The sequence below is a fragment of the Oryza glaberrima genome, chromosome 6 (assembly GCF_000147395.1).
Source record: "Oryza glaberrima chromosome 6, OglaRS2, whole genome shotgun sequence".
In the NCBI taxonomy this organism is placed as follows: Eukaryota; Viridiplantae; Streptophyta; class Magnoliopsida; order Poales; family Poaceae; genus Oryza; species Oryza glaberrima.
Window position 1 is genome coordinate 17,092,276 of NC_068331.1, and position 72,089 is coordinate 17,164,364.

Below are 72,089 nucleotides of genomic sequence, written 5' to 3' on the forward strand. Positions count from 1 at the left end.
AGCTTTGACTATTATCCATGATGGGTCTGATTCCTGCACATCTAGCCATCTCCTGTATTTGTTGGTAGAGTAGTTCTTAACTGCTTTAGGTACTTATGATACTATGATATAAGGTTCAATGCAAACTTGAATAACTACTGGTACTTGGAGATAATCTTGCAAACACATGTTTTTAACCATAATTTGTATTGAATCGATCATAGTCATAGCTTCTCAATGAACATAGCCTGGTTTCATACTCTCTATTAAGGGTTTTGATCCTTTGCTCATTTGATTATTTGGGAAAAAAACTCTAGTCCATTCTTGAACCTTAATTAGGTTTTGTAATCTAAGTATCCATGTTCTTCACATGAGGTATTTAGCATACAAAAACCTGCTGTGATGCTTAATTATAATTTAGTACCAAAGTAATGTTTTGATTTTGGTGTTGAATAAGTGACCATGTCACATTTTTTTCGAAATTCTGTGAATAAGTGACCATGTCACATTTTTCTCGAAATTCTGTGAATAAGTGGCAATTCTGCCCATGAGTGTGTGTGTGTTTGTGTGAATAAGTGGCACATGTGCCCAAGTGTTTCAAAAATGCCTTTTATATAAGTTGAATATCAAGGTTCAAGTTTGGACTTCTTCACAAAGATTATATGAGTATTAGAATCATTACCTCTAATAGTTATGCATGAGCTTTGATATTTGCATTGTCGATGTTATGACTATTTTCGATGCCTTGCAAAATTTGGTTAACATCACGTTTTAGCCTGAGAATCTTTAGATACCTTAGTCATCCATGATTTGCTTGGGTTCATATACCTTAGTATCGTTTTTAACCTTTGCATTTAAGTATGCCTACCTCTTGTACTTTAAATGGCTAGCTATGTTATGTATGTTTCACACTCAATGGGGATAATTTTGGAAGCTCAAGTTAATTTTTATATTGTTTAAGTTCATTAAAATGCTTGCCATGAGACTTTCTACATGCATTTGGCTAGTATTTCTGTACCTTTTTGCTGTTTGGCTGGATTCGATACTTCATCATCATTTTCTTGAGGACAAGCAAATGCTTAAGCTTGGGGGGATATGATATCATGAAATTTGTCCAGTGTTTACATGCTTTTTCCCATAGCATCTTATTATAATACATCGATTTTTGTGTTGCTGAATAGTTAAAATTAGTAATTTATAGTTTAAAATGGGCCATTTTATATGCTTTGACAATGTTTTGTAGGTTGGCGCGACTAGGCGAAATTTCTGCAAATTGGAGCTCGGAAATGCATAGAAGACCATGTCTGAAAATATGTTAGAGCAAACATGGATTTTTCTTCAAGTAATCAAAGGAATGGACTGAATATTGGTTTTTGAGGAAGATTGGGTGGTCTTTTGTAAAATTCCAAGAACCCTGTTAGGGTTTCCCTGCCCAGCCGCCACTACACTGAAGAAATTCCCTAATCGATATTTAAGGAGAATTGCTCCTCTTTCTTTGGCTGAGCCGGTCACTCCACAAAAAAAAATCACAAATCGATACTCCTCTTCCTCGCTGCGCCACCACGCCGCCGTCGCCGGAGACCGACCATAGCCGGCGACGTCCTCACCACCACTAGCTGCAAGCCCTCCCCCACAGCCTTCGGTTGCTGCTGCTTCAGTTTCCTCCAAGTGCGAGACGACCCGATCTGCATCCTCTACTGGTTCTTCGTCTTCAACACTGCTGCTGCTCGTTCTGCTTCGATCTGTGGCTGCTGCTTCTGCCTCTACACCAGGGACGCCAAACTACTGCTGGTGCTTCAAGCTCTACTTCCAGGACGCCGATCTGCAACCTTCTTCTTCACTGCTGCCTAAAAATCTTCATCCTACTTCCAGTGCTTCGACAACAATTTCATCACTTGGGTTTATTCTTTCCTATCCTCACTTCTTAGATAAAAACTTGTGCTTTATTTCAGAGATTTGATCACTGTGATTGTAAATTTACTTTCCTGCACTTTTAATACTGGAACATAGTGTTTTTTTGTCCAGATTAGCTTCTCTGTTGTTAAATTGCTGAAATCTGAGTTACCTAGGTCTGAGTCTGTGTTTTATTTTGCAGTAGAAGCTTTATTTTGTTCTAAATTTAAATGCCCTATTGTTGCCTTTAGATTTTGTGCGTTTAGTCGATCAGTTGCTTGTTATCAGTGGGATTTTAATTTTGTTATTTCGTATAGTATAAAATATAGTTATCTTGCCCATAATTTTCTTTACTTTTCTTAGCCTGAGTAGTTTAATTTCTGAGAACTTGTTTCTTCCTTTTAGCTTTCCCTAGATTCTTTAATTAACTTGAAAAGCTAAAAAAAAAAGTCTAGATTCAGTTCTGTAGATTTATTTTCTGCAATTCCGTGTTCTTTTCAAGTTTCTGTAGTCTATTAGTGTTTAAGCCTGTCCTAACTAGCTACGATTTCAACGTAGTAGTAGTCGCTAGCTCAGAAGCTAAGGACCTATGAATTGTGTTTCCGTCGTAGTAGAGTTCACCCTTGGGATCAAGGATTTGTTCGTTGATGAATCCCATGAGTTGTTCTTGAACCGCCGCGATAAATTCCTTGTATGTGGTCAGGTTATCTCTCATGCGAATAAACTATATGAATGTATGAAATTGATTGGTAATTAAACAAGAAATCGATACGTAAAGAAATTTTGAATTTATTTGTACGTACATCGAGCTCTCTTGTGGTGATGATTTGGTCTGTAAGGCAGTGGCAATACTCGCACACGTAATAGCCGCACAAGTTAGTTCCCTGCTTTTGCTTTGTGCACTACAAATAAATGACAAACGACAAGAGATCTAATTAATATACACTTGTATGTATTTGAATCGGAGAAATATAAATGTAGAGCATGTGTACTCACAGGAAATTTGAACTTCTGCCTAAGTCTTTCTCTCCATTTGCCACGGACCAAATGACGGAACCGATACCAAGCCCTACATGGAGTTTAAAGCTATGATTCGTAGTAGCAATTAACATAACAAGATTTTCTTAATTAACAGAGGAACTTATTACAGTACCTGTCTATAAGTTCGAAAACCTTGTCAAACGTAGACTCTTTTTTATCCATTGAGTCATATACGTTGACGGTGCAGGCCGACAAGTCGAAGAGTAAAAGCAACCAGTGGAATCTGCAATGTGTGTGGGATGCATTACATATGAAACACTTAGCAAGTTCGTACGGGAATGAAATTTGGTATAGGAAGACAGTAAAATTAAACTAACTCTGTGTTGTACGGCAACAGTATGAACGTCTTGTAATGCTGCCCCTTCAAGAGATGGACGAGATTGTCCTCTGTGGCTTGCGGATATTGGTCAAGCATTGCGACGTTTACTTTCCGAGGGTCGATGAATCCAGTATCGAAAACCCCCCGCCGTTGGGCCCTTTGAATCTCCATTCTACAACGATAAAAGGGAGTATATTATTTTCTATAGTCTACTTATATACAAGGACCTAATTAATTAAAGGAGACGTAGTAAGAAATCTAACTAAATGATATACTTACAAAATCTAGCAACTCATAATAGAGACGTCGAGGGCGTCCAGCTGGTATAGTTCGTAGATTCCCTTGAAATTGATCCAGAAAATGTCATCTCCTTGCAAGAAGTTCGTGTCCCTGATCCTCGCTCCGATCATCTCTCTACCGGTGGCGCACATCTCCATGTACAGCTGATGGAACTTGTACATTTGTGTGGGTAGGGACTGCAGCAGCTTAGGCTTGACAAGCGGTTTACCGAGTTCGTACATGTATTTCACTTCCGCCTTTTCGATTGGTGCGACTCCTAGCAATTGATCCATAGTTAGACTGGTGTCAGTAATAAATTCTTCTATCGTCATTTCTTTACCGGTCACCAATGGCTCGATCTCCTGGTTTGGTTGCTCTCCAAGCTGAGGGACTGGTTTGGACTTTCCAGAAGATGCTTTCTTCAGCGTTCGCTCATAGTCCGATAGCTTAATGGCCTCCTTGGCAGGTGCAGACATACCCCTGAAGAAGTTCATGACACTCGGGTCTATAGGAATCTTCTTTTCTGGACATCGAGGCTTGAATTGTCTCTTGACTTCTGATGCCACGTAAGCGTCAAGCTCCTCTTGCGTGCAATCGTACCCCGGGTCCTTGTTCTTGGCGGCGTCAACTTTCGCCTTCTTCGTTGCCCTTGTGTGGGCAGGCGGTGGAGCTTGGGGGGCCCTTGACTTTGAAGGTGCCGGAAGAGGAGCTTGCGGAGGAGTCGGTGTAGGAGCCCGAGGAGGAGTCGGTGCAGGAGCCTAAGAAGGAGTCGGTGCAAGAGCCTGAGGTGGAGACGGTGTTGGAGCATGAGGAGGAGATGGTGCAGGATCCTGAGGAGGAGACGGCGGAGCCGGAGGAGATGGTGTACGAGACGCCGCTTGTCGCCCAGGGAGGATGATGTACCGCATGCGCCATAGAATAATGGCATGGCTTGTGTCTCGTAGATGCGTCTCACCGTCTCCTCCAGGGTAATCCAGCTCGAGGTCCTCGTACGCGCCTTCGACCAACTCAACTTCGACCTTGGAGTATCCTGCTGGAATCAGCCTGCAGTGGTAAGTACCTGAAGGGTCCGTTGGGATGGCCATGCCCGACGCCACCTTCATGTGGTGAGAGGTTATTTATTAGTAATCAACATATATAAGCAGCAACTAGCGGAATGGCCAAATCTAAAATATATAAACTACGAGCTTACCTTTATTGATAAGTTCTTGAAAGGAATATGCAGCTCACATGGTGTCCGCTGAGTGATGTCATCAACGGGGCAGGTGGATTCGTCCTGGGTTTGCATGGCTGATCGTGCTAAAATAGCACCCCGCAAGCGAACGGGTGCCACCGTGAAGTGGCGAGTGTCGTGTTCTCCTCAGGGACCAAGATTACCGGCAAAACACTCCTTATAAAAGCTAGATCGATCGAAAAGTTGGAAAAGATACTGAATAGAATCTAGGAAAGAAACTGAAATTAAAACTCCGAAAACTATAGATGGGCAAACTACTAAGTACAGATCAGTGAAAGGAAGTGATGGGGAGAAAGAACAGAAAAGAAAGAGTGGAGGCAGAGTGCGTCTAGCAGGAATTAGAAAGATTGAGAAAGAAGTGGTAATGCTAATCTGAGAATAGAATGGTCGATAGAGAGAGTGAGAGAGAGAGAGAGACGAAGAAAGATCGGGAAGGAAGTGAAGAGGTGAAAATTGAAGAACTAAACTCTACTACTATGAGATCAGAACATATAATGGATTGTAATTAATACATGACTATATATGTTTCTATATGCATGTGTACACATTTTCTATAATGTAAATATATTTTGGTCATATATATATATATATATATATATATATATATATATATATATATATATATATATATATATATATATATATATATAGACACACACACATGCATTTGCATAATATATATGTATAAATACATATATATATATATATTATGCATGTACATATCTATTGAAACATATATAAATATAATATAATATATATATATATGTATATATTATATATGCATATATATATATATATAAACCATGCAGCAACAGGGCCATGCAAAAAAAAAAGGTCAGCTCGATCTTTAGTCCCGGTTGGTAACACCAATCGGGACTAAAGATGGCTCAGCCACGTGGCCTGCTGAGCCATCTTTAGTTCCGATTATTTCATCCGGGACTAAAGATAGCGATCTTTAGTCCCGGATTAGTAGTCCCGGTTTTCAAACCGGGACTAAAGGGGGTTACGAACCGGGACTACAAAGGGTTTCTCCACCAGTGGTTGTCTCTCTCGATGTAGTTTCTTCACTGATTTCTGTTGCACTCTGCGTTGATCTTGTTTGTTCTTGAGGTTTGCACGGTGCGGACGTAAATTTATAGCCATGTATTTCGTCGAAATATGGAATTCTCAGGTACGTATGTTCTATGGAAATTCAGCCATATGGAATATGTATTTGAGCATTTGACATTTCGAGATGATGTATTACCATGTAATATAATAATAGGATATGCATTGTTTGGAAATGAATTGTGCGCTAATGACTTTTTGTTCGCAGGAAGCGAAAATTCTATTGCCTGATCGTTTAATTGCTAGTAACCACCATTAATTTGGTATAGAACTATATCCACCAAAGTTGGAAGGAAAAAATCACTACTAGAGATTCGACTTTTTTCATGCAGCCAAAATCGATTTTGCATGCAGACGGACAGCTCGCATTTGTGTCCAAAGGTCTGCAAAAATTAGATTTTTGTATGCGGCCAGCGCAACCTTATGCGAAAATCTGATTTTTTTTCCATGTGGGCGCTTAAGCCGACCACATGTGAAAAGAAAGAAATCACAAAATAAAAATAAAAATTTCAAAAATCCAAAACTACACTGAAATCCTAACCATAAAATCCTCTTGTCATCGTCCTCATCCTCCAACCACCGCTACCATTGGCGCCATGCGCCATCCTTCCGTCACCGCCGTTGTCGTCATCCTCCTCCTCCCATCGCCACAGCTGGTGGATCCAGACGGGAGGGGAGTCCGCCACGGGATCTAAGCGGGGGAGGGCAGTGGCCGATGGATCTGGGAGGGGGAAGGCCGCCACCGCCGCATCGTGGCAGGAGATCGAGGGCTGCCGCTGCCATTGCCCACGCCCGTGCCCGCCATGGCCCTTGCCCGCCCCCACCGTCCCACTCGTCCACCGCCGCCACCCTCGCCCTCCACGGCTCTTGTCCATCACCGCTGTTGCTGGAGCCCGTCGTCGAAGGAGAGGAGAGGAGTGGGGTTCTGGGAGAGTGAGGAAGGAGAGGGGAGAGGATGACTTAGTGGGAGAGAGAGAGGAGAGAAATTAAAGAAGAGTAGAAAGAGAGATGAGTATTTTCGCTTGCAGGTCAGGTCACTTTAGAGACCCACATGCGAAAATTGATTTTTGCATGCGAGGTTTTTTATTGAATTGTATGCAAAAATAAGAGCCGTTTTTTGCAGGCATCACCGGTTACGATTCGCCTACATGCAGGAACATAACGCATTCATCGATGTAAGTGTATATTGTCATCACATAATGCATATATTACACATGGACCTGCTCGTCTACGAGACCTTATATTTGGAAAATATCAATAAAGTAAAGAGTAAATAGACTACTCAACATCTTTTTACAGAATATCATTTTGCAAAATTTCTTTGGAGAGCTGTACAATTTTCTTCTGGTTTATACAGCCCAAATAGTATTTCTCATATCTTTAAAAATTGGCTTGTGGGGGTCGACAAAAAAATCAGGAAATTTATTCTTACAAGAGCATCTGCTATCTATGGTTGAGCAGAAATGATATGGTTTTAATAAATCATCACCTTTATTCTATATGCAAGTTCTTTTCGGTGCAACTTATTGGCCCCGGTCCTAGGCACAACTATAAAAGTGTGATGAAGACATCAAGCTTTTAAAGTCTGCATGTCATAATCTTAAGACAAATATCATGTAACTTTTTTTGTTTGGATGGAGGTTCACAAGCTAGTAGGATCCAATAATTGTGTACTCTTTATCTTATGTTGACGTTTAGTACTTTGTGTTTGCTTCATTTTTGAGAGTGATTTAGTGTAATAATAGGCTGTAGCTCGTTGAGCCAAGGCCGGGATGGTTTTCTATTCCATTATCTAAAAGATAAACTAAAGAGTAAAAAGCATTAATTAATGGCAGTGGCGTTCTGCCTTTGCGTCCAAATATAATGATTCAATTTTCTTTACTAAGTGGAAAAATGTACTTTTAGTGCCTACTGCCTTGAGTGCAATTATTCATATCGTAGTTATAAACTATAGGTCTTAGGGTTGCTATTATAATCATCCAATACTTTACGGAGGCATAAAACAAATTAACCCACACATTAGTTTGGATTGAAACAGGAAAATTTTGAGGCACCTATTTTTTTGGTGGCCCATTGTGGTCGCTCATGTACCACACACCTACCAGCCTGGATCAAAATTTTGGTAATTTCGGACCCCCACCAGCAAACACAAATCTCCCCCAAAATTTTTAGATTTTTTCAAATATTTTTTACTTTAGTCACATTTTGTTCAAATTCAGTCAAAACATGTTAAAATTTCAAATAATTTTGGTCAAAAACCACCGAAATTCATGATTTTAAAATTTTGGCAACGTGTCAAAATATCGGAAATGTTGGTGATTACGGAAATTGCAAACCAATTGCAATGACAATAAAAATAGTGGATTGCAATGGTTTTTATTTAGTGGTAATAAAATTTCGATAATAAAAAAGGACGTGGAAAAAATATATTGCTAGAATTAACAAAATAATTATTATCGCTATTTCATGTATTGCATTAGTTTTGCTTGCAAATTTTTTTTTGTTGCAGTATCACAGAAGTATTAATAGTGTCAATATTTCATAATGACACAAAATATTTTGACATAAATTTTATATTTGTTTATATTAATTTTCACATATTCGGTTTTAAAACATGAGGTCAAAAACAAGCTTGGCATGAAATTTTATCGTGCTTTTGGTATGAATTTTAGCACTATTAAGAGACTTAGGCTGTGTTCGGCAGCAAGTTTTCCCAACTCCCCTTCCTCGTGTTTCGCGTGCACGCTTTTCAAACTGGTAAACGATGTGCTTTTTATAAAAAGTTTCTATACGAAAGTTGCTTTAAAAAAATCATATTGATCTATTTTTTTTAAAAAATAGCTAATACTTAATTAATCACGCGCTAATGGACTGCTCCGTTTTCCATGCGGAGTAGATTTGTTCCCAACAAGTCCTACTGAACTCAGCCTTAACGGAATAAGGGCAAACCCAAGCTTTAGATTCAAATAACAATGTTAAAATTACAAAGTTGTAATCGACGATGGAAACAAGGAGCACAGTTGCCTCTTAAATCAAAGAGATAATTTATTTTTATCCTATTCTAAAAGCTTACAACTAACTTGGTCCCCTTTTCCAACTTTATTCATTTAACCACACTTGCTATTGGATCGTCTTCTACCCACATTGTTAGGGGTGTTAGAGCCATAGAGGAAATACATCTCTTCTTTCTATAAATCTAAAGCCAACTAAACACCTAAAGCTCAACATGCAAGCATAGTATTTATTAGCATTTCTAAAACATATATCCAAGTATACCACCTCACCCATTAAGCATACAAAACTAAACATGCATGTATATAGTAAGGACAACACCAATGTATATTACTAACATGGGTATTAGTGTGGGACTAAACGATAGGCGGTAGTAGGAAGAGACCCCATCCACAATGCTTATTTTGGCGAGATGGCAGTAAGGTGGGGTCCACAGGGTAAAAAAAATCGACGCTACTCAATTCCTTAGCTGCTGCCGGAGTAGTGCTACTGGCTGGTTGTCAGAAAACACTGAGCACATGCATTTTATATTCTATTGCTGCCAGTAGTAGTGATACTGCTGGGTTGTAACTGTGCACCACTCCCACAATGAATAATACCAGATAAGTAGTCATTTAATACTTACTACCTAGTTTTTTAATATTGTGGGTGCCCTAATTATATCTATAATTTATTTTATTCTAAAACTAAATATATACATGCTAAATCATCATTCTCAGATTAATTTTCATCCAAATCATTTCATCATTTCTCCATTATCTAACATATATTAATCATTCTTATTCTCAAATCATTTTCATAATATTTCAATCCAAATCATTTCATAATTTCTCTATTATCTAACATATATCCCGCAGCAAAGCGCAGGGCATTTAGAGAATGAGCAAGACCAAAATTCTCGTGAAGAAATATGTCAAACTATCAGTTTTGTCGCATATTTTAGTCAAATTTTCATCGCATATTTTATAGGAATAAAGTGAAACAAAACAGAGTCAAAAAATAAAAAGAGAAACTAGATCAAATGAGTAAGGGCATGAATGATATTTTTTCCTAATTAGTTAACATCCTTTAGTCTGAGTTCTTATCTCCACTTTTCCCAACTCACCTCCTCCGTTTTCCACGCGCACGATTTTCAAACTACTAAACGGTACGTTTTTTACAAAAATATTTCTATATGAAAGTTACTTTAAAAAATCATATGAATCCATTTTTCAAATTTATTTTAGCTAAAACTTAATTAATCATACGCTAAATGCTGCTTTGTTTTGTGTCCCGAACACATCAGACTAGATGTTCGTTTTTATAAAAAAAAAGGTCAAATGAGCAAACTTAAAAAAATAATAAATTAATTAATAGTTAGGTTTTAAAACAGGGTAAAAACACAGTTGCTCCTTAATCAAACCAGATCCTAAATTAATTTCCATCCTAGAACAGGTGCACGTTGACCACCTGCTAAATTAGATGGCAAGCACACACAGCTAGCGCGCGGTAGCAGTAGTCGTAGACCACGCTGGAATATTATTGCCTGTTTCGGTCTGTCCAAGACGAAAACAAAACAAAACAAAACAGCATTGTAACGTTCATGCGAAGCACTAACCTTTGCCAAGAACACCATTAGTAGACGACTAACCCAATCAAACAATGCCATTATTCAAACACATCAAGCTGGCAAAATCTCTTCAGGGACCGGATGCTCAAACCCAGAAACGTTATTCTGTCATGGACTACATGCGTACCAAAAACTCGCCAGTTCAACCTGAAATTATCAAGTAGGTCTCAACTTGCTACATGTATATAAATTCCTCTCTGAATTCTTGAAAGTCACCGATCCATCCGAACAAAGAAAGGAGGAAGAAGAAGCTGTCGCATAGGTACTATAGCGAGGTTTCAGGAGGGGAGATCGTTGATCGAGGAAGATGGCGAAGGCTCTCCTCGCCGTCGTCGTCGTCGCCGTGGCGGCGGTGCTCGAGCTGGGGCTCGTCGGAGCCAACTTCCAGGATCAGTGTGACATCACGTGGGAGCCACAGAACGCCAAGATGACGGAGGGAGGAGACCACCTCACGCTCTCCCTTGTCAGCAACTCCTCTGGTAATTAATTGTCATATCTGATCCATTTACAGTTTTATGTTACTGATCAATAGCATGCATGTCTGATCAATCATCAATAGTGTGTACATTTATCTTGTGGGTACTTTTCTTTTTCACATTCAACACCTTTTGGGAACAATATAATTTATGGTACTGATTGTGCATTAACACACTTTGTTTCCATCAGAAGAATTTTGTTTTACTTTTGACCAGTACAGTTAGGCCTAATTCATTGCATATATATGATTGTACGTCGCATGCTAGTCATGTTTATAATGTGCACTACCACATAAATTTGGTTTTAGCTCACATCATCAATTAGTTAATTCCTCAATTTGTTTGTTCTAGTTAACCTTGGTTTGGGTAACCATGTTTCAGCCCAATCAGTTGAGTCAAACAAATGGGCTCAAATAGCAAACTGTCCCATCCATTAAGCCCATTTCCCCATTTTCCTTATATCTGAATGATTTTTACATAATTGGCTGTATTAGAGAAGGTGGAGGATGGAAAAAAGAGGTGGTAAAAGCCACACGGCCGTGACGATTAAATGCATTCTGAAATGATCGATCAGCTGTTTTCTGCCCTGAATCAGAAATGAACTAGTGGTCGATCACCACAAACTAAATTTAATTAATGTATCGATCGTGCGTGGCATGATATGCACTGGGCTGCAGGTTGTATGCTCCGGACCAAGAAGCAGTTCATCTACGGCAGCGTGTCGACTCGCATCCAGCTTGTGAAGGGCAACTCGGCCGGCACCGTCACCACCTACTACGTGCGTACATGACATCTCAATTTTTTCCATCAAAACAAATGATCGCCAGCTCTCAACTGAACCGAGATCCCCTCACAAGACACAAATACAAAAATGTGGTTGCAGACATCGTCCATCGGCGACAAACACGACGAGATCGACTTCGAGTTCCTGGGCAACACCAGCGGCCTCCCCTACACCTTCCACACCAACGTCTTCGCCGACGGCGTCGGCAGCCGCGAGATGCAGTTCCGCCCCTGGTTCGACCCCACCGACGGCTACCACAACTACACCATCTTCTGGAACCCCTGCATGATCGTGTACGTAACGTAAACAATCTAAGCTACCTACCATGCACATAACCCACTGAGGCCTTGTTCGATTAATCCCTGAGGGAGCGATTGGAGGAGATTTATTCCATGCCTATTGTGGTGTGGAATTATTTTCCCTCAATCCCTTTCAATCCTCTTCAATCTCCTCTAAACTGAACAAGGCCTGATGGATCCAAAAGAATTATACGATGGTGTCATAATATACATACCAATGCTATAGTATGCTAATTACATTTAGACTAACTAGCATGGTGGTCCACGCAGATTGCGCGGCTAACATCATTATTTTTTCTCTCATATAATAGCATATATGTTTTCTCATTATATTATTCAAATATATTAAAATGACAACATAATTTTAAATTTTGCAATAACTTTACAAAACTACTAATGTGTAATATTCATATTATATTTTATATACATGATAGTTATTAATTATTTTTAATATCAATTTTTAGTTATTTGTAAATTATATATATTCCTATATGGATTCTAGACTTGTCTTTTAATATTTCTTTTTTTAATTCTGAATTTTCTGTAAATTGTATTTCTATATAGACTATATGATTTTCTTCCAATATTATTTATTTTTATTTCTGATTTTTTGTATTATATTTTATATACTTGTTAGTTATTAATTATTTTTAATATCAAATTTTAGTTATTTTTATATTATATATATTCCTATATGGACTCTAGACTCATCTTTTAATATTTCTTTTTTTAATTCTGAATTTTCTGTAAATTGTATTTTTATATAGACTCTATGCTCTTCCTCCAATATTATTTATTTTTATTTCTGAATTTTTATTATTTCTAATTGTATTTCTATGTGGACTCTAAACTCATCTTTTAATATTATTTAATTTTTTAATTTTGAATTTCAGTTACTTCTAAATTGTATTCCTATGTTGACCTTAAACTATTCTTTCCATGTTTTTCTTAATTTTGAATTTTAGTTATTTGTAAATTATATTTTTATACGGACTCTAAACTCTATTTTTAAATTTTATTATGTTTATTCCAAATTTTAGTAAGTTTTAAATTCATATATGGACTCTATACTCTACTTGTAATATTCCTTATTTTTTAATTCCGAATTTCTATTTTTTTTCTTAATTGTATTTCTATATGGACTCTATACTCTACTTCTAATATTCCTTATTTTTAATTTCAAGTTTATATTATTTCCTAATTGTATTTCTATATGGACTCTATACTCTACTTCTAATATTTCTTATTTTTAATTCCGAATTTCAGTTATTTCCTAATTATATTTCTATATGGACTCTATACTCTACTTCTAATATTAATATTCCTTATTTTTAATTCCGAATTTCAGTTATTTCCTAATTATATTTCTATATGGACTCTAGTCTCCTCTTCTAATATTCCTTTTTTTTAATTCCAAATTTCAACTATTTCTAAATTGTATTTCTATATGGACTCTAGTCTCTTCTTCTAATATTCCTTATTTTTTAATTCCGAATTTCAGATATTTCTAAATTTTATTTCTATATGGACTCTGCCTTTTCTTTTTCTCCGATTAATGTGATAACTTCTAGGCCATGAGAGCGAAAGTGGAGGTTCCTTTTTCTTTTCTATATGGACTCTAGTCTCCTCTTCTAATATTCCTTATTTTTTAATTCCGAATTTCACCTATTTCTAAATTGTATTTCTATATGGACTCTAGTCTTCTCTTCTAATATTCCTTATTTTTTAATTCCGAATTTCAGCTATTTCTAAATTGTATTTCTATATGGACTCTGTTTTTTCTTTTTCACCGATTAATGTGAGAATTTCTAGGCCATAAGAGTGAATGTGGAGGCTCCTTTTTCTGTTCCTTTAATAATATAATAGATAGATGTGCTATAATATATGAAAATAGTTTAACCACAGGTTTTATCAAAAGTCATCGGTATCGTCTGACCAAATAACCAATAATATCCCGTCATCTCTACGATCAGATCTCACTGGACAGACGACTCAATTGAGAGACACAAATATTTTTGTTTCAGGTGGTTCGTGGACAGCATCCCAATCAGGGTGTTCCGGAACCACGAGAAGGAAGGGGTGCCGTTCCCGACGAAGCGGCCGATGTACGCCTTCTCCAGCATCTGGGCGGCGGAGGATTGGGCCACGCAGGGTGGCCGCGTCAAGACGGACTGGACCAAGGCCCCTTTCGTCGCCGAGTACCGTGACATCGGCCTCAACGTCTGTGAGTGCCCCGGCTCAGGCTCAGGCTCCGGCTCCAGCTCCAGCTCTACCTCCGGCGATGCCGAGGACCCGGCGTGCGCGCAGCGGTGCGCGACGTCGGACCACTGGTACGCGGCGGAGGGGCTGTGCCAGCTGAGCGACAAGCAGCTGCGGCAGATGAAGGCGGTGCAGCTGGGCTACACCATCTACGACTACTGCGCCGACGCCCAGGCCAAGGGACGCCCCGTGCCGCCGGAGTGCAGCATGCCGCAGTACTGATCATGCATGCGCATGTCTAGTTTCACTTGATTTTTCATGGCATGTTTGATTAATGGCTTCTTGGAAGAAGTAAATCTCTGTTGTTTTATTTTGGATTATATATTATATATGAACATGATTATTTGATTTGTTCGTGTACTCATGTTGTTCTTCTCTTTTTTTCCGATGAATGCATTGTGTGTTCTTCTTGTTCGGGGTTATAATGGGGTGTTATATATAATTATCAACCATAGGTATGCACTGCACTCTTATTTATTTTGTGATATGTGTATTCACTACAACAAAACCCCCCCAAAGAAAACATTTTATTTGTAATATAGAGACGTTTTGTTTCGTCTCCGCAAACAAGTGAGGCGCTTTTATAAAGTGTCATAGGAACGTCTTCGTTTGGACCGTCTCAAAAATATAGAGACATTTCCTAAAGCGTACCTAATTTATTTTAAGACGTTGTTAGAGACGTGAAATATCACCTCTACAGGCATAGAGACGCTTTTAAAAAACAATGTACAACGTCCATAGACGCATCCATTAAGAAGTTCTGTTGCGTCTCAGTAGTAGTATTTTAGCACATTAATTAAGACGTTCTGTTGCGTCTCGGTGGCAGTATTTTAGATATAGCGTAGTATGTATTTTATACATTTAGTATATTGTAACGAGTACGTATTGTATATAATTATATATATGGATGCACATTAAATTAATCATATATTAATTGAGTCTATATAGATGTGCATGTAAAAAATTACATGGGCAGGCAGTACCATATTCCCGACCATATACAAGAACATATAATATATTAAAAGGGGAAAGGCTGTACATGCTTGTATGAGAGCAAGGAGTTTACAACAAAATAAAACATCCATGTAATTTTAAATAGACATATACAACTAACTGGAAAACTAAAGTGCAATAGACACACACATATATAACATCCTACAGCTTGTTGTGCGTGTTTTTCTAAACTGCTAGAAGGAAATCTATAATATTTCTTCAAAAGGAAAGTTGAATATCAGGGCTTCCACTCTTTCTTTTCTTCAGTCCTCCATTCATTATCCTATAGTCAGACCAATAATAACAGCAAAATTCTGGTTATGAGCAGAGCACTCGTATGAAAGGGCCTTGCTACTGGGCAGAACTTGTATCCCTACGCTTTCTTACCTGAAAGGTCAAGATATTATATTAGTAACGAGATATATGCAAAAAAAAAATGCAACGTGACAAATTATAATAGGAGTTGAAATGATTAATATTACATAGGGACGAGGCCAAGGAATGACATAACCAATTGCCTCTCTTAATGTAGTACAGTTTTCAGATGGTCTTGGCAGTCTCTCATCACCAATATTTGTAACACTATGAACAGCCACACCATAATATTCATTTCCAAGCATATTTCCTCCAACCACATATGTGCTATCTGTAGTCACTAAATTTCCCTTGGCCACTACTTTGCCTTTGTATACTGGATTCAATGAAAACAAGAACACCACCCTTTGATCCTATCATTTTGAGAAAAACAATATTGTCATTCGCAAAACTAGGAGCATTGTCATTCATGAGCATATGAATATTTATTTTATCATAAACAGTGGAAACCACATACTGATTTAGATGAAGTATTCTCTAATACTCCCTTTCTCTGAGGCCCCTGTGTTAAAAATTTTAAAGAATCAAAAGTGGATGAGCAGGCTTGATCAGCATTAATACTAGAACTAAAAGAGCATAATAGTTTGAATCTAACCTGTTTGGCTTTATCAGGTGGTAAAATTGAATCCACACAGTTAGTTCTAGTCCTTTTGACAGAGCTTTTAATGCTTGATTGCTACAATTGAAAGTCAACTTTGTGAAATGTTGTAACAATCACATGTTTCAGTAATAGAGTAAGATTTCTGTAACACACCTTTGCAGTTATGTGGTCATATGGCAAAGCTTTAGTAGAACAATTCTCTTTAGCTCTAGTTGAACTAACAGAACATAATTGCTGTAATAATAAATGAAAGAATTAAGACATTGGCAAACTTTGATTCAACATTTTTAAAGTAGACATTCCAGAACCTGCACATTATTTGGTATAGCATTCTCATTGGCATGTGGTTCCTCACGGTTGTGAACAAACCCATTCATAATATCAGTACCATCTTGTTCAGAAACATAAGCCTGAATAAAAAATCAAACAAATCACAGTATTGCCAAATAAGTTTACTAATTGATATTTGCGTGCTTAGTTGTATATACCTCATTGGTCACATTCTCACGTGGCACCATTGATTCCACATTCATTTGACTTGTTATGGACCTTTTGCCTAAGCTTTCCCCACTTAGTTGCTGTAATTGAAATTCATTAAAATTAGGTATTATTGTTTAAATCAAGCAGAACTCATTATGTAGTGAGATTTTCCTAAGTCACCTTAGCATTTGTGCGTTCATATGGTATAGATGGATTGAAACGACGACCTTTGCCATTAGCAGAACTAATAGAATGTACTTGCTGCAACTTATGATAAATGTCAATATTTAGAAATTGTGAAAGCCTCAATTAAAACTTTTCAAGTAAACACCGCACCTGCACATGATTTGACTTAGCATTGGTATTGGCAAATGAATTATCAAAGTTATTATCAAATTCATTTGTACAGTCAATGTCAACTTGATCAAACATATCAACCTGTAACCAAAAAATAACTCAGACCTTCTACTTGTATCAATCTTTTCAATCTTTGTGCATGCTTAGTTTGTATACCTTATCAGTTCCATGGTCATGTGCCATAGTTGATTCCATGTATCTCTGACTAGCTTCAGACCTTCTAGCACAGCTTCCAATGCTTGATTGCTACAATTGAAGGCCAATTTAATTATATATATAATGTAAAAAATGCATATGGTGAGCATAGTGAGATTTGCATAAGTTACCTTGGCAATCATGTGTTCATGTGGTACAGATGGTTTGTGGCAACCATTTTTAGCAGGAATATAACTGATTAAATGCTTCTGCTGCAACTTATGAAAAACAACATTATAAAGACTTACAAAAGCATCAATTTAAAAATTATCAAGTAAATATTGTACCACCTGCACATTATCTGGTGTAGAATGTACATGTTCACATGATTCTTCAACATTGGATTCATGTTGGATATCATTACCAACTTGTTCAGTAATATCAACCTGCAAAAAAAGCATAATCCATGCATATGTACTGATCACATAGTGTATTCGTTAATTGATCTTTAGACAGGGGAAGATGGTGTACAGTGACACTTACTTCTTTATTTTGTTCTGCAACCACAATATTTCTCCAATCCTCTCTAGGGAATTTTTGTTCTATGAAGGCGCGCATCAGAGTCATATCAACACTCATAGCCTCTATTTTATTTTCCATTGCATTCATTTGTAACTTAAGTATTGCATATTCCTCAGATTGTCCAACAACATCTAGTCCCTGAGAAACCCTTATTTGGCTCCAATTCTTATGATCGTAGTACCCTCGAAGTTTTGTCTCTTTTCCAACTACACGTCGAAAAACTTCATCATAATCTTTGGATGAAAGACCACTGCAACTAGTAGATTTCTTTTTAGCTAATTCATGGTAAGCCGATTCCTACATAATTAAACATGCATGAATTAGTTTATCATAAATGAACCAAACTACATTTGTGATAACAACTAACAAGGAAAGAAATTTACCACTACTGCCTTAATGCGCTCATCCTTTTTCTTATGTGCTTCATCCCATACGTCAATGTCATGGACCTTCCCTTTAACTTTTGCTTCCTAGGCAACAAAGAATCAGAAGATAGATCAAATTTAGCATTAGAAAGCTATAGATATGTAACAATAACATTTAAGTCCAAAATAATTACCACCATATCTTTAGAAAGCCTAGCATGGCTTTTTCTACCAGTTGTATGTGGATTCCTCTGCTGTTTTGCGCTTTCAGAGTTTTTCTCACATAATTTCTGAAAATAGAGAAGCTGTACTAAATACAGATGATTAGGAAACAAAATTTGGACTGTATGTTTAGCATTAAAATGGAGAGGTCACCTTGTGTTTATCCTGACACCATATTTTAACAAGACCACGCCATTGATATCCATTGACACCTTTTGGGACATATTTTAATATATCGTTTAGAGTCCTCACATCAGGATTAAAGTATCTTCCCTTCAAACGGCTTTTGTAAGATCTCCACCCTTTATCAGCTTTCATTAGAATCCAGTCTCTTGTAAGCTGCTTCGTCTCAGAAGGGTACACAAATTTCATCTTTACCATGAATAACTAAAAGTTAGATCTGAAATAAGCATGATAATATTTGTTTACATTAATTAAAAATTTCACCTCCACGTCAGCGACTATGCTCTCCTTTGGTCCCACAAATAAGTCATGGTCCCACTTTGGAATGTCCAATGGTGCAAATGTTGAATTCTGTGCAAGCTTACCAAGATACGAGCCTAGAACAGAACCTGATCTATCATTTGGAATACCATGTTCATCCGTCTCCACAATTACCTTTCCTTGCTTCAGTTGGTCCAAGTTTTTTACATTAAAATTTCCTTGAACCTGTCGTACCTCCCCATTTGGCCCTACATTTAGGAACAGTTCAGCTATGGGTGATAGGAAAAATCATATATATAGACATATATAGGAAGAAAATATGAAACTTACAGATTATATTAATTGGTCTTTTGGCTGCAAGAGGCAACTCCGTGATTATGTCATCATTCTCTGAAAGGTCTTGCTCACTATCTTCTGTGGGTTGTACATTCCCTGCATCTTGAGCTTCGAGATGCAAATTATCGTCATTGAATTGTGCATCTGCTTCATCTAGAGCTTCAAAGTTGTACAGCAAATTTTCTTCTTCAGCTTGCACATGTCCTGCGCTCTGTGCATCTAGGTTCAACTTCCGTAGACGTCTTGGCCCCCTCGCCATAATTGTTTACTGAAGTAAAACATGCATATAATGAAAGTTAATTAACTGCATAGGAAATTCGAAATGCATGATAAGCAATTTTATTGTTTTTATGGCCTGTTCATTTACAGAATTAGGCATAGATAATATACAATGCACTGCACAATCTAATTTCCATCTGCATATGTGCCTTATTCTGTCAAACAGTAATATACTAAAGAGGAATGAGAATAATTTAGTGAATTATAAATTATACATTAAGATTGTGCTTGGTGGATCTTCAGAATAACGATAGCTGTGCATTGATGAAATCCAATTTACACAATACCAGGATACTCGCAGATCGGGCACACTACAAGCAGCAACAACTGCGACCACAAAGACGATGACCCAAGGAGGACTTGCCGGCCACCATTGAGAGTTTCAACCAAGAAATTAGAAAAATGGAAATTGAAGGTAGTGGAACCCTACCCCTTTAGGTCTTGTTCTGCTAATCCCTCTCTCACAAGTGGACCGAGAGGATTTGGAAGGGATTTATTCCACACCTATTATGGTGTGGAATCGTTCCCCCTCAATCCTCTCCAAACCCCCCTTTCTCTTAGGGATTAAACGAACCCTTATGGCGGTGATGAACTGCTGTTGATGGAGGGGAATAGGGGGCCGAACTACAGAGAAGCTAGGGGGGATTTTGAATTTGCCTAACTTGTTGATTGACTGAAATTAAGGAGAGAAGGCGATGTACTAACCTAGATCGATTCAATGCGCAACAAAGAAACAGCAAGAAGAATCAGCAGAGGTTAATTGACCCACCTGTGTGCAAGGAAGAACGGAGGAACAGCACCGCCGGGCGCCGGCAGCGGGCAGCCGTCGTGTGCAAGGAAGAACGGAGGAACAGCACCGCCGGGTGCCGGCGGCGGGCAGCCGTCGCCAGATTGGGTTTTCCAATTCTGTTACAGGAGAGTACTATGGAGATGGAGAGGTTTAGGGATGTGGCGTGGAAAAGTAGGTCCGTGATATATATACAGTAAGCTTTCCAAAAAAAATGCCGCCAAAAAAATCAGCCTAGGCGGCAAAACAAAATATATTTAGGAACGGCAGTCGATATATATACCGCGAACGCTTCAAAAAATATGCCGCCAAAAGAAATCCGTCTTAGGCGGCAAAACAGGAACGCTACTACTACTACTACACGTATCTTTACAAACATACGTGTAGAGAATCTCAATACTTGTTGTGGTCTATTGGTTAACAGGTGTTTTTCTGTGACATACATACATTGTTCGAGCTCAAAAGTTCGTTGTATTTTTGCTTTTTTTACTTTGAGCTGGATTTGCATGACTTTGCTTGAGATTTTTTTTAAAAAAAATAGTAAATAATTTTGTATGTTCATCTCAGATATTTTTAAATATATTCATGTCAGATTAACAATCTGAAAATATATTTTTATTTAATCTGGGTTTGCATGACTTTGCTTCAGAATTTTTTAGTATTAATAAATTAAAGTCCCTGTCCATCTCAGATGAACAATTCCAAAATATATTTTCTCTAATCTGGATTTGCATAAGTTGGCTTGAGATTTTTTTTGGAATTAGCAAATAATAGTTTGTATTCGGAATTAGTCAGGGGCGGATCTAACTTGTCGGTAGGGGTGAAATAGGGCGGGTATTTCCCAACCGCCCGCCCGACCCGAGACTCATGGGAGGAATATGGAAAAAACGGGATACCCGATACTATCCGAGTTCGAACCCGAATTCGTTAAAAAAATATGGGTTAGGATAGGGGAAGACATGTATTTGCCCGTATGTCATGTATTATAAAATATGTATGAAAATTTATTATAAATCCACCTAAAAACATGATAAAAGATTGGTTAACCATTATTTTACGTGCTCATATGTAATATTGTATATTTTTTCTTGATGTATCTTTTTGATACTTTAATTACCTTATTATATTTATTATATATGAATTAGAGATACAAATTAATATCTGTTCCTGAATCCGATTCGAAGGAAATAATATGGGATATGATATGAGATGGGTGATATGTTATATGGTACTACGCATACTTGGCTCCGATTTTTTTTAGAATTAATAAATAAAAGTCTGTATTTATAGGAGATTTAACAATTAAAAAAGCTTTTTTATTTTAATTTGCATATGTTGGCTGGACGATAATTCATAAAATTATCCCTAATGTACCCACATATGTATAAGTTGTCGGTTTTTAATAAATGATGCCGTTGATTTTCAATATTTATTTGACCATTTATCTTTTTTTGAAAGAACTACATAACTATAATTTATTGTATTGTGACTTGGTTTGTAGTTAAAAATATGAGTGTGTTTTTCAGTTATAAAAACCGAGTGATGCGTTGAAGTGGAATCGAGCCCTAGATGTATGTCAAATTGTGATATATACTGTTGTTTACTTGGTTTCTTATTGACCGGAATCTTCATGGTTATCGACCAAAAACGTTGGTTGCAACTAGTTTTCAGACTCTTGATATCAAGTTGGATAGGTTTCAGAATTTCCATCTTGACGGTTCTTGTATATCGAAACATCTCTGTATGAAGTTAACTACTTTGCATCTTGGAAGTTCTTGCATAACATTGCACTTCTGTGCAAAGTTCTTTAGTTTTCCTGTTCAGTTATTTGACCATCTCTCTCTCTCTTGGTTAAAAGTGCAGTTTATATTGTTATTTTTGTCTTTTCTTGGTCATAGTCTTGTAAACATAAGATTTGTGCTTCTATGCATAGCAACTCCCTAAAAGTATAAAGACGTGTATTTGGCAAACCTGAAACTAGGACTGAACAACCGTAACCTATCATCACATAACAGTGAACAGAACAAAACCAGTCGACAAAATTAGATGATTTCAATATCAACAGTGAACAGAAACAGAACCAGTCGACAAATTCACCATAAGTCAAAACTCACATCATTGCTCATTCAAATATATGCAATCAAATCAAGCAGCTAAATAAAAAGTAAAATCAGAGTGTATGGGTAAACAAACAAGCTTTAACACAGTATTGTCCAAGATAAAATAATTTCCTGCTACTGCATCCCTGAAAGCACACAACCATCCTCTACTCTGTTTCATTAGATTGTTGTTCCACACCCATATCAAAAATATCTCTGGGCTTAAATCTCGTTACGACGTGCCATCCTTTAGCTTTTGCATCTTCAGCATAAAAAACCTGTTCCACTTGTGATGAAAAGACAAATGGATCATGATCTAATTTATCTCCACTATGTATCTTTCGGGAGAAGTTCACAAGGGTGAAATCAAATTCATCCTTTTTGATGCCGGCTTTATGATGGACGTCATACCAATCACATCTAAAGAGCACTACCTTGTATTTTCTATATGACAATTCTACGATGTCCGATAATCTGCCATAGTAATTAACACCATCATCAGCAATGTTAACTACGCCGCTGTTTTGAGTGGAGCGGCCAGCCTCACGCATCATAGTGTGGAACCTGAAACCATTCATAATATAGCCACTGTAGCACACAACAGTTTTGTTCGGTTTTGCAGCCAACGCTCTCGTCTTTTCATCGATATCTACTCCACCATTTTGTAAAACCTGCATAAGAATATTGTTATTCTTGGCTATCTAAATAACTTCTTACAGCATAAATATGAATACATAGACAATCATACCTTTTGTTCCAACCAATCAGCAAAGCTTCTATTGATCAACCTGTCGACATCGGACTGTGTCAAGTTAGTTGTATGAGGCAGTTTTCTTTTCTCTTCATCAAGAAATTCTCTGCAACAATTGTATACATTAAACAATATATATATGACTGTAAAAAAAAGATAGAATATGCTTGTGTTACGCACTTGCGAAAGTCTTCAAGTTCATCACAATGTCGCAAGACATATCGATGTGCTTGCACTAGAAGCTGGTTGTCAAACCGTCCTATGGTGATGGCCTTGCCAATTGGTTCACTAGCAGTCTCAAACATATAAATGTCTTTTATATTATCTGAAGGTTCAGGGTTTCTAGGTGCTCTTGTAAAGCGTGTGCTTCCTTCTAAAAATCTTGAACAGTATGTCAGGCACTCTTCTGCAATATAACCTTCAGCAATTGAACCTTCTGGGTAAGCTCTGTTTCGCACAAGTGCCTTTATCCGAACAAATGATCTATATATAATTAAAAAAATATGTCATGTCCATGGTATAGTTAATATAATAGAGCAAAACAATATATAAATACCTCTCTAGAGGATACATCCAGCGTAGTGCACTGGACCACCGAGCTTAACCTCTTCGACCAAGTGTACCAACAAATGCACCATGACAGTAAAAAATGATGGAAGAAAAACTCTCTCCATATCACACAATGTCATCACAATACTCTGTTGAAGTTCAGCAAGCTCGGATACATCTATAACTTTAGAACACAACTTCTTGAAGAACCGAGCCAATCCGTTAACTATATGCATGACAGCTTTACTAGGATAACATGATCGAAGTGCTATGGGAAGAATGTTCTAGTAAAACATGATAGTCATGACTTTTTAGACCATTGAGTGTGCAATCTTTCATGTTGACACACCTAGAAATATTTGATGCATAACTATCTGGGGTCTTAATGTTCTGAATTACTGAACATAGAATCTCCTTATTTTCTCTTGACATAGTAAAGGGTGCAGGTGGCAATATTTGCTTTCCTTTATCATCTACTGTAGGGTGAAGTTCTGGTCGAATGCCAATATCTACCAAGTCAAGTCGTGCATTGAGATCATCCTTAGTTTTCGAACTAATATCCAACAGGGTTCCAATTAAATTATCACACACATTTTTCTCTATATGCATCACATCTAGATTGTGCCTTAATTTGTTCAACTCCCAATACTCTAGCTTAAAGAATATTGACCTCTTTTTCAACCAATCTTCAGGTTTCTTTCCAGACTTACTTGCGTTATCACTTGATTTCTCTTTGCATGTCTTTCTCTTACGCTTGAGTTCCCGATTGCTCCCTTTCTCATTACTTTTGTTTTTGGCTTATTTTTTCTTTTTCGCCATCTTTGCTACGCTTACCTTCTTTTTCGCCATCTTACCAAATACAAATACTCTGCCTTCCAGCATTCTCAAAACAGAAGTTCCATTCAATGTTTTAGGTGCAATTTCCTTCTCTTCAGTGCCATCAAACTGACTATTCAATTCTCGATATTTGTGATCTCGTGGCAACCATCGACGATGACCCATATAACAAAATTTACCACCTTTTTTAAGGCGAAATTATTTTGTAAGTGTGGCACAAGATGGGCATGCATATTTCCCTCCGGTGCTCCAACCATATAGGTAAGCTAATGCAGGAAAATCATTCAATGTCCATAATAGTGCAGCTCGGAGAGAGAATTTCTTCCTTGCAAAAGCATCATATGTTTCCACACCCTCCCACAGTTGCAATAGCTCATCAACAAGTGGCTCCAAATATATATCTATATCATTCCTAGGTGAATCTGGTCCAGGAATGATCATCGACAAAATTAGCGATGTTTGTTTCATGCAAATCCAAGGTGGAAGATTGTAAGGAATAAGCATCACTGGCCCAAGTAGTATGCTTTGAACTCATATTCCTAAAAGGGTTGAATCCATCACTGGCAAGACCAAGCCGCACATTACGGGCATCAGCAGAAAAACTAGGAAAACGAGAACTAAAATCTTTCCAAGCCTCACCATCAGCAGGGTGCCGTAGCAATCCATCTTTTGTACGTCCCTCCTCATGCCATCGCATCTCTCCTGAAGTTTGGTCAGTTGAAAATAGTCTCTGGATTCTTGGAATTAATGGGAAATAACGCAACACTTTAGCTGGTTTCTTCTTTCCTTCAGAGTTAATTGGATGCCCATTCTTATCAGTTATCCAACGGGAGGAACCACACACATGACAAGACTCTTGGTTAGCTCTGTCACCTCGAAAGAGCATGCAATCTTTAGGACAAGCATGGATTTTCTGATAGTCAAGACCTAAACCACGAATGATTTTTTTTTGCTTCATAACAATTCCTCGGTAAATCTGCCTCTTGAGGAAGTGCATCTGATAGCAAACCAAGTAGTGCTGTAAAAGATTCTTGTGTCCATCCATGTATGCATTTCAGGTGATACAAATTCACCAAGAATGACAACCTTGAAAATTTATCACACCCATGATATAATTTTGTCTTTGCATCCTTCAACAAGCTTGTGAACATATCTTGTCCCCCCCCCCCCCAATATGATCATCTCCAAATGTATTATTCTCATCCTCATCCATGCCAGGTTCCACACTGTTAGAGTCAAAATGAATATCATCATCATTGATAGAAGCACTTGATAGAGACTCGTAGCTATCTTCCTTGCCAAATGCTGCATTTAGGAGTCCTTCCATGTCATCCGATCTTCCTTCTCCACCTTCTACCACACAACTCTTGCGAACACTAGAAATAGGAATATTCATGGAGTTGCCTGATACATGAGCAAATACTAATGGTGGTGGATCATATTTCTCACCATGGTGAATCCATTTGGTATAACTTTGAAGAATTCCGGCGCATCTCAAATGTGTTTTAACTCTATCAAAATTCTGTGTTATCCTGTTTCTACAATTCACGCAAGGACAAAGGACCTCGGCATCCTCTGGAACATCACGAAATGCAAGAGATAAGAGATATTCTACACCATCTTTATAAGCAGCGGATGATCTTGGTTCACTCATCCAATCTCGATCCATCATCAGTCATATGGTATGCTGGAGTAATAAGAGAGAAACATCAACCTTGTTATTAACATTGTCTTCTTCAATACTACAAGAATATATTCAAAATTTGCATCCGAACAATATTTTATAAGTCAAAATTCATGATTTTTCTTAGTTTTTTCTTCACATAATTAATCGAGAATACACAACATCAAGTCTTAACACTTACACTAGCTATTGATCTACTGACCAATTCTGAGTTATACCAAAAAGAATGTGAAATTGATTGGGTGATTTGAGAAGGACATTAAGATGCGCATAGAAATAACTATGTTAATAGTTAACAAATTTCATAACCATAATTTAAAATACCACTGGTGAAAGGTAGTTTCATCTTTTGGGAACTGATATCTAGCATTCAGAACCACCTTCACAGCAAAATTTCATAAGATGCGTGGATCCACTCTCTCGTAAGTTGTCTTAACTTGGTTCTACGTAATATCTATGTTACCTTGATACGGGGATACGAATACGGATACGGATACGCGGTACGGGGATACGAGGATACGTCATTTTCTTAAAAACACCGATACGGGGATACGTCTATATATATTTTAAAAAATAAAAAATACAGAGCGAAAACATAATGCATAAAATATATGTAAGCATGTAATGTAAATAGAGTTAGCCAAATGACATCACATCACTAGAGATAATTAGAATAATACTTGTTCTGCATATCAAGTTCAATTCAATAGCTATATAAGTTTAAGGGTTGTTTGCATTCATAGTCAGCGATGTGGCTGGAAGTCGTACATCCCAGACAGGTTCCATGCACCAAAATCTGTTAGTACTATCAAGCATTCAAGCTCACAAGCCTCTCAGGGATAATGTGCTCCAATGCCTGGTCACTAGTGACCCTAATGAATCTGCACCAGCATAGCCGCACTAGCAGTACTACTAGTGCTAGATAAGCGATTAAGATTTTAATTCTAAAATTCATCGGATCTAAATGACAAGGGAAAACACATAACAAAACCCAATCCAAATAAAGACTTAAAAGGGAAAAGGACCAAATGGCTGCTGAATGGTGATGATGGAGTAATGGATTGTATGCGTTGGGCTTGCCAGCCGGCGGAGAAGCTGTACCTGTTGGTGAACTGCCGAACGGAGGAGGTCCTATGCCCACGGCTACCGGTGGAGGCCCTGCCCCTCAGGTCGCGAGCGGCGGCGGAACCCCGCACCTGACGACGGAGGAGGCGCTGCGAGATGCGGAGGCGCAATCTGTTGGCGTGAGTTGTGTCGCCGCCACCAAGGGGATTTTTCACGAGGGTTATTGTTCAGGAGGGTGTTGCGGAGGCTATCGTCCAAGAATTCTCACAAATACGCACCCAACAAAGCAAAGCGTCGGCCCAACAAATAAAGTGGTTTGCAGCAGGTCCAGCCCACTTCTATCAACCAAGTACGTGTATATGTTTGTAATTATCCTATCTAACAAAGAAGCACATTCTTGCTGCTTAGTTATTCACGTTAATTTGGTTAGTGCCCCATTATCGCAATCTGTACGTTCTGTGGACGAGTACATTATTTTTCATGTTTTTCAATGCAGTCCAAATGATTCAAATAATATTATAATATTAATCATTTGAGAGAGACTTTATTGAGTCTGAATGATTAAAAAATTATTATAATATTATTTTAGTCTCGGAAACCCTCATGATTTAAATGATTAAATAATTATAATATTATGTAATGAAGATGATAAGGAATTATGTAGTTTTCCGATGGAATCTAAATGATTCAAATATTCTTTTTTTCTGTGTAAATAATAATTGTATTGTTTGATGTCAATGACATGCATATAATGAAGATGTCTCAAAATTCATATCTAAACTCATCTCAAAAATGAGACGTCTGAAAACGTCTCAATATTCATATCTAAACACATCTTAGAAATGAGACGTCTGAAAACGTCTCAATATTCATATCTAAACGATGTAGTCTTATGCTAATCGTAAATTGTCTTAAACTATGTCTCCAACTTGTAAAGCGTCTCAAAAGTCGCCTCTATTTTAATCGTAATTCTCAAAGTTGAGACAACTCACAGAGTGCCTTAAGTCAAATGTCTTATAACAGTGGTTTTGTTGTAGTGATTTATGAAGGCATCTAGATGTGCCTATGCATATCTGGCTGTTCAATTGAGTACACAAGATTGTCTTTTTATATATACAACACTCCAGTGCATGAAGAATTGGGTCATCGATCTATCTTGTTCAGAAGGCTCATATACAACCAAAAAATTGCTATAGGCAGACGCAACATTGTTAGAAACTCGAGTGCATGAAGAATGCGACAGCTGACAAGTTCACTTTAGGTATCTCATCTTATCATCGAGTTTGGATCACGTCCTTAACCCACAAATACCAGATATAATGTGTCCCTTATATAACTTGCAAAACCAGGGCACAGGACAAGACAAGGAAGACGCTATATCTGGTATTACGGTTTAAGGACATGATATAATTATATAAACTCGACGATAAGAAGAGAGACTAAAATTAACTTATTCCGTGAAGAATTGGGCCCCTTCATGGTTTGGGCCTTTGGAAGTATCCGAATTTGTCCTGGCCCAGGTATGTGTTTATTTGAAGAGTGGATTCACATACCGATCTGCAGATTACTTACCAGGCCAAGTCCTCTAAAAAAAACCTTACCAGGCCAATTTGGAAATGCTGATTTTTTTTCTTCTATATATGATCTATATGTGCGTTTATAGCATGCAATAAACAATATTTGTGCGTTTATAACATGCAATAAACAATATATGTGTATAACCAAAAGTGTATCATAATATATTAATAACGTATCTTACATGTATCTGAAAATAAATAATTAATTATGAGTTTGACTTAAAAGGGAGTTCTTTTTTGTTTGTCATACCTGGGCGGCCTTGGGCTGAGATTTTTTTTTAAGGCAAGAGGGAACTTTATTAATGACTAAATAGAGGATTACATTCTTGATTTAACAAGTCTACGATTGATGCGGGGTGCACAGCCTCCACTCTCCACATGACCTAGTACTTATTGCCATTTGTGCTAACACATGAGCAACCCTATTAGCTTCTCTCTCAATCTTGTGCACCTGCATCCGTTGGATACATTGTATCACACCTTTGATTTCTGCGACCGTCGTCGGCCAAGAGGATCTTGAAGCTACCTGCTATGTTAGAGCCTGAACAACATCAGCATTGTCTAGCTCCAGAGTAATCGGCGTATGAATCCACTTCATTTTTGGATGGGCCTTCACGTGGACCACCTTGTAAATCTGACAGCCATTTCCTATCACGCCATTGACATGTGTCATGGCAAAGCTTAATTGCCAATGCTGGTTTAATTTGTTTTTATAGAAATGGTTCAATTTGTTTGGCGACCCCTAACTATCACAGCCAATCGAATTATTCATCAAAACTTAAAACCCAGACATTTTAAACCCTAAATCCTTCAACCAAATGTCGTGTGGGTTACTTAAGATGATAGTGTGGAGGCGGCCAGAGGTACTTTCCTGTTAGTGCAGTAGCTAGGGTAAGACCTAGTGGGCTTGTTTTGTTATAATGGGCCTCTACCATGTAAAAAACAAGCTCCAATATGGATATCGTGTATCTATTTTTTTTTCAATCTCTTTTTTTTTTTTGTATTTTGGTACGTCGTCCATGTTGAAGTCAGTTTTCAAGTTCGTTCGCTTTTGGAAATACATATCCGTGTTTGAGTTGGATTTTAAGCTCGTTTGCTTTTGGAAATACATAAGAAGTTGTATAAGAAAGCTCTTTAAAAAAACTCATGCTAACTTGAGATGAAATATGAACTCCTAATTGCAGCTCATGATTTTCTAAAAGAAATATTCAAGCGAATTCTCACAGTGAATTTTACCCTAACTAAACCGTATAACAATAATAAAGTTAAAATAATATTTACCCGTTATAACGCACGGGCATTTTTTTTCTAATAAAATAAAATATAATAAACATATATCAGGTTGATTAATTAACCAGCAAGTTTGATAGTGCTGATAGGTATACCATGGTTAAGTGTGAGAATACTGTTGGTCATGCCTTTGCAAACAACACTATTGAGTATCATCTTGATTTTTTATGTGAGGATTGTTGGAAATGGATTCAGCTGTTGGCAATAACTGCTGGCGGCGTAGTGCACGTGGCATATACGTAACCGTCTACACTATTTAAAAAATATTTTTCATGATACCATCCTTTTATTTTATTGGTGGATTTAATGAATACTCGCTTATAAAAATAGTTGAGAGGAATTCCGATCAACAACCGCCAAAGCTGGTGTTTACTTAAAAGAACCGCTTGTAAAAATAGAATTCTTTTTATATGCGGACCTCTTAAGTAATACGCAGGTAAAATATGATTTTCTCTGGTGGCTACTTGAGAGCACCAACAGAAGAAAATAAAATAGTGATATTAAATAGACTTTGATCGCGCGACAGAAAAATGGAAAACACAGAATCCATCTTCTCTCCCCCAAGCCTCTCTTCCTCTCCCTTACATCTCATTTCTTCCTCCGCATCCTTACTCCCTCCAGCCTCCACCTTCGCCGAGGTGCTCTCAGTGACGGCCACGGTGACAGCCATGGCAACGGGAGTAGTGTGGGGAGGCACGTGAGTGATGGATCCAGTGGCAGGAGGCATGTGAGCGGCAGTTCCTATGAACAGGAGGTGCGCGGGTAGAAGGGAGGCAGTGGGAGGTACTGGGCGATGGATCCGACTATGGAGAGGCTCGTGGGCGGCGGATCTGGCAACGAGGAGGCTCGCGGCTGCGGGTGAGCCGACGGAGGTCGGACATGCCTTCGGGTGGGTGGCAAAGCTCAGGCAGTTGCGGGGAGGTTCGTGTCTGCGGGCTGGCCAACGGAGCTCAGGTGCAGTTGCGGGCGGGTGGTGACCGCAAGGCTCGCAGGGCTTGGGTCATGTGGAAGGTTAGCAGTAGCGAGGACAACGAACCGACGACGTCAACCACAACCTTCTTTCTCCTCTCTTCTAGCTATATCAAAGGTCACCCGACCTCCTTCCTCCGCGTCGGCAGGAGGAGCTAGACGCCAGAGTCCAAGAGTGCATTGTGGTGGTGGTGGTCTATTTGTGAATCTTAGTGTGCTGTATTTTTTGGTTAATGATTTGTGATTTGTTGTGATTGTGATTTTTGATCTTTGAAGGGATTGAAGGATTTGCTGTTTGATTTGTGGATTTGTGATCGCGGGATTAGAGGCAAACTGAAACGATAATTTGTATTTCTTGCTAACAAAATCTTTTTTGCTAGCAGTATGTTCTAAAATGATTTTTTGTGGCCAGAAAATCTTTCTAGTAGCAGTCGGTATACCGTAGCCATTTAAAAAAACAGATTTTCGCATGTGAATAAGGCCCACTTGCGGAGGTCGTCTAACTTCACTGACTTATGGTCGTAGGTGGCTAGGCGGCCCCGCTGGTGAAAATGTGTTATGGCCGCTACAAAAAATGGTTTTTTATACTGCTAGTCAGCAAAAAAAAATGTGAGGGGCATATAACACTACTAGATCGGGAGAATCTCCCGGGTGCCAAAAACACTCCGCAACTAGGGAAAAATACTAGGCAACCGACGTTACCGAGTGAAGTACTCCGTAAATAATGCCCGGGAGTGACGCAGGATTCCCGTGTTCACTTACGAGTTTTTCTCTAACAAACACCTAGGAAGGCCTCGGAACATCCGATGTGTTTCTCTAACTCCCGGGAATAAATCACGGAAGGGTAACGGGAAGAGCTAACAGAACAAAGACGGGACGGAACGTGTTACCGAGTTTCATTCGTAACACTCCTAAAGGATTTTCCATGTTACGGGGCGTCACGTGGCTTTGCACTCCGCAAGCCTTGAAGTAACACACGGTAAGACGGCTACGATTGCTGGGTGTTTATTGTACTCTTCACACACCGGGAAGTACTCACACCCTGCTTTTTTTTTTTAATATGCATTTGCGCGTTCAATTTGCAGCAATTGCATCCATATAAACCCATCAAATTAATCACACATCCAAGCTTTTTGGATCAAAAATTGCCAACAAAGAATCCACTAAATATGCAGTATTCAATGTACATCTACAAATCATCATAATAAGAGCTCTATGTTTAAGTAATTACAGTATACTTTTCTTGAAGTAATCATCTAATAAAGAGCTACATGGAGTCCTAATTAAAAGATCATCTAATAAAGTTCGTAACACAGGCACTCAAGCCTTGTACACTTCAGTATGATCCTAAACTCACATAGGAATTTAGTAGCTTAATCCCATCTTCAAGCTAGTCAAGATTCTACTTGTTTCCCATCTTGACACAAGAATATAGCACTACATGTGTAAGCCAAGAACAATCTCCAAAGCTTCAAGACCATAAGCATGATTTTCTGCATAAAACCGAAGGAAACGTGTCTCACACACAATTGAAGCTAGGCCCATAAGATCCCAGCAGAAAGATTAATTTGTCGATTGGATGGTAATGACTGTAAATATATTAGAATATAGCTTAAAAAATAATACAATCCAGATGACTGAAATTATACAGGTAAATAGTTATGTATCTACACACGTTGGATTGGGGGATAACAAATTTAAAAGAATAGTAAGGCAAAGGATGATCACCTCTGCAGTTTGAAGTGGTCGATGCAAGAAAAATGAAGACATTAATGTGCAACCAGAATACCCGATAGTCTCACTCATTCATCCAAGAACCATCTATGAAATCAATGATGTTTCTGCAAGTAAACAATCCAATTTTAGACATTCTTTATGCTGAAATGTGTTGAGTTGTGATCCAAATTCATTTGCACTTAATAAAGGCCAGCTTCTGCCGTAGCGGGGGCTGTGCGCCTGGGGACGCCCGGGGGTGCGGGGGCGGAGCCCCCGCGGTACGGATCATCATCCCTTTTTAGGGTTCCACTATATATATACCTCTTGTAAGCCGCCGTGCGGTGATGTAACCTCACCTCAGATATAGTGAAGATATTTTGCTGGCTGGCGCCCGTGGTTTTTTCTCTCCTATTTTGGGAGGGTTTTCCACGTTAAATCTCGTGTCTTTTATGATTGATCTATTGTTATTTATCGTTTGTTCGCCTATCGTTTCCTAACAAAATGAACAATACCAGAAAAATTAATTAAGCAGGTCCTGGCAATATCAGGTAAACTCTAGAAATAGTGATCTCTTCTAAAACTAGCAATTAGCCAATGGAAAGCTCCTTGCATTGCTTTAAGGGCAAATAAGTTATCTTTAAATCAAAGGCAAAATAAGCTTGTGCTTAATTTGATCTCTATATGTAGTTGTACAAAGAAAAAAAATGTACAGTGCTCTTTTAAATACAACCCAGAAGATGCGAAGAAAGCAGATATAGAAGTAGAAGTTATACTGGAGGGAGTACTTGCTATATAATAGATATCATACAAAAAGATATCAACCTCTCCCAGATGGAACTATTTAGATGCCACCTTAGATACAAATCCTAAATGATAAAGAAGAGCTATCCATGTGCATTCATTGCATAACAACGAAATGCAAGCTATAGGTACATGAGCCAATTATGGCATCATTACATTCAACAAATTTACATGTTCAGATGGTAGAAAATGAGTCATGCAGAGATGCCAGATCTCAGAGAAGTAACCTAGAACCACCTTCATTTACTTAAAGTACTCAAGAAATATAAACATATCCACCTAAACAATATAGCATGAGGATTGACATGAAAGGCCATTGTACCCCTGTGCACTCATGTAGAAGTTGTGAAGCATCAAGTTTTCATAGAACGAGAGGAGTAATATTAAAAACAGATCACATAATCCAATTATTTGCCTCTTTCCCTTTTTTTTTCAAATCAAGTATTAGAAGATACAATCAGATTATGAGATTGTGAACTCTGAACAACAAATACCTTACTCCAAGAGGCACACTTATGTGTCATTTTTTATGAATATAACTGTGATGTGCCAGATGCTATCAGTCACTTTGAATATAACTGTTAAGGCTGGCTTTTCTTTTCCCATCTTCTCCCTCACCATCGTTCCCCGCGCTAGCTGCTAATCTCCACCCACGCCTCTCCTTCGCCACATCCACTAAGTCTACAGCCGATTCCCACCATCCACCCAGTGTGCGAGCTCTACCTTTGTCGTCGGCCGATGCCTCCGAATCGAACTCCAACTCCAGCTACCTCCACCGCTGGCCGCCACCCCAAGCCTAAGCCTCCAGTTGCCTCCACCCACAATCGGCCCTGAGCTTCCAGTCACCTCCGCCTGAAAGGACGGAGATAGAGAAAGGGAAAAGGAGCTTCTCCGCTCTATCGTCACCCGCTCCGTGGCCCCGCCTCCTCCTTCCTACTTGGGGTGTAGAGAGAGAGGGAGGGGAAGGAAGAATATGAGAAGATGAGAGGAGATATGAAGCATTGACAGGTTGGCTCATTATTTTTTAATATTTTTTTGTCCCATTGGAATGCCATGTAAGCTAGCTTAGCCTAAAACTACACAAAATAGTAGTCGGGGGTATTAGTCCGGTTTGAATAGTTAAGGTTTCAAAATATCTGGTTTTGTAGTCGGGGTAATTCGATTGACAGTTATAATTCAGGGGGTTAATTTCGATTTTTTTCCCGGTTTAATTGATATTAATTGAAAATTAGTGACAAGAATAGACTTATAGTTTATTCGTTTTATCTATCTGGTAAAAAAAATATATTCTATTTATCGTTATGAAGATTCGTTGTGTTCGTTTGTGGGGTTAGGAACCTTCCCACTTGCACGCAAATCAAAACAATAGATTAGCACATGATTAATTAAGGAGAGAATCCACTCAGTACCACTGAGTTTATCACACTTTTACAATTTACCACTGACTTTGTCAAGTTCAATTATATACCATCGTGTTTTCTTTAACTTCTACTGCATGACATCACAGTCCAGTTAACATCTGTTTGTGCTCTAAAAAGACCTATTTGCCCCTAACTCATTGTACATGGTATTTTTTTGTCCAGGGAAATATGTCACCGGCAGTGGAGGTGAGGTCGGCGGCTGGTTGCGGTGACATTGGGGGAGGTGGTTGTCACAGAGGGGATGGAAGCACTAGGACCCCAACGGCGGAGGCGCAGTCAGTGGCCGGTTACGGCCACGCTGCCGGCGGCATCGCTTGGGAGGACGACAGCGATGGCGGTGCCAAATCGTCACTGAAGTACTGAATGGAGTCGGCCGGCTGGCGGTGCATCGATGGGGGAGTCCGGCGACCGGCGGCGCGTCGATGGGGATATCGGTGACCGGCGACGTGTCGATGGAAAGTCGACTGGCCGACGACGCATGGATGGTTAGTCCGGCGACCGATGGTGTCGATGGGGAGTCGGCCGGCCGATGGCGCGTTGATGGGGAGTCCGGCGGCTGGCGTCGTGTCGATGGGGATACCGGTGGCCAGCGTCGCGTCGATGGGGATACCGGCGGCCGACGTCGCATCGATGGGGAGACCGACTGGCCAGCGGCGCGTCGATGGGGAGTCCGCCGGCCGGCGACGCAACAAGGATAGGGAGTCCGGCAACCAGAGGCGCGTCGGGGAGTCCCGGCGACCGACGCATCGGTGAGGAGTCGGCGCCACCTCGCTGGGAGACAGGGAAAGATCGATTTGGGGGTGGACGGTGTGCTAGGATGGATATATTAGTGAAAGGGTATTTTAGTCATTAAGAGAAAATTCAATACAGCTAACGGATGCAAACTAACGGCTCTTGGACATCGATGGCACGTGGTAGAGGTTAAAGAAAACATGATGGTATATAATTGAACTTGACAAAGTCAGTGGTAGATTGTAGAAATGCAATAAACTCAGTGGTACTGAGTGGATTCTCTCTTAATTAAGTATTAAGTAAAAGCATAAAAATATATTAGTATGATATTTTAAAGTATTTTTTCTGTGGAGAATATTTTTATAGAGAAAATACCGAGTCAGCAGAATGTGCCGAGGTGTAGTCAAGAACACCTGCGTGATGATGCTTTTGCCAATCATCACCCTGTGTGCAGCACACCGATTTCTCGTTAATAATCAGCTACTCCAATTTGGTTGCACTGAGATAATCAAAGCACACCGGGTATGTTAATTCTGGTAGACTCTAGGCAGGCAGAGGCAGGCAGGACAAGGCAAGATCGGCGCGGCACACATGCAGGATTATTCGATGGATGATTCAACCAGACAGGATAGGTTGGGAGCATGTGGCTGCCATGCAAATGTTTCACGCTGTCGCCCGATCGATCCACGCATCGATCCCCCGTGAACGCGCGCCCTTCTGCAACTCTCCTAATTTCTCTCTGGGATTCGTCACTTGGAACTACGACTTTTTTGGCTCTCCCTTTCACTTTTAGGTGAAATCATACATCCTTTTAGTTAATGATGTGAGTCGTACGTACATGCATGCATGCCACTTTTTCATATCACCACCGCTAGAGTTGTCGAGTTCGAATTTTAACTGATCCAACTAAGTAAAAAATCACCGATAATTCTGTTGTAATATCAATAATCTGTTCTCCTTCTCAAATATCTACTAATTTATTGAAATTATTATGTTTCAGAATACATTTTAGCACCGTATTTCACAGGCCAAGTTTTAAATTTGTCCTTATTATTGGTTCTTCTAGTTTCAGTTTCGATCATTCTTTTCGCCACCAAACTTTATTTCTTAGCTAGAAAGGTAGCCCGCGCATTTGCGCGGGCATGTATTTAAGATTACGTTTGAAAAATATTATATAGACGGAATATCAACCGGATGACACCTCTCATGTTTCAAAAGCACTATTTCTCCATAAATTTTCTTCATCATCACTGCTTAGATAATTTTCTAAAACTATTAGTTAGCTTTTAAAATATATAATATTTAATATATCGCTATAAAATAAATTATATTTATCTATGATCGATTTTAGGAGGTGAATTTTTTCTTAAAGATAATTATAGGGTGTTCCGATTTCGTATAAGATTATCCATAATACTGACATACTTATAGTAAATATGGGTTTTAAACTGTAAATTTATCTAACAATATAAACTTATACTATCACAGAAACCTGGATAGGTGCGTGTTGGGAAATCCGGCACCTATGCCGGGTTCCCAAGCGGTACCGAGGAAGCGGCACAGATGTTGGGAATATTCCAAAACCATGAACTTTGAGGCTCCAGGAATTCCAAAAAAAAAAGGCATCGAGTAGCTTCCCTTCACCCCGCCTAGAACACATCAAAGAACATCAAGAACATCCAAGAACACATCAACATTAACATCAAGAATATTCTTCCCAACCACCGGGAACCATCGAAGCTACTCATCCCCATCAAGAACAAAATCACAAAATACACATCAAGAACAGATAGATAACACAAAGAGCCACCGCTCGACACCACCTCCGTTGCTGCCGCTCGACACCACCACCCCTGCCACTGCCTCTCCTCTGCTGAATCTGGCGGAGGGGAGGGCGTTGCTGCCGCCTGCTCTCTGTGGGGAGGGTGCCACCGCCTCCCCTCCTGCTAGATCTAGCTGAGGGGAAGGCGTTGCCACCGCTGCTGGGCCGAGAGAGAGGAGTGCGCGCGAGAGAGAGAAAGAGGAACGTGCAAGATAGAGAGTGAGAGATAGATATAGAGCGAGAGATAGAGATAGAGCGAGAGAATGGAGAGCGCGCGCGAGAGAGAGAGAGCGAGAGATTCTCGGCGGTCTTATCTACGCGAGAGAGAGAGAGAGAGGCGCCGAGCCTTCTCAGCCTAATCTGCTCAAGACCATAGGCATGCTCTATTTTTTAGTGTCGGTTTTAATAAAGTAAATTAATGGTGTTAGTTTTTGTTAAAAACACAATCACAAAATACACATCAAGAACAAATAGATAACACAAAAGAGCCGCCGCTCGACACCACCGCCCTTGCCGCTGGCGGAGGGGAGGGCGTTGCCGCCGCCTGCCGCCTTCTCCTCGTGGGGAGGGTGCCACCGCCTTCCCTCCCGCCGGATCTAGCTGAGGGGAAGGTGCCGCCACCGCCGCTAGGCTGAGAGAGAGGAGTGCACACGCAAGAGAAAAATAGGAACGTGCGAGATAGAGAGCAAGAGATATAGATAGAGCGAGCGAGAGAGAGAGTGGAGCACGCGAGAGAGAGTGAGACTCTCGGTCCTATCTACGCGCGCGAGAGAGAGAGGCACCAAACCCTCTCAGCCTTATCCGCTCAAGACCATCGGTCTGCTCGGTTTTGTAGTGTCGATTTTTAAAAACCGAGTGTCGGTTTTAATAAAGTAAATTAATGGTGTCAGTTTTTGTTAAAAAAAAAGGGCACCTATAGTCTATTAAAAGTGCCATTTTTTTATTTTCAACATGCAGATGTAGGAAATGGTCTATAGGTGCTGGTTTTATCACTTGCAGCACCTAATGTCGATCTCTATATGTCTTTTTATAGTAGTGTGATCAAAACATACACGTATGATTTAGTTACTATATAAATAATCTAACAGCATAAGCATATTAGAATACTTTTATGAATGTTTTCACATAAATTTTGCTTTCTATTAGAAAAAGCAAAATAGGAGAGAGAAATAGATAATAATTCCTCCGTTTCACAATATTGTAAGACTTTCTAGCATTGCCCACATTCATTTTAGATGTTAATGAATATAGACATATGTATGTATTTAGATTCATTAACATATATATGTATGTGAGCAATGCTAGAAAGTCTTACATTGTGAAACGTAGGGAGTAGAATGAAAAGAGGAATGGAAATAGGAGTGTACAAAGTTGTTACGTATATATGTGCATCCGCACAAATTGAGTGGTGCCCAAATTGGAAGGTGATTAGGATGAGTAGATTATTTTTTTCTGCATCTAATCTAATGGTCGAAAAGGATGGGCCCATCAATTTAAATGAAAATCAAGGGCTAGATGTTTCTTTGCCACGTGGCAGTTTAGGAGCGTTTGTAGAGTGCCACATGGCGATATAGGAGCGTTTGTAGGAAGTTTAATGGACTTTTAGTATATAATAGATAGATAGATAGGTAGATAGGTAGATTTCATTTCGTAAGGATGGCAAAGGATAAATTAACTATCTTATCCTGCGCGCTACGGTTAAAAATGGGTATTACTCAGCATTATTCGAGAACAGAAGGAGTATAAATGGTCAAATCGATATTCTTTGTATAAACTAAAATGTTTATTATTGCTTGAGAACGGAGGGAAAGCGCTACCACAAAATAACTGATCCATCTCCATCAGTTTTCACATGCAACTCAACGCTCTGCATCTGGATCCATCTCTATGGATATCTCCCTCCAGCCAGAACCTTCCTTGAGCTGAGCGAAAGCATATTTCCCTCACCACAAGAGCATATCCTCCAATCATTTCTAGCCTGTCTCATCCTCTGCTGTCATGCATCGGCTGACGAAATCATTTGTGAGCTAGAAACTAGTTTAGCAGCTTGTTTTATTTGCGTTATCCTGCACTCATCATGCAAGAAAAAGAAAGAATTAATTCACGACCGGGGAAGCTAGATGGGCGTGATGTACGTGGGTGTCTGGCTACTTTCACTTGTTTAATTATCTGTATGGTCAGCAGATTAGTGATTCCTATTCTCCAGTAGTTATTAATTGGAGTTAATTAGTGGCGGAGTCAGTGACGTTGTTGAGCTTAAGTATAACGAATTGGTGTACTAGGCTAGCTTTGATTAGCTTGAAGAAATGTGGCAATCTGTTTGTAATTCTTAACAAAATCATGATATTATCAATGTCTAACGGTTCAGATTCAACATTCAAGGTTGGGGTAAATTAAAAAGTTCGTATGGGGAGTTTTTTCCAAGCTTCTGAGATTAATTCACAAAATATGCGTGCTCTTGTTTCAGAAAGGACTATGAATTATCAAATAGAAAAAAAGTTTGTCAAAAGCTGTAAATTAATCTTCATGAAGAAACAAGCCAATGTTAACAACTCTACATCTTGGATGCATTCGGGAATAGTTCACGGAGTTCCCTGAATAGAGTAAAATTCATTCGACACATTCCATCCTTATCAGTAGTACTTCTTTTAGATAATATTATCAGTAGTACACGGCTGCATAATCAATTCAATCATGATTAATTTGTACAAAGGCACAAAATAATATATATGCTCTTCTTCCAAAGAACAACACCATTCAGAATATCCACATATACCCGATCCAATTCCATCTCTGTCATCAATTCATCAACATCAAGATCTTTATTTTCTCTATCAAGGACAATAATATCTCTGGATAGCATCGCTAGCTAGCTGTGTCCGAATGATTTTATTCAGTGTGATGGCGTAGAGACAAACACAAGAGATTTGTTTGAAACCATCTGCGATTCAGCGTTCAGCTAACTGGTCCCTGACTGAATTCATGCCTTGCTAGGCTGTTCGTGGACCATCAGCAATTCAGCATATAGACACACCCTTAATTGCATGGTTAATTTAGACAGTAGAGAGGAAAAAAAGATTCCATTCTATCCGCGGCTGCAGTCTCTCACACATGTTGCTGCCTGCCATTGCCACGCAGGATCGTCGTCGTCGTGCTCATCCAGTTTTGCCTCCTGTTCATCATTTCAGATCCCAAGGCACTGTGCTACAGCCTACAGCACACGTACTTCCAGCGATTCTTTGGAAGGACATTCATTCATTCGTTTTCTCATTGTTTTCATTTATCATCTGATAGCTAGAAAATTTTGGATGAGATTCTTGTTACCCAACAAAAACTGCATTCGATATGTATCTTATAATAAGATTTTTACCTGGAAAATCCGATGCACCATGTGCATGCTAATGGCCACTCTGACAGTCCTAGATAGCAGGCATAATGCTAGCTAGCTTTTTTTTCCCCTTAGATAACCAATGCTAGTTAGCTAGCTAAGTAGGAGGGAATTAGACTGAGCAGTGGCTGCCATGTGGTTGTACGTACAGGGAGATCATGTCAGATCCAGAATCAGAATGGATCAACGTACTCTAATGATCAAGGTATGCGGTTCTAGTTGTATCAACAAGAATTGGAGAGGATCATTTCATCAATGTAAATTCTGATCAGATGGTACCATAATTTCACGCATGTGTTGAAGAACATTTACTACTTTTGATTTTTGTGAGGACAAAAACATCTTTATTGTCATAGCTGTCCTTTTGGGATTGGGGATCAAGTAATTGTTGGAATTATGCCCTTGGATGTTGTGTATGTGATGAACAAAGTGGACCATCTACCCCTGTGATATCATAGTTTCGTGTGATGCAAAACAAAGTACCACAGTAAAAAAAAGCTGCTGATCGATCATGCAACCTGCAAATTGACGTACGAAAAGTTGTTCGAGCATTATTACGACCTTGAAATGTAAGACAAATAGTAAGACTTGAGGCTTAATGCATTTGTCCAATTAAACCTGCAAATAGTGTAACAACTAGCCCAAGCAATTAAGCTTCTGAACTTATCTGCATTATTATGACCTGCAAACTGATCAGTAACTACTAACCCCAAGCATTATCCTACGAAGCAAACCCTAGCTAACTAAGAAAAGAGGGTAACATAACACCATGACCAAGTCTGTGCAAACCCAACCACAACCTGATCATCATCATCAGAACGAACATATCTTCCTGAACAGAGCCCCACTGGTTAATGCAAAAAACATGCATGCAACTTCTCCGTTTCTCCTACTCACTTGGTTCCATCTTATCTGGGCAGATAACTAGATAACCTTCTCAATAATCACGGATAGTGACTCGCCAAAGTGTTTGCCAACTAATGAGTGATTATACTAAGATTAATTTGTTTTGAAGATGTTACTCCATGGATGAATAGACCAATTAATTAAATCGGCTTGATCCAAAACCAAGGAGTGGGTGGGCCCGTGATCCCACGAGCGGATGAATGATTGATCTGGGAATGGCGCGCGGAGAAGCGATGGAGCGAGTGACGGAGGCGCGCGCGGCGGCCGATCGATCCAGACGCTTCGGCGAATATTGCACAGCTGGCGTGACGGAATTGGACAACGACGGGTGCCGCCCGCCACGTCGGCCGTCAGCCGCTTCTCCCATCCGGTTGTTGCTACCGGGTCGGGTTGAATTAATACACTATATCACCAGGCTGGTACGTGTCTTCCTTCCCCAAGTTTTTTTTTTAAATAAAATATATATGGCAAGTCCTATTCAAAGACTTGCACAGGGATGTTATCTAAGGTTAATTAACTTATAAATCACTCATTTATGTTAATTTCAATTTAATGTATCGTCTGAGATACGAAACGTCTTCTAGACATTGACGTGGTTGTCCATTGTTACGTACATTTTCCATTTAGCCCTCTTTTACCGTACACTCCCAATCTGACTCCCACCACCACTCCACCGTGCTCCCCAAACCGAAGAGGCAGGGATTAGGCCTATGTTGTCCATATGAAGGGCATTGTATCGGTGGTATTCTCGGTCTTCTGCTCCGACAACTTGAAGATGGTGAGATTCTTGGAGAAGGCAATTTTGATAACAATGAAAAGAAGCCATGCTACCCTCATTGCAGTTCGTCACTTCCCTCTCCTCTCGGACATCCTACCCTAGCCACCCTTTGTGCCACCTGAGTCCTCACCGCTTTCCCCTCCATAATTTCAAAGATGAGAAGAGATTGAGGACAGAGGGGTTGGGTTGGGATAAAAATCCAGAGCGGAGGCTAAACACAAAATCTAGTTGTATGGTGGGTCGGAATAGGCTGAATGTAAAATTTTGGTCACCGTAGAAAGCCATGTCAATAGTCATAACCACTTAAATGTGCTTTGGACCTCAAGTAATACAATAAACCAGGATTATAAATAATTACGGTCCTAGCTAAATAATTTACTCCCTCCGTTTCATATTATAAGTCGTTTGACTTTTTTTCTAGTCAAATTTGACCAAATTTATAGAAAAATACACTAGTATTTTGAACACAAAACAAACATATTATCAAAATATACTCAATGTTATATTTTATGAAACTAGTTTGGTATTTTAAATGTTGTTAACTTTTTCCATAAACTTGGTCAAATTTGACTAGGAAAAAAGTCAAATGACTTATAATATGAAACGGAGGTGTCAGGGTTACGGATAAGGTATACCCACTATCCTTGGATATACGTTGTATACTGAGACGGTATACCCACGCGTATACGAATAGTTCCTGTATGTGTTAAGGAAATCTATCACGTGATAGAAACGGAGTCCACAGATAGAAGGAATCCTACTCGGACAGAACTGGGTCATTACCATATTGTGAGGGGTCCGATATCTCCGAGTTCTACTTGGAGATCAACTGATCCGCGGTATAAAAGAGACCCCGTGGGCAGGACCTAAGGCATCGAATCTCACCGCCAACACATCCACCACAGCCTACGAAGCCGGAGCCTACAGGAGCCAAGTCGCCGGGTGATCTAGTCGAACCAACTCGACTACGGTCTCGTCAGTATCATCGAGTTCCATTATTCCCTTTGTAATCTATGATTTCCATCATATAATCCCATACCAACTGGATTATGGCTATTACCTACAAAGGGGCCTGAACCAATATAATCCCTGTCTTTTATTTTGCTTGATGTCTTACTACGTAGGTCCTCGTTCCAACGTACCGCAATACCCTATATATTCGGTCTACGGGTATCCCCCATCGACAGGAGGGATTACAAGTTAATAGACCTAAGTGATACCTCGGATCAAGTATAATGACTAGCCATGTATTGTATAAAAAAACTTTTAGGTAGATCGTTTGAGTCAACTCATCCCAGAGAATGGCTAGATGGATGAAAAAGCTCATGGATCGTTAGCTCATCCAATGCATGGCTTGGCTCGTTGCACTCTCGTAATAAGTTGAGCTCACATTTTAGCTGCTCATCAGGCTGCTCAAGAGTCAAACAAGCCAAGGCAAGCAGTGGCCAACACAACAACCCAACAAGATAAAATCCCAACTCCACCCTTAATCCGTATGCCACCTAAGATGGCATTCCATTCTATATCCAACTTGACTCCCATCCGTCCTCTGTTCTTACGTCACCACTTTGTCGTTCCGCCACCCATCAACATGGTTGCAACGCCGCCTCAACATATCATAGCTCAAGCAACTCCGTTCATGCTCTTGCCTATCGCCTCACTCCATCCCTATCTTGCTTACCACTCTACTTCATCCTCGGCAGACAAATCATGACATATAACATGCCGATACTTGACTCCATCTCCCTCTTATCGAACCGTCATGGTTTCACGCCAACGCGCGCAACCGCATTCCCTCGACGCACCACTAGGTCATGTAGTAGGAAGATGAGATGCAAGACAAGGCACCTCTGCCCGACAAGTTTGAAGTCAAGGAACTCACATAATGAGAAGAGGCAGTCGTCATCATCATAGGTGGACTTTGAGTTGATGTTTATTCTCCTAGCTCGCTAGCTTAATGAGCCAAGCGGAGCTAGATCGAGCCAAATCGAACTGATTCATTATTCAGCCCTATTCCTAGAGAGACATTCATGGTAGACTTTCTAAGTGTGGTGCCATTTGAATGTAGGCCCAATCTATGTGTAGAGTGGACTAATGTGAATTTGAATTGTAACATGTTACGCCAGTCAATGTGATATCATATCAATCAGTAGTACGGTAATAATTCAATTATATGTTGTAATCCCTCCCTGCCAAAATAAATTCATCTTTATCCCCTCCTATTTGTCCAAAAATAAGTTTACTTTTAAGAAAAAAATTATCAAAGTTTGTGAAAGTATGCGACAAATGTATTGGAAGTAGATAAAAATGGAACAATTCTATTAGGATTTGGTTGGGTGGAGGGTATTACAATCTTTTTGCTTTTGTATTTATGGGACAAGAGAAAATAAAATTATTTTGGGACGGATGTACTAACATATACTCCCTCCGTCCCTAAATATTTGACGTTGTTGACTTTTTAAAACATTTTTGACCATTCGTCTTATTTAAAAACTTTTGTGAAATATGTATAACTATATATATACGGAAAAGTATATTTAATAATGAATCAAATGATAGAAAAAAATTATTAATTACTTAAATTTTTTGAATAAGACGAACGGTCAAACATGTTTAAAAAAGTCAATGGTGTCAAATATTTAGGGACGGAGGAAGTACTTCTCTTGGGTCCAAAATTAATTGCAAACCCGAATCCATTATCCCCTACACCGAAAATAAGTTTTTCATTTTTCTCCTTTTGGACTGACCGAAGCTCTGAATAACCGGGCAGGCCACCTATAAGAATAGCATTCACGGGGTCTGTGATCCGTATTCTTAGTGACCACCCCCCATATCACATCCTCTCCTTCCTCTTCCTCTGCTCACTCAGCTCTCCCCCGCGCGCGCCACCGTCGTCGCCATGTCGGGCAACATCGCCTTCGGCCGCTTCGATGACTCCTTCAGCGCGGCCTCCCTCAAGGCCTACGTCGCCGAGTTCATCTCCACCCTCGTCTTCGTCTTCGCCGGCGTCGGCTCCGCCATCGCCTACAGTGAGTAAATCGATGGCACCATGGCGCATGCAAACGTACGATGAACGGTGCGATTAATTGTGATTTACGATCGAATTGCAGCCAAGTTGACCGGCGGCGCGCCGCTTGACCCGGCCGGGCTGGTCGCCGTGGCGGTGTGCCACGGGTTCGGGCTGTTCGTGGCGGTGGCCATCGGCGCCAACATCTCCGGCGGCCACGTCAACCCGGCCGTCACCTTCGGCCTCGCCCTCGGCGGCCAGATCACCATCCTCACCGGCGTCTTCTACTGGGTCGCCCAGCTCCTCGGCGCCATCGTCGGCGCCGTCCTCGTCCAGTTCTGCACCGGCGTGGTAAGCCTTCTTTCTTGCATGCACCTCGCCGCCAGAGCTGAGCTCTCAGCCTGATCCGTCACTCACTCACTGACGCCGCCGTGGGTGGCCGTTGGTTTGCAGGCGACACCGACGCACGGGCTGTCCGGCGTGGGCGCGTTCGAGGGCGTGGTGATGGAGATCATCGTCACCTTCGGGCTGGTGTACACCGTGTACGCCACCGCCGCCGACCCCAAGAAGGGGTCGCTCGGCACCATCGCGCCCATCGCCATCGGCTTCATCGTCGGCGCCAACATCCTCGTCGCCGGCCCCTTCTCCGGCGGCTCCATGAACCCGGCGCGCTCCTTCGGCCCCGCCGTCGCCAGCGGCGACTACACCAACATCTGGATCTACTGGGTCGGCCCCCTCGTCGGCGGCGGCCTCGCCGGCCTCGTCTACCGGTACGTCTACATGTGCGGCGACCACGCCCCCGTTGCCAGCAGCGAGTTCTAATTACCCATTTCGCCATCGGCAACACGCATAAAAATGGTCACTCCATCGTCAGAATCTTGTGAGGATGTGTTGTGAAGGATTGATTTGGTTCAGATGGGGAAGAAGGCTTTTGTTGCGAGGATGTGACACTTGGGTGATGATCGATCCATGTTTAGTTTCTTCTTGATTAATTTGTAATGTGATCAGTGTGGAGCAAGTTGGATGAGATGCATGTTTAAGATCGAACACTTCTGTTGAGTTTCATTGTGAGATTTCATTTGATTCGGGCCATGTCATTTCAGTTTGTTTGTAGCCTCCAAAATAAGCTTGTGTCTTCTCCTCGCAAATAGGAAATCAGAAATAAAATTGTTCCGGGCAAAAATAAGACTTGCTATATTATGAGTGTATTGTCTTAATTTGGCCGTATCATTTGTTGCTTCTTGTGCTCACAGATACTCCAGTAACAGTTTTATTGACTGCACTTTATCTGATTTTAGAAAATCGAGGTTTTCTGTCAGACTCTGCTTTGGGCTGAGTCAAGAACTCTTGTCTCTATGAAGCTATCTGCGCAAAGAGTATCGGAGGTATCTTTACTCGGATAATGCATCCTCTTTTTTTTTTTGAACGACGGCAAAGCTTGCCATTAATTGAATAAAGCAGAGAGCAATAATATTTACATGTAAGGAGTAAAAGTAATATTTACAAAGACCGAATAGGCACTAAGGCAACATCTCCGCTAGGCGTTTAGCTCCCACTAAAGCCCAGGTTGTTGACTCTTCTTTAATCTTTGCGGTGAGGGTCGCTGTGCTTTTCTCCTTGTTTCGAAAAATTCGCCGATTTCGCTCGTTCCAAATTTCCCAAAGAGATTCGGAGAATTAGGGATCTAGTCCCCAACATTGGTAACCCTTGCCATGTGACGAGAGATTCTCACCATTCGTGAACCGAATGCATCCCTTTTATATACTACCTCCGTTTCATATTATAAATCGCTTTGATTTTTCTAAAAACTTTGTTAAGTTTGGCTAAATTTATAGAAAAATTAATAACATTTCGAACACCAAATTAGTTTCGTTAAATCTAGCATTGAATACATTTTGATAATATGTTTGTTTTGAGTTAGAAATGCTATTATATTTTTCTATAAGTTTAGTCAAGTGTAAAGATGTTTGACTAGAAAAAATTAAAATAACTTATAATATGAAACGGACGAAAAATGTTTTATGCCGCCTCTTCTGGCAAGAGCGCTACTGTTTATTGAAACAGGAAACACAATTCACTCGCGGTTCAGTGCTTAACTCGTAAGACAGATCAGTCGCTGTATATGTACATCAGGTTAGAGCATAGTATGGAAATACGTACCTGTGATTAGGATTAGTAGGAATAAGTTGATCTGCCGTCCCTCAACTTTATGTCGAGTTTATGATATTCTTAATCCCCAACACCAGAAATCTTCAGCCCTAAACTATATAAAACCGTGCATTTCAGGTCCTATAGTAGTATGCATCTTTGGTTTCGCTTACGTTGAATCCCAGTTAGCGAAATAAAAAATAAAAAAAATTATGAGGTCCACTTGTAAGTGAGAAGAAAAAAAAAGAGGTCTGCATCTCTTCTTTTCTCTTTTCTTCTTTTTTCTCTTCTCTTCTCCTCTTCTTCAGTGAGGAAGGCCGCTGGTGGCAGAGGGGTGGGAGGTGGCAAGCGACCCTGGGAGAGAGGGGGAGCCCGGCCGAGCTCCGCTGCCTTGAGAGGCTCCGCCGCCACCATAGCCGGTGCCTCGTGACAGGAGGAGGGAACGGGTGGGTAGACACTGGGTTGGGTGGCGGCGTGATGAACAGCGGTGAGTGAGTGGGGTAGCGAGTGGCGGGGGAGAGCTACGGTGGCGGGCATAGCAGAGGTGGAGACGAAGCCAGTTGAGATGGAGGTGGAGGTGGCTGCCCCGCCCTCAGGAGCGGCGGTGGCTGAGGGGGTGGGCACCGCCGTTACACGGATCTAGCCGCCCCCGCAGCTCCTGGACATACACGTAGCGCCCGCCGCACCGGTCGCCCTTATCGTCCGCCAACACAAGCGCGCGCGCGAACGGGTGCGCCACCGTTGACAGTGAGGATGATGTCGATCCTGGCTCGCCTCCATCGTCAGACTCCATTCCGGTAGAAGAATCGTCGGCATCAACTTGTGGTTGCTATATCCCCTGAGCCAAGTGGAGTATGCATGAAAGAGTCAGATGCTTCTTCTATTCTTTTCCCTAGCGCAGCTGGGCCATCCTAGACTTGAACCAGAGACCACGCCTGTGAAACAAATCATCGCCCCTACAATCCAACCAATTGGGAGAGAATCAATAGACTCCTTTTCGGGAGCGATTCATCCTTCCGGTGATCGGCTTGGAGTTGCCGGAGTTGCACGGCACCATGGCCGAGGCCGGAGTTGTGGCAGTGGCGCACCAGCATTGTCATGGTGGTGGAGACAACGAACATGTGCCTAGCCGCTCCACTCATAAGGAGAGTGTCATCGTCGCGCGTGGTGTCTTCTCTGGCCATGTCCAGGAAGAAAAGAGAAGGAAGAAGAGGGCGACTGACGTGTGGGCCTCCACATACTTTTTTTATTTTCTTTTGTTGACTAGGATACCACGTCAGTGAAATCAGGATCCTTACTCTTATCGTACCCAAATTACACGGTTTAGTATAGTTTAAGGAAGAAGGTTTCTGGTATTGTTTGGTTTAAGGATACCATACAAACTCAACTTAAAGTTGATGGCAGGTGAACGTTTTCCGGATTAATAATTGCCTTGCCAGCCCGTGGGCTACATGGGCCAGCAGTTGGTGGCGAAAAATGGCGGGAAAAAGTACACCGAAGGTCCCTCAACTTGTCATCGGGATATAAAAACGTCCTCGAACCACAAAACCAGATATGCAGGGTCCCTTAACTATGTAAAACCGGTCACCCAAGGTCCTTCGGTGGTTTTAGTCCCGGTTTTGATCTAGGTGGCAGCTGAGTAAGCGTGGAACCCACGTGGGACCCGCGTGTCAGGTGATACGTCGTCACCTCTCTTTTCCCCTTTCTCTCCCTTCCTCCTCTCTCTGTCTTCTCTGTGCAGGCGAGGCGGGCCGCGTCGACGACCAAGTTCCACTGCCGCACCCGACGACGACGACGCATAGGAGCGAGGCTGGGAGGAGAAGGGGCGGCGGGCACCAGCCGCAACGTCAGCCTCCGCCTCCATCTCCGTTGCCGCACCTGACAACGACACACACGCACGAGGCCGAGCGGAAATGGGGCGGCGGCCGGCGGGCACCAGCCGCAGCGTCAGCCACCGAGGCCTTCGTGAGGAGGGCAAAGATGGTGGAGGACGACGCCGCCGCTGCCAACAAGGCCGAGAGGCGCGGAGGCGTCGACGGCCGCCTCTCCCCATCTGCTGCCGGCGGCCAGAAGAGAAGAGGATAGAAGAAAGAAAAGAAGCGCCGCCGACCCCAGCAACATCCTCTCCCTTTCTCTCTCGCCGGATTGGATCGAATCGTTGGCCGCCGGGGAAGCCCCTGGGCACGACAGGTCGGCGCGGCGGGCGTGGGCGGCGGGTGAAGAGCTGGGCGACGGCGACGGGGAGGAGCTGGCGTCGCTGTCCGGGCGCCAGCCGGAGATGAAGGAGACGTGGGTTCCTGCTTGGCATCGTTGCTCTATTTGCTCCCTGTGGTGTTCCGTTTCTTTCTGATTGTGTTCGTTTGCTGCGCAGTGGTTTGCAGGGAGACGAATTTTGGGACTGGGTTGGATGGGATGCTTGCTTTGCTCCCTGTGGTGTTCCGTTTCTTCCTGATTGTGTTCGTTTGCAGGGAGACAAATTTTGGGACTGGGTTGGACGGGATGCTTACCAGGCTATAGAGGGAAAGGAAGAGGGTATGGCGGCTGCTCCCATGGAGCAGTGATGGAGCATGAGGCACGCCAGCTCGTCGGGTGCGAGGTGCGCCACTTTTAGCGCAGCCGCGTAGGGACCCTGAGCCTCGCCCCTCCGCCGCTTTGCTTCGCCCGCCTTGCTCTGCTTGCGCTCGGAGCCGCCGACGACGACAAGGCTGAGTGGACGCGGCGGCAGCGCCACCTCGAATGGCGCGGTGGGGACGCGGACGGCCGCTAGGACGACGAGCTCAACGACGGTGAAGGGGAAGCAGCAGAAAACCGCGGCGCACTCCGCCGCCGTCCCGCCCGCCACCTCCCCGCACAGCGGCCGCCGCTCCCACTCCCTCCTCATCTCCACGGCCGACGACCTCCTCAGCCTCCTCGACAACAACGACGACGACGACGAACCGTTCCTTGCCGCTGCTGACGACGCCGATCCCGCCGCCCCGAGCCCGTGCGCCGCCTGGGGGAAGCTCGCGTCGCCCCGGGAGCCGCCGTCACTGGCTGCACCATTCTCCGGGCGCGCGCGCCGCCATGGGCACCCTTGCTGCAGCAGCCCCATGCCCTGCGAGAGAGAACGAGAGTGAGGAAGGAGAGAAACAGAGAAAGAGAAGAGGGGAAAGAGAGGGTGATGACGTGGCCAGCTGACATGTGGGGCCCACGTGGGTCCAACGCTGACTCAGCCGCCACGTAGACCAAAACCAGGGTGAAAACCACCGAAGGACCTCGGGTAACCGGTTTTATATAGTTAAGGGACCCCGCGTATCTGGTTTTGCAGTTCGAGGACGCTTTGGTATCTCGATGACAAGTCGAGGGACCTTCGGTGCACTTTTTCCAAAATAGCGTAGCAGCCTGCGGTTCACGCGAGCCTTAAACAAATGGGCTGGACTGAGGTTCGGGTTCGGCATCGGCTTCGGCCCTCGGCCCATTACCTGGCAAGCAAAACGCGTGGCCAATTTTGTCGTTGTTCATGATGCGGCGGGAGAGGGGAGGGGTCATTTTCCGGAAAAAAATTCTCCGGGGCAGAGCCCCAATCCTCATCGCGTGAGGCACCATCCTAGATGGGTGCCACCTGTATTCTCACCAATCTTGAAGCACCGGAAAAAAAGTAAAGCAATTTGGATTTTTTTTTCTTAGCGTATACGCTCCGTATTCCAGTGGTGCCCTACGAACTTGTATCGTATTCTCTGCCCTAATCACGTCGTTAGCGTTCCTCGTTCCTTGGAGCCGTAATCCTGCTATTCACCCTTCCGTTCCGGCCATCGCCGCGCGTGTAGTTCGCTGCCCTTCCGCTGTCGCCGTGGCCGTCGCCGTCGTAGTCAATGCAGATGAATCCCCGCGGCGGTGCCTTCGCCGGTGCTGCCTCCTGCCCATCCGCGGGCGGTGACGATCCTCCGAGGCCCCTGATCAACCATGGACCGATCAACAATGCATGGCAGCCCATTTACAAGACACAAAGCTCCAAAGAAAAATATACTATAAAGAAATAACGTGTTTGAGTATATCGAATCACTACAAATTGCTTCCAGGAAGAAATAAAGGTTGCAATAGCTTACAAATTAGAAACAATAATTCATGTTATTGTTTTCTACTTATATGATAAGTACAATGTCTACTTAGAAATCACAACTTTTTCAAAATCTAATCTCCAGTTCATTGAGCATCGACGAATGTGCCATCGTAGAGAATGTCGATGCCATATGGTTGTGGTCAAGGTTGTGCTAGCAATTGCATTCATCGATATCGTGGTGTTTGTGGTGGGCGGCCTCGGAGGATTGTCACCACCGGCGGATGGGCAAGCAGCAGCACCGGCGAAGGCGCCGCCGTGGGGATTCATCTACATTGACAGCAACGGTGATGACGATGGTAACGGCCACAGCGACGGCGACGGCGGAAGGGCGGCGAACTACACGCGCGGCGATGGCCGGAACAGAAGGGCGAATAGCTGGATTACGGCTCCGAGGAACGAGGAACGCTAACGACGTGATTAGGGTAGAGAATACGATACAAGTTCGTAGGGCACCACTGGAATATGGAGGGTATACACTAAGAAAAAAAATCCAAATTGCTTTATTTTTCAGAGTTGCTAGAAATATGACGTCATATGCTACAGTCGATTTACACCCCACTTACATATGTAATTAGTATGTAATTTTCGAATTTACATATGAAATTTTAGTACTTACATATGTAATTTTGAGACCTATATTGTAAATACACTAAAATTACATATGTAATTTAGGGACTTACAATGTAAATACATGCCGACTATTTTTTGATGAAAAATATGGCGCCATAAATATAGCTACACCCTTATTTTTTCCGGTGCTTCAAGATTGGTGAGAATACAGGTGGCACGATGGTGCCTCACGCGCTGAGGATTGGGGCTCCGCGCCAGAGAATTTTTTTCCTCATTTTCCGGAAGTGACGCCATTCCGCACGCCGTCTTCCTGTCGTAAATCCCTCCAAGCCATGCAAACGACTCCCTTCGCAGCAATGGCGAGAGCCGCATGGGGGCTCCGAGAAGCTAGCTAGCTAGGACGAACGCGCATGTCCTCGTCGTCGGCGGCACCCAGGCAGCCACCCGAGACAGGTTTACGCGGCGGACAGCGAGCCTAGCGGCCTCCCGCGGCCGCAGCCTCTCCAACCCACGACCACGACGACCACCTCGACGTCGCGCTGGAGTACCCGTCCTTCGCCGCCATGTCGGGCGACTACGCCAACTACACCGTCCTCATGCCGCCCACCCCGGACAACCAGCCGTCCGGGGGTGCCCCGCCCGCGGCGCCGTCCGCCGGTGGCGCTAGGCCGGGCGATCTGCCGCTCCCGCCCTATGGCTCGTCGTCCTCCTCCAGGCTCGTCAACCGGCGCGGTGGCGGCGACGACGGCGCCAAGATGGACCGGCGGCTGTCGACGGCGCGCGTCCCGGCGCCGTCCAGCAACAAGTCGCTGCTGGTGCGCAGCCAGACCGGTGACTTCGATCACAACCGGTGGCTGTTCGAGACCAAGGGCACGTACGGCATCGGGAACGCCTACTGGCCCCAGGACAACGTGTACGGCGACGACGGCGGAGGCGGCGGCGCCGTCAAGATGGAGGACCTCGTCGAGAAGCCGTGGAAGCCGCTGAGCCGCAAGGTGCCCATCCCTCCGGGCATCCTCAGCCCCTACAGGCTGCTGGTGTTGGTGCGGTTCGTGGCGCTCTTCCTCTTCTTGGTGTGGCGCGTCACCAACCCTAACATGGACGCGCTCTGGCTGTGGGGGATCTCCATCGTGTGCGAGTTCTGGTTCGCCTTCTCCTGGCTGCTCGACCAGATGCCCAAGCTGAACCCGATCAACCGCGCCGCCGACCTCGCCGCGCTCAAGGAGAAGTTCGAGTCGCCGTCGCCGACGAACCCGACGGGGCGCTCCGACCTGCCGGGGCTTGACGTCTTCATCTCCACCGCCGACCCCTACAAGGAGCCGACGCTGGTGACGGCCAACACGCTCCTCTCCATCCTCGCCACCGAGTACCCCGTGGAGAAGCTGTTCGTCTACATCTCCGACGACGGCGGCGCGCTGCTGACCTTCGAGTCCATGGCGGAGGCGTGCGCGTTCGCCAAGGTGTGGGTGCCCTTCTGCCGCAAGCACAGCATCGAGCCGCGCAACCCGGATTCCTACTTCACGCAGAAGGGCGACCCGACCAAGGGCAAGAAGCGGCCGGACTTCGTCAAGGACCGCCGCTGGATCAAGCGCGAGTACGACGAGTTCAAGATCCGCGTGAACAGCCTCCCCGACCTCATCCGCCGCCGCGCCAACGCCCTGAACGCCCGCGAGCGCAAGCTGGCGCGCGACAAGCAGGCCGCCGGCGACGCCGACGCACTCGCCTCCGTGAAGGCCGCCACCTGGATGGCCGACGGCACGCACTGGCCGGGCACCTGGCTGGACCCGTCCCCCGACCACGCCAAGGGCGACCACGCCAGCATCGTGCAGGTGATGATCAAGAACCCGCACCACGACGTGGTGTACGGCGAGGCCGGCGACCACCCGTACCTGGACATGACCGACGTGGACATGCGCATCCCGATGTTCGCCTACCTGTCGCGGGAGAAGCGCGCCGGGTACGACCACAACAAGAAGGCCGGCGCCATGAACGCCATGGTGCGGGCGTCGGCGATCCTCTCCAATGGCCCCTTCATGCTCAACTTCGACTGCGACCACTACATCTACAACTGCCAGGCCATCCGCGAGGCCATGTGCTACATGCTCGACCGCGGCGGCGACCGCATCTGCTACATCCAGTTCCCGCAGCGGTTCGAGGGGATCGACCCCTCCGACCGCTACGCCAACCACAACACCGTCTTCTTCGACGGCAACATGCGCGCGCTCGACGGCCTCCAGGGCCCCATGTACGTCGGCACGGGCTGCCTCTTCCGCCGCTACGCCATCTACGGCTTCAACCCGCCCCGCGCCATCGAGTACCGCGGCACCTACGGCCAGACCAAGGTGCCCATCGACCCGCGACAAGGCAGCGAAGCCATGCCCGGCGCCGGCGGCGGCCGCAGCGGCGGCGGCAGCGTGGGCGGCGACCACGAGCTGCAGGCGCTGTCGACGGCGCACCCGGACCACGAGGCGCCGCAGAAGTTCGGCAAGTCCAAGATGTTCATCGAGTCCATCGCGGTGGCCGAGTACCAGGGGCGGCCGCTGCAGGACCACCCGTCCGTCCTGAACGGTCGCCCCCCCGGCGCGCTGCTGATGCCGCGGCCGCCGCTGGACGCGGCGACGGTGGCGGAGTCGGTGTCGGTGATCTCGTGCTGGTACGAGGACAACACGGAGTGGGGGCAGCGCGTGGGGTGGATCTACGGGTCGGTGACGGAGGACGTGGTGACCGGGTACCGGATGCACAACCGCGGGTGGCGGTCGGTGTACTGCATCACCCGGCGCGACGCGTTCCGCGGGACGGCGCCGATCAACCTGACGGACAGGCTGCACCAGGTGCTCCGGTGGGCGACGGGGTCGGTGGAGATCTTCTTCTCCAAGAACAACGCGGTGCTGGCGTCCAGGCGGCTCAAGTTCCTGCAGCGGATGGCGTACCTCAACGTTGGGATCTACCCCTTCACGTCGCTCTTCCTCATCATGTACTGCCTCCTCCCGGCGCTGTCGCTCTTCTCGGGGCAGTTCATCGTGGCGACGCTGGACCCGACGTTCCTCTCCTACCTGCTGCTCATCACCATCACCCTCATGCTGCTCTGCCTGCTGGAGGTGAAGTGGTCCGGGATCGGGCTGGAGGAGTGGTGGCGGAACGAGCAGTTCTGGGTGATCGGCGGCACGTCGGCGCACCTGGCGGCGGTGCTGCAGGGCCTGCTCAAGGTGGTGGCCGGGATCGAGATCTCCTTCACGCTCACGGCCAAGGCGGCGGCGGAGGACGACGACGACCCCTTCGCCGAGCTCTACCTCATCAAGTGGACGTCGCTCTTCATCCCGCCGCTCGCCGTCATCGGGATCAACATCATCGCGCTCGTCGTCGGCGTGTCGCGGACGGTGTACGCGGAGATCCCGCAGTACAGCAAGCTGCTCGGCGGCGGCTTCTTCAGCTTCTGGGTGCTCGCGCACTACTACCCGTTCGCCAAGGGCCTCATGGGCCGCCGCGGCAGGACGCCCACCATCGTCTACGTCTGGGCCGGCCTCATCTCCATCACCGTCTCCCTCCTCTGGATCACCATTAGCCCCCCGGATGATAGCGTCGCGCAGGGCGGCATCGACGTGTGACTTTTCGTGACACACACCATCACCCATCACTGGTACTAAGATCGATCGAGATATGCATGGCCAGACATACAAGAAATTGCCAAGAGATTTATATGTGCCAATTGCATGAACCGTGCACTACATGCATCGATCAGATTTGCACTGTACGTTCAAGATGTTCTGGTTAGTGTGTCGTGTTGGAGTACTGATTTGGTTTTTGTAAGAAAGAATTTGCTGGTTTATTAGCATGTACGTCCTGTGTTACTTAAGGATGCCAGAGCAGGGTCCATTTTGTACAAGAGTTTCCCATGTGTGTACCAATATACGGACAGGGCAGTACTGACTGACTGTACATGATTTTCTGTATTTGGGTTCTGGTAAAATTACCTATTCTTGATAAGTTACCAACCAAGTGTGTGGATCTTTGTGCTTCAAATTTCATCTAACAGTAAGAGGGTTTACACTTTCGGAAAATGGCAAAATTTTTGGTAACTTCGGTGTTTTGAGAACATAGATTTTCTTACTGCCTTTGAATATTTTTTTATCAAACTCACGAAAATTTGAAGAAATCCGAAATTTTCAGGCCATAATAACATGGTTTCGTAACTCTAAACCCTAAACCTTAAACCCTTTGTGACAATCATCTAAAAAATACATGTACAAAAAGTTTCATTCATGATAATTAATTAATTCAGTTGACTCTCAATTAAATGTCACAAAATCATTCAGATATTCATGAGAAAAAAAACCTATGGCAGTTTTCATAATAATAATGCATATAGTTCAAGAACATGTTTTTATTATCGCTTATGCGCCTACACCTAAATGGGCTTCGTTTATACTTTGGGCTAGTTTAGTGCCAATAGGAAGTTCATACATTGGGAGAAGCACTAGTGGTGCGGTGATGGAGTTCTAGGTGCTGACACCACCGACTTGAGTTCAAATCCTAGCACTAAAACCGGCACCTATAAACCTTTTTCCACCTCCACAGGTTAAAATCATAAAAAACCGGCACCTTTACGTTATTATAGATGCTGGTTCTAAATAAAAATAGGCACCTATTATATTTTGTGTTGTTTTTTTAAGAAAACCGGCACCTATAATATATTATAGGTGTCGGTTAATTAAAAACCGGCACCTATAAGATATTATAGGTGCCGATTTTTGGTTTTTTAAAAAAACCGACACCCACGTAAAATCGAGCCGAGCCGGCGATGGATGAGGCGAGCCGGGGGGGCCACCACGATGCGTCGAGGAGATAAGATCGCCAGCACGATGCGTCGATCTCTCTCTCACCTCTCTCTCGCGCGTCTCCTCTTTTGTTCGCTGGCTAGCGGAGACGACGGGCTCCCGCTGGCGGAGGTGGCGGCAGTCGCGGGCTCCTGTGGTCGGTGGTTGTCCGACGGAGGTGGAGACAGCAGCGGCGTGCAGCGGCAGGTGGGGAGGGTGCGGTGGGGTCAGTGGTAGGCGAGGCGGCCGGATCCGGCGTCGGCGGCCGGCGGGGTGGCCGGATCCGGCGTCAACGTCTATTCCCGTGGCGGATTCGGCAGACGGCAACGGTGAACAGCGGTGGAGTCGACCTTCTAACCTTCCGCGTCGGTTTGTTGTGAAAAAATTTTAGTGAAAAATGAATTGATGAATGTTCTTCAATTTTTGTTGTTCTGTGATGGATTGATGTTGGTTGATTCATTGTCTGTGATGTGGTTGATTCAGGATTGTCATTGATGTTTGTGATTCGGGGTTGATTCGAGAATCCGTGTTTCACGGGGTGCATGCGCTCGATGCATTGGCTCGATTCAAGCTTTTTTTTGGGCTTCCCTAGGCTTCAAAGATGCCGATTTTGAATGCTGGCACCAATCACTCCGACTCATCAGTGCCGCCATCATGGTCCCTATTGAGAAAACCGGCACCTAATGGAGTTTCCCAACCGGCACATATTGCCCTTTCTGTAGTAGTGTAGTGTCCACGAATATTACGCACTTGCATGTGAGTTTTCAATAGAATTTTAGTGAGATGAGAAATATGTCGACGTTGGTTTCTGTCTCTTAGAGCATTTGTTAAGAAGCACATTTATAGGGATTGTGAGTGTGGTGTTGCGTGTGTAGTGGTGTGTGCGTCTGCTATGTAATCGAAAAAAAAGTCCATACAATATTTTTTTTTACTTTTCGAATGTATTTTATGAATTTGTTTCTAGTATAAGTTAGTACGTTTCAATGTATAAAGTTGCTATATATGATAAAAGTTCCTACATAGAAAGGGAAAGAAGGCAAACAAGGAGTACATAAAGTTCCAATACAAACCGATGTATATCCACAAAGGGAAAGAAGAGTGTCCTCGTTGACATGAACTGAAATTTTTACATTTTGGTTCTTTTTGAAAACTTATTTTACAAATAGACCCCTAGAAAAACATAAACCGAAAATGGTCCTTTTTGGGCGCCAGAGTGGCTGGCGCCGTCCCCCAACATGGCGGCGCTAGCCACAATAGCCCCGTGCTCGTGCCACCATGGCACTAGAGCTGTCATGGTGGTGCTGACTGGGCAGAAGGGGGGCGCCGCCCCTCATACCACGGCGCCAGCATGGCAGGCGCGCCCCTCCTCTGTGGGCCGCGCCCTTAAACCCCGTGGGCCCCACCACCTTTCTCCTTCCCACTCTCATTTTTGCTAGACTTGAGCCCGAGCAGCAGCAGCAGTTCTTCTCCCTTCTCTCTCCCCCTCATCTCTCCACCTCAAATCCACTCAATTTGGAAATCAAAAAGAAAGGTAGACTCCTCCATCCCCCCCTCTTTTTTTTTCGTTTTCATTGGTTGAATTTATAGATCGGAGGGTAACCCTAGAACCCCTTTTTGCCCAAATTTGTGATTTTTAGCATTTGTTCTTGGGATTAGCTTGTTGTAGTGCTACATGTTTGCAATGTACTCATTGGTGTCACGATTTTTTGAACCATATATGTGGTAATGTTAATTTTTGGATGGTTTGGTTGGATGGATGGATGAAAAATTAGGGTTGAGGCATGAAAGTGATTTTAATTTGATGGACTTGATGCTATAGCCTATAGGTTAAACTTTTAACCATTAATTATATGAAGGGGAGAAAATTTTGGTTGCATTATAGAAATTGATTATGGTTAATTAGAACTAGGTTGGGTTGTATTCCGGAGTATTTGTAATATTTCGATGTGGAATGCACTAGTAAACTTGTTGATATTTGCAGGTGGATTAAATATTTTTTGTGGAGTAGTAGCTTTGGGACAATTTAAGTTATGCATTGGTTATAATATGTCAGTTTGGACTACGTTTAGGAAGGGAGATTTAATTTTTGTTGCAAAGTTACATTTGATTTTTTGGTGTAGATGGATAGACTTGTTCGTGTTTACTACGGTGGTAGAGTGGTGGAACCTTATGTTGGTGCACATGTTGAGTTTGAGGATATGTCATTGAAGACCATTTTGTTTCCCACCCACCCAACTCTAGATGAACTAAGGTCACGAGTGAAAGAAGTTCTTGGATGGACCGAGAATAATGTGGAGATTCGTTTTTATGGGAGATACGATGTTGGTAAAGGGCATAAGTATTTATTAAATGTGATAGGTTAGTTGGAATGGGAAGTTTAGTTTGATTGGATAAAAGAGTCTCAGTTTAGATCTCTAGAGGTGTTTGCATCAAAGTTGGTACGTACCGTAGAAAATTTGGATATAGAGGAAGACCGTGACTCCGATGAGGGGCGGAATCCCTACGACGTCCGGACTAGGGTTGGATATCAAATGGAGCACGCCCCACTTAGAGACAGAGTCGTAAGTTTTCTTGCATTTGTCAAAGTGATTTTCATTTGCACCTTACACCCTAACAAACATCTTCTCACACTTTCAGTTGAGAGAGCTCCTCAGGAGTGTGAATGAAATGTGGCATGCCCTCTAATCTCCGAGGGGTGGTGAGGACACGGAGAACACACTCCGCAATGTCTTAAGAGGTAAAATTGATTTAGCACTTTACATTACTTGACTTATGACTAACAAATTTCTTTTTTTTTTAAATGCAGAAAGTTCGTCAAAGGTGCCGGAAACTTGCAGCAAGATTAGGTTGCAGGTCGGTTGGATTGGACGACATGTACCAATCACGGAGAGTACCACCACCACTACCTCAATCCGCGCGTCCAAGTACCACTCGACACTCCATCAGGATAGAAGAGCGTGAAGAAGTTGGTGGTTCGTCGTCGTCACGCATTCCACAAGGGAGGGGAAAGGGGAAGGCGCCGACTCCACCTAGCGTCGACGATGACGACGATGACGACGAGGAGGATGAGGACTACGTCGCACCAGACGCTGAGGAGATAGACATGTCGCAGCTTCCCGATGCGCCTCAGGGGACGCAACCCACCCAATACAACTTGCGATCCACTCGAGCAGGAAAAAAGAGGTAAAATGAGCTTACCATTCTCAAATGTTATTTGATTTGCCTCATTTTGTTTTTTTAAATGTTTTAAACATTGGATTTTCAAGGTACACTCCGGGCTCGCAAGCTATTCGGCGCCAACAGAAGAAGTGATTTGTATGAAGTTAATCTATTTGTTGGTAGTATGACGTATGTGGTGTACTATGTGATATAAAATGTGATGGACTATGTGAGGACTATGTGATGGACTTTTGGCATTGTTTCATGTGTGGAATATGTGAGGACTTTGTGATGGACTTTTGGCATTGTTTGATGTGTGGAATATGTGATGAACTTTTGGCATTGTTTGATGTGAGGACTATGTGATGGACTATGTGATGGATTTTTGGCATTGTGATTTGTGCAATTAGAACTTGTTTTAGTCTGTATGAAACTGTGAATTGTGATTTGAATTGCGAACTGTGAATTGGTACATTTGTGTAATATGGATATTCGATTTGCAGGGAGGTAGAGGGCGGCGCCAGCCACCCTGGCGCCAGCCAGTGGCACGAGGCAGAAGGGTTTCGGGGGGAGGAGGGCGGCGCCAGCCACCCTGGCGCTGTAGTCCGTGAGGGCGGCGCCAGCCGCGGCCCGGAGGCAAAAGGTCCTCGGGGGGGGAGGGGGGCGGCGCCAGGATGGCTGGCGCCGCGATCGGGGGGGGGGGGGGGGTGGGCGCCAGCCGTTGCCCGGAGGCAGAAGAGACTTGGCGAAAATGGAAGTGGGGGAGAAAGTTGGTGGGGCCCACAGAGGAGGGGTGCGCCAGACATGCTGGTGCCGTCTTATGCGGGGCGGCACCAGGGTGGCTGGCGCCCCGCTCTGCCGAGTCAGCAAGCCCACGTAGGCCCTGGTGCCACGGTGGCACGGGGAAGGCGCTAGTTTGGCTGGCGCCGTCATGTTGGAGGACAGCGCCAGCCATTCTGGCGCCCCAGAAAGGATCATTTCCGGTTTAAGTTTTTCCAGGGATCTATTTATAAAATAAGTTTTTAAAAAGACTAAAATGTAAAAATTTCAGTTGACATGAAAATGCATGACGGCTTAAGGCTCTTCTCGTTTGTGTCAACAAATTCGCACGCCTCACCCGTGCGCAACGTCACGCCTATTAGACATGCTAGTGCAGACATGTTCACTCGGAATGAAGCAATGGCAAGTGTCGTCACAACACACACTTTGGATTAATTATGCTGAATTAATAATGGGTGTAGATATATATGGTTTTAAGGTAACAATAATAAGCAAATATTCCATTCAACAATGGGTGTGGATATGCACAGGGCAACAATTAATACTTAGTATAGCATATATATCCATATCTCATATTCAATTATTACATGGATACGTATCTGGGTACTCTCCAGATTTCGACGAAATATTCTGGCTTTAAATATGATCGTACCGTGTAAATCTGGCGAACAAACAGGACAGCAGTGAGCAAGAGAATTAACAGTGCTGCAGAGGAAGTTGGTCAAGTGTAGTTCGTAGGAGAGAAAAGAGATGCCCATGGCTCGTGTTAGCGCTTGTGTAGCGATTGCTCTTCTTGTGGTAGTTCTTCTTGCTAATACAACGAGTAAGACAAATCGATCTCACTACCTCTTGTGGTCTCTATTCACACATTCGCTATTCATAATCGATGCATGTCCATTATTTCCTAGCCATGATATCGGATTTCTTTTGTGAACTTTTCGTGAACAATATAGGTTAAGGCAAGTAGAGAGATTGAGCCCTGTATGGTCTATTAGTTAATAATCGTCGCATAAAAATATATTCGTCTATAGCAATTGATTGACAATAATAAAGTATAACTATTAGTCCATCAATAAGGTTTTCTTTTATTACTCTTCTACCCTGCCTCAAGAGTGGATGTTAGGGCATGTACAACGCTCCAACTCCATCGACTGACACTCTCGGGCCCTCAGCTGTCTCAAACTCTAGCTGAGATTGGAGGAAAGTTAATGCTCCCAATATGCTTAATTTGAGATATCGTATAGTCAGTTAATAAACGCATGTAGCCTAGTGGTTACAGTGACCTGAGTAGTACCCTAAGGTTGGGTTATTTGCGGGGCTAAGTTCTTAATTTAAATGACCGCATATATCCGTTTGGATCTAGATGCCGGATAAAAAAAAACCCTTCTCTAAAAAAACATATAGTCAATAAATGCGGTATTACAGAATGAACCCACCTGTAGCAGATAAATTAATATGTATATATTGTTACACTCGAGTATAAATGATTAATACCTAGTGGATTAATTATGATGTTTTATGTGTTCGGGTTTAATTAAATTTGCAGCGGCGATGAAGCCCCGGTGTTGCTGGGACTTCGCGAAGTGGGGCAATCACGACGAGCACACGAGCTGCGAGGCACGCGAGAACAGCGCTGCATGCGGCGCTTGCAACGAGTGGTGCCAGTCAGCGTGCCGCGGCGGCGAGTGCAAGTTCCGCAGGAACCACCAGTGCTGCCACTGCTACTGCTAGCGAAAATTTGTCGATGAGCTGAACTGTTGCTATTATATATATATATATATATATATATATATATATATATATATATATGTATATATATGATCTGAGTACGTTTACAATCAGATTTGTCGATGATTTTTACCCATGAAATAAAATTAAGATAAAGTTATCGGTCCATATATATAACATGGCGAACTTGAGTGGCTGGCCTGTGTGATATATTGGATTTCTGGTAGTGATTGGAAGAATTGAACTTTTGTTTTTGTGAGCCATCTGAACAAATGATGTATTGTGTTAAGCTAGCCATGCTATTGTTCTACAAAAGATAGCTAGCTACTAGCTAGCTTGCCGACAGGAGGCAGGAAGCTGAACTGTCAAATAAATCCCACTAACGCAACTGGGATCATCATTTATATACTCTCTCCGTCCCATTTAATTTTAAATGTAGTTGTGGTTTACATGTACCACGCTTGATTGCCCGTTTATTTTAAAAAATATGAAAAAAATAAAAAAAAATAAGTCATGCATAAAATATTATTCATATTTTATCATCTAATAATAATAAAAATATTAATCATAACAATGTTTTAAATAAGGACGGTCAATGGGAAGGTGAGAGTAACTAATATGTGTGTAAGAAATATTCACTAGAACGGGATGCTTTATCTCTAACGGGCTTAAAGCAGCATCTCTTTCAGGTAGCTAGGGCCCCCGTTACTAAGTAAAGGTTAGTGATATAAGAAAATATATCAATCGGATATCCGGCCATCACGGATGACACACATTTTAATCAGACCAACACAAAAACCCGTCACAGATGACTCTCATCTCATGCAAGTTTTGGCTGGGAGTGTTCTGCACGTCTCCATCTCCATCGATGACCATGCAGATGCAGCTATGGCCACCAACCGAAGTAGATGTGACCCCCTCCCTTAGCTGCATGCCCCTGCTACTACCTTCTCTCCTCACATGTTGTGGCCAGATGCACATATGAAATTGATCGAGCAACACATTTTCATTTTATTTCAGGTTATGGGTCCCTTTTTCTTTGATCTTTTTTTCTTGTATACGATGTTCCTACCAACATACACACATTACTACAAAACTCCTGAAGGGTATCGGCTCATAGGTGTTGAAAAAAAATGGCACATATGGATCTTTTTCCATCTCCGTGTGTTGAAAAAATATAGAATCGGCACCTTCAAGCACTATAGGTACCGATTCTAGAGAAAAAACTGACACTAATACTATAGGTACCAGTTTTTTTAAAATAACCAGCAACTATAATATATTATAGGTACCGATTTCCTAAAGAACCAACACCTAATATATTACATGTGTCGGTTTTTTTAAAAACCGGCACCCATAAAAACTGACCGAGCTGAGCCCTTATTGAGCCGATCGAGCGCCACCTTATAAAAAACCCGTCCCTGGCCTGCTTGCATCTTATCTCCTCTCCCCCACCGCTCTCTTCCTCCCCCTTCATCCGTCCTCCTCTTCTTTCCATATGCGAGCACCATGGCCGGGAGGGGAGGCGGCAGGCCCTGCCGTGGGCGGTGGGCGGCGGCGGTGTCCTCCCATCCGCCAGATCCGGTAGGAGGGGAGGCGGTAGGCCACAGGTGGCGGGCTCCCCACGGGGAGGCAGTGGCAGGGGCGCGGCACCCTCCCTCCCTGCCGGTAGCACGTTCTTTGTTGTCAATGACCTCCGCGGCGCGAGAGCCCATGCCTGTACGCGTTCTTTGTGGTTGTTTTTGTGCATGTTTTTGTTGTTGAATATGTTCATTCTGTGATGTCAATCGATCTTGGCGGCGATCTAGTTTTGATTCGGGGATTTCAATTTACATTTGGGGGAACGAGAGCAACTTGATGCATTGGCACGAATTGAGGCGATGCATCGAGCCGATATTTTTTGGCTCGCGTGCGCCTCAAATATGCCGGTTGTGGATCCAAGACCAATTACTTGGACTCATCTATGCCGCTTTCATGGTGCCGATTGAGAAAACCGGCACCTATAGGGGTTTCCCAACTGGCACCAATAGCACTTTCTGTACTAGTGACATATTAGACTAGCTAGTTAAGCTGTTGATCTCACTATAAGCTGTAAAAAAGATACTATTCTAATGACAAAGAATGAACTAAAGTGACAAAGTAGAGCTAAGCTTGCAGATAGACACGCATGAATGCATTGATGGATGAAAAATACAGACAAGTCAAGTCACTGCTAGATGCTTTGCACTTCTTAGTTCGGAGTCCGGTTTTGAAAAGCAGTTGCTTTTTTGTTTGCCTTGTAAACGATCACACAGAGAGTGGCTCTGCTGATCACTCTCCCTTAGGTGTTCTCTCTCTACTTTAGTTTGCATTAGTACCCCGTCTCCCTTTCCTCTTCTTCTGCTAGCCAAGAAGGCAAGAACTCATCAGTCGTCGCCTCCACCGCCGCCGCGGCATTCCCCACCGCGACATCACCGCCACCATTCGTCCTAACTAGCTGCCGGCTGGCTGGGTTTGTAAGAAGGTAAGAGCGAGATCCACATTCCGTATCCATCGTTGGCTTCGATCCCAATCTCAACTTGTGCTCACTTTGTCTTTGTCGTTGTACGTGCAGATCAACTCATCCCTCCGTCTCCCCAAGCTAGCTATGTTGCGGGCTAGGAGCTGGTGGCCACCACCTCTTCTCGGCTGGCCACCGGCGCGGCACACAGCTAGTTGCTGCGCTAGCTGCATAGTATGTCTGCATGAGCGAGCTAGAGAGGAGGAGATCGAGGTATGTCTTTTGTACTTGTCAATGTGCCATCAAGGTTCAACAAATTGCTACGATGCCATTAGATTGGAATTCTAGCTAGAGTTTTCTTAACAGCGTTTTAGTAGTTATTATTTTAAAAAAAGAGAAAATCCTTAGCACACATGAAAAATGACCCAAATGTTGGCGGTAGATGAATTCGATGGCTAGCATAATATTTTAATTTCTCCTTTTCGTTGTTATTATTCAAAGTCTTTTTTTTGAAATTACAATCTAATCATATTCATTTGACTTGATAGTGGGAGTCAAATTGCGATAAACTGGCATATTTGCAACTTTTGGATAAAACTATTCCCAATATATGAATTAGACAATAAACAGTAAAAACCTAAAATTGTTCTATCATTTGTGTAATTTATTTATTTATTATTTACTTGGGAGGTTTAATTTATTTTCTTTGTAGAAGCATTATTCTGATTGAAAATTCTATTTTAATGAATTAAACATATTAAACATTCAGTAGGGGTACCAATTCTGTGAGAGTGAGGATGCTAGAGCCAGTATAATGGGCTGTATCCCAACCCTATTTCTCTTTAGTAACCCAAACTCACAACCTAGCGCACAACATGATATTTTTTGGTCCAAACCAATCCTGCCTACCCTCTTAAGCATCTCAGTCTTAAGTCTTTGATCATTATCTCTCTAGAAACAAAGTAGTATAAATACCTTAATAAAAGATCAATTAATTGATCTTCTCATTTTTCTTTTGTTTCTTTACTGAGCACCCGACAAATATTTGAAACATATGAAATAGTGAAATTGCAAAGTAAATTGTATAACAATAACCATGAATTGAAATGATGAAAATTGATACATAGTGAACTATAATTGATTAGCACCACCTTCAGCAGTTCAATAGTTCAGCTTCAGGAATCAGCGGTTCACCTTTTAGGTTTTAGGTTTCAGGCGCTAAGTAGGCAGGGCAAGTGGCTGACTCGACGTGCCGCTGTGGTGCTGTCGGCCTGTCGCGGTCTCGTGGAGACGGTCAGGCGAGGTGGAGACGCGGAGTTGGAGTTAGGGCGACTCGGACAGAGTACTTGATCTCATGAAGACAAAGCGGCGCCTCGCTCTCCCTAACGCATGCCTAGGCCTCGCAACTATGCCGGGGGGCATGGGCCCCCCTCCGGCATGTAAGTGATGCCATCACCTCTCAATTGCATGGGAAGCCCAAGAAGGTAACAAGGTGAGACTTATTCCTTGATTATTACGGATAAACTACTAGGATATCTAGCAGAAATAGAATTATCATTGGAGAGAGTAGCATGTAATTATCTATACATAGTCTAAATAATTTGCAACAAAAGATCACACAATTTAACATGATAAAAAAGGTGTATGCTTATCATAGGAACGAAGCACATGACTTCAACGAATTTTCCATTATTTTCATTGTTTTATTCACTCTCTTTTAATTTCTATACTATAAATTTTCATGCATGAAGTTTGTTTTACCTTACAACATGTGTTTACTTCATTTGTAGGTTTCACAAATATAAGATTTCCATTGGTCTACTCAACTCAGGGTCATAACTTCGTACATCTTAGCACAAATCAGGTGTGTACCCATTCAAAGCTTTAAAATCAATACTAATTATGACTTATTTACATATTGTCTGCATTAGCATTACACATATTTTTTCCTAGGATTTAATATTTGTTGTAAAACCTAATTATTTACTTAGTAGTATGATTGTAATACCCAAATGCTTGATTTATCATATGAAGGTATTATTAGTAATTAAGGGTATGTATTGCATGCACCGTTCGCTCATTATTAGTTTAAACACTCACATGTAGTGACTGTTTTCATGTGACCTTAGGAATATAATGTGCTCTATTCATGTGTGCTTGACAACCATTCACTTATTCTTTTTCTCCTAAAGCTCAAACTTGAGACTTAATTTATGAACACATTTGCCCCCCTTTGTTTTGGTACTTCTCTGTTTCTAGGCTTGGACCTATGTTACCATTTCCATTATTCTTAATACAATGATATGTAAGACTTCTGTGCATTCATGAAAGCCTCAAACTCATGTCAGAGCCCTTGCTTTGTCAGTAATGGGAAAATGGCCTTAGTTTTGCCATGGTGAAAATTGTTGCATTAGTCAGGCTAGGCTTAAGCTGTGTCGTGAGATGGCCACATATTATTATTATGCTAGTGCAATTGGTTTTGCTACATAGCTCAGTACTAGTACTTCTCATTGTTACTTTGCACACATTTCAGATTACTTGGCACTCATTTCAGATTACTTAGCACTTGTTTCAGATTTATGGTCCCGTTTTACATTAATAAGTTAAATTAGAATCCAAGTATTCTTCAAGCAAAGGTTATGTGTGCTGGATTTGAAGTAAAGATCATTACAATTAATACTTAAATTTAGTGTCTATGTCAATCACGTGAAGTTGAGAAGGTGCATTTTTTTATTGTCTTTTATATATTGGACACTATCAGTTGGCTAACTTTTTCTATATATTTGATTTCCATATTTGTGTGCCAATCTATTCAAACGGTGGCAGTTGTATGCCACACATGATTCTCTTGCTTCTCAGGCGAGGTGGAGACGCGAAATTGGAGTTAAGGCGACTCGGATAGAGTACTCGATTTCATGAAGACAAAGCGGTGCCTCACTCTCCCTAGCGCACGCCTGGGCCTCGCAACTATGCCGGGGGGCATGGGCCCCCCTTCGGCATGGGCCCTAGGCAGTTGCACAACCAGCCTAGGCCTAGGGTCGGCACTGCTTGTGGGTTGTGCCATGTGATCATCTAAAGATTCATGGGATTTACAATGTAAAAGGAGAAATTATTATATAGACCACATGACTTTATTGTCAACACTACCACTAAAAGTCTCTTCTACCCCTACTGTGTTTTCTAGGGTCACAATCAACTAAACAGAAGGGCAAATTAATGCAGCAGGACAGTGTCGTGGTGATACTAATCATACTACCTGCAAGAGCTGCATTACCTGAGCACTACAGGACGTGTAGGAAGTATGAGTTCCTAGCATGCAAGCTCTCTTCTACTATGATTTATGCACCCTTAAGATTTCTAACGAGAAGATTCAGTTCAACTATGTCAATATTCAGCAAGAAGTGTTCGACAAAACTGTTAGTTCAGTGATCACTGCGGTGTTAAGCAAGGTGACCAATCTGTCTACAAGATTTGCAACAGGGAAGGAGTTGCTTATAGCATATAACTATAAGTACATTATCTATGGCCTTGCACAATGCTCATCAGAGTTGACATGTTTACAGTGTCAACTTAGTCTATACACAAAATTGGAGGTTAGTGAGGCAACCTGAATATCTATATTAGTTATATCTTTCATTAATAGAATAAAGTTAGTGCTATATGTATAATGGTTATATGTTTTTCACTTAATAAATATTCAACTCATTCTTTTGGCGTGATCAAATAAATATGTTCTTGATACCCTGGAAGATGATCCTTGTTAGAGATTATTATGTGTAGATTTTGCTCTTAGTTTATTATATCATTGAGTTTGTCCCAATTTGCAAATAAATGCTTATATATACGTTTAGGTGAGGTACCGTCACCATAGTTCTATTCACAATTTGCACCTAGCTTATATTCCATTTAATTTGAAGCAAACAAAAGCATAATTGATCTATGTATGTGAACTGTGCAGGAAACACAACAAACCATCACAAGAAAGTTTTTTGGGTTGTCCTTTCTATTGTTTGTGTAATAGTGATCATAGCTTCACTTATAACACATTATTTCTGCTGGAAAAAGTGGTTAAAAAAACCCAAAATTTTCCAGTAACAGTGTAACCGACACTGGTAAACGAGAAAATACTAGCAAGGTAAGATACTCATAATTTTTTGATGTCTTTACATTTTCAATTGATACACGCGCATTAATTGAAATTTAGTATTTACCAGTTTTTTCTTGTATTGTAGGTTATGTGCCCTTCAGCTTTAGCATCTTTTGAAGAAATCACGACCAGTGCGCATGGAAAGAGGGTTGCACTATTTTTAGACTATGGTACCCTTTCGCCAATCGTAGATGATCATGGGAGAACGTTCATGCTCCCTTAAGTAAGTCAATACATGCACCACACTAAAACTATGCTTTGGTACTCCCACAACCATAGTACGAAAACCCGGACCGGACGTTGAACCAGTGAGAAGCTCGGTTCACCGGTCCAGCGGTCGAACCGTTGAACCGGCGGTCGAACCGCGGTTTATGAGGTCAAGTATATTTATTATTTTACCATGGTCAGAGCAGCATGTGTAGCCTAATAGATGTCCAAGCATTGCTCCAACCTAGCCACCCAGGATCGATCCTCCTCCCCCCCTCTCATTTTTGCACATAAAAACCAGTCCATCTCCATTTATCAGCCAATTGGGCCCAATAGCATGATCCGGCGGTTTAGAGTGTTTCCGGTTTAGCGGTTTAATGTAAAAACCGTCCGGTTCAGCTGGTTCACACCGGTCCAACTACATGAACAGTCTTTCAAACAGACCGAGCCGGTGTGGTGCCTGGTTCCGGTTTAATCCAGTTCAACTGCTGGTCCGGTCCGGTTTTTTGTACTATGCCCACAACGCATTTGTGTGGTTCAAAACCCGCACAATGTTTCACGTACTGCAGCGCACTGTGCGGCATGGATGGACGCAGGGTGTTGGTGATGACGCCGTTTGGCCGCTGACAAATTACGTCAGCACGCTGGCATCAGCCCGGCAGGAGAGAAGCCTAGATGCTTCTGCCGTTTATTTGACCCAAAAAAATGAATGGAGAACAATGCATGTCAAAGAAATATGGCAACATAAAAAAAAAACTGAAAAGGCATATAAGACAAAAAAAAATGTGGAAAATGAACCCTCAATTTAGATGTATTATTTTTCTTAGTTGCGCGATGTAAATTCATGAACCACTTCATTAGCGAAGGAGAAACATATTTGTGGGACTTTGGTTAGATATTTGTTGGAAAGATTTGATGAGTTGTACCAATACACTGGGCAAATGATTTTCTTTTATTGTCCAAAATATAAATAGGCACAAAATGACGAACAAATGATTTGGTACACAATTGAGGGGAAAATGAGTGCATTAAATTTACTTCGAAACTGATGACTTAAATTCGTTTGAATTTCCGATAAAATGAGTGAATTCACACCACATTCTTTACACGTGACTGAATATTGCGAAAAACATGAAAAAGATTGTGCACAGAATAAACAATACCATTTACAAGATAACACAGTTTTGAAATGCTAAATCGATAAATAATATTATAGCACCTACTAATATTGATTGAACACCGCATTGGTAATGCAATTACAGTAGGTGCTTATAGCTTGCTCGCTACTTGTTGCGTAATACATTTGATCGAAGGATGTCTGTTGCGGCACCGCGGGATATCCATTGTACATAAGATTGTTTTGACGGTAGTACACATCATTATTATCCATCCTGAAGTTGTGCAGAGCAAAAGTTGCATGTATTTTGTGTGTGGGAACATTGTAATCCTGATTGTAGGGTATTTCTTTTAGTATTTTCCATTGTTTTTTGACGATGCTGAGTGTTGGTGGTTAGATGTCTCTTCTCGTCCGACCGGTGGCGGTATACGTTATAGCACCAAGTTGATCCATGTGGTAACATACATGTGGGTATGATGCCAGAGATCTCATCTTACTAGGAAATCCAGAGTGAACAAGTAAATACATTCCTATGCAACGTAGCAGAATAAATATTTTGCACTAGTGGTCATTAGTCAAAGTAGTAACATATCATTTTGAATTTTTTGGGCCATCCAGCATCACATAACATAGTTCTCCCGTAGTGATGACAAATGAGTAGAACATTTTTGGTTGTTATGTGTCAGTTCCCGTGTTCAATAGACATGCATGTAGATGTGACGATGTACACATGTGTGCCGTCCACAGCATCCACTTATTGATAAAATGGTTTGAACCAATCTTCGTTCATAAGCTGAGGGTGAGGGTTTGTGAAGTTGGGACCCACAAGTTTCAAAATATTCACCGTCAACACGTTCATAGTGATCAATAGTTGGTTGATGTGAATTGACATAGTTGAGTTTGACTGGACACACTGATTGTTCGTGTCTCTGTTCGGATGATTTCCTGCCATAATGTGTAAGAACATCCCAAGTTTTTCTAGTGCACATACCTCGGATGTTCCATCGAGGCCGTACGAAGTGATCAGCAGGTCATGTAGACTGTGTATCTGCTCTGCAGTAAAACGGAAGATGGCCATACATTGCCTTCGATTCGCCATCGTTTACAGTATCCAACTAATAACGGTTTGAACCGGTATTCGCCTTGGCGATATCTCATTTCGTTGGAGACTAGCAGCTAGCATGTTGAGGATGGCATCATCC

General features: G+C 42.5%; 4 protein-coding genes across 4 annotated transcripts; 3 read left to right on the forward strand and 1 right to left on the reverse strand.

Moving 5' to 3' along the window:
- The first annotated feature begins 10,690 nt into the window (after window positions 1-10,690).
- LOC127777471 (xyloglucan endotransglucosylase protein 7-like) lies at window positions 10,691-14,701 on the forward strand. The gene is made up of 4 exons (XM_052304069.1): window positions 10,691-10,952; window positions 11,627-11,727; window positions 11,833-12,026; window positions 14,057-14,701. Exons 1-4 carry the CDS (start codon window positions 10,781-10,783, stop codon window positions 14,511-14,513), a joined length of 924 nt encoding a protein of 307 aa, XP_052160029.1. The 5' UTR covers window positions 10,691-10,780; the 3' UTR covers window positions 14,514-14,701.
- Window positions 14,702-45,426: 30,725 nt separating this feature from the next.
- LOC127776573 (probable aquaporin TIP2-2) lies at window positions 45,427-46,834 on the forward strand. Its single transcript, XM_052302988.1, has 3 exons — window positions 45,427-45,661; window positions 45,743-45,990; window positions 46,093-46,834. Exons 1-3 carry the CDS (start codon window positions 45,532-45,534, stop codon window positions 46,459-46,461), a joined length of 747 nt encoding a protein of 248 aa, XP_052158948.1. The 5' UTR covers window positions 45,427-45,531; the 3' UTR covers window positions 46,462-46,834.
- A 3,007-nt stretch (window positions 46,835-49,841) lies between these two features.
- Window positions 49,842-51,168, reverse strand: LOC127776574 (uncharacterized). Its single transcript, XM_052302989.1, has one exon. The coding sequence runs from the start codon at window positions 50,876-50,878 to the stop codon at window positions 50,291-50,293; it is 588 nt and encodes a 195-aa protein (XP_052158949.1). The 5' UTR covers window positions 50,879-51,168; the 3' UTR covers window positions 49,842-50,290.
- A 1,636-nt stretch (window positions 51,169-52,804) lies between these two features.
- LOC127776572 (putative cellulose synthase-like protein D5) lies at window positions 52,805-56,442 on the forward strand. The gene has a single exon (XM_052302987.1). It carries the CDS (start codon window positions 53,020-53,022, stop codon window positions 56,059-56,061), a length of 3,042 nt encoding a protein of 1,013 aa, XP_052158947.1. The 5' UTR covers window positions 52,805-53,019; the 3' UTR covers window positions 56,062-56,442.
- The last annotated feature ends 15,647 nt before the right edge of the window (window positions 56,443-72,089 follow it).

Excerpts from the sequence above, each read along its gene's own strand:
- LOC127777471 (XM_052304069.1), top strand. The coding sequence starts at position 10,781 with ATGGCGAAGGCTCTCCTCGCCGTCGTCGTCGTCGCCGTGGCGGCGGTG. Across the intron at positions 10,953-11,626 it reads CCTTGTCAGCAACTCCTCTG|GTTGTATGCTCCGGACCAAG; the intron begins GTAATTAATTGT and ends ACTGGGCTGCAG. Across the intron at positions 12,027-14,056 it reads TGGAACCCCTGCATGATCGT|GTGGTTCGTGGACAGCATCC; the intron begins GTACGTAACGTA and ends TTTTTGTTTCAG.
- LOC127776573 (XM_052302988.1), top strand. The coding sequence starts at position 45,532 with ATGTCGGGCAACATCGCCTTCGGCCGCTTCGATGACTCCTTCAGCGCG. Across the intron at positions 45,662-45,742 it reads CGGCTCCGCCATCGCCTACA|CCAAGTTGACCGGCGGCGCG; the intron begins GTGAGTAAATCG and ends ATCGAATTGCAG. Across the intron at positions 45,991-46,092 it reads TCCAGTTCTGCACCGGCGTG|GCGACACCGACGCACGGGCT; the intron begins GTAAGCCTTCTT and ends GTTGGTTTGCAG.
- LOC127776574 (XM_052302989.1), bottom strand. The coding sequence starts at position 50,878 with ATGGGGCTGCTGCAGCAAGGGTGCCCATGGCGGCGCGCGCGCCCGGAG.
- LOC127776572 (XM_052302987.1), top strand. The coding sequence starts at position 53,020 with ATGTCGGGCGACTACGCCAACTACACCGTCCTCATGCCGCCCACCCCG.